The sequence below is a fragment of the Orbicella franksi genome, chromosome 11, assembly GCF_964199315.1.
Source record: "Orbicella franksi chromosome 11, jaOrbFran1.1, whole genome shotgun sequence".
NCBI classification, from domain to species: domain Eukaryota; kingdom Metazoa; phylum Cnidaria; class Anthozoa; order Scleractinia; family Merulinidae; genus Orbicella; species Orbicella franksi.
The window spans coordinates 10,231,768-10,289,667 of NC_138155.1; the positions used below are offsets into that span (position 1 = coordinate 10,231,768).

Consider the following 57,900-nt stretch of genomic DNA (forward strand, 5'->3'; position numbering starts at 1 on the left):
TTACCACTGCCTTTATATTTAGGAGGCAGCGTGGCCGAGTGGTTTAGGACGCTGTTGTAATCCGGACGTCCCGGGTTCAAGGCCTCTACCCTGCCACTAGCGGGATTTGTTTCTCGATAGTCCCGAGTTCAAATTCTAGGTCCCGCTTTGTAAATAGCCAACTGGTCTGCCTCCTGCCAGTTGGGATTTTTAACGATGTTACGCCTTTATTTGAAATATTTGTTTCCTTTGTTTCAGTAGCATGCCTGTAAACTGCTAAGCTTAGTGCTTGTATAGCTAAGTGCATGACCATTTTAATATAAATAAGATTTATTATTTTACTATAATACTCTTTTTCTTTGGCCATCTTAGCTTAACAAGAAATAACACACAACCTTTTTCAATTCTTTTACGTTTTGCTTCTCAAAAAGGAGGGTGGCTCGCGACCGAATCCACCCCTAATATTTCATCGTCGGTGTTCTTAGGCTCACGTAGGTCGTCTTTGTGGCTTCGACCTCTAGTTTGATCTGGTACGCGGCGACGCCCTTAGCGGAATAAAATCGTTTCTAATATTCTTCTGACCTGAAGGAACTTTAAAGGAGCTCAGTCACGGTTTGCCCATATTGACAAGTTTAGCCTCAAACCTCAATTTTTCAAATTCGTCGTTTACAATCCGTGTTAATCTTCTCCATCCTCAGCCATACTTGTTCCGTTATGGTTTATCATTATCCCTTCGGTGTTTTTCTATCTTATTAAACTGTTATTTTCAGGTTTCCTACCATTTAAAGGTAGTTTTGTATGTGGCCAAAATAACTCAAAATACCGTGACTGGGCTCCTTTAAACAATTATTGGTCAGTAGATAAAGCGTGGTTTCTTGCCTTGTCATACTTCGTGGCTCCTAGACAAAACATCTTTTCCATTTTGAATACAAAATAGCTTCTGGTCGTTTTCTCTTTGTTGTGTTTCATGTGATTATTCAAAATAACTGCTAACCAGTCATCTACTATTATTAGTAAACTATTGCCCCATATTCGTGCTAATTTAACACTTGTAAAAAAAAAAAACGTGACAGCTGTCGGTGTGAGAGATTCCATTGTCACGATGCTATTAGTGAATTCAAATTGGGTTTATTTTTTACGGGCCCCATTCACATTACGCCGGAGGAACTTAACTGCATAACAATCACCAGTCATTGTGGATTTGTGTTTGAGGGCAATCACATGATTATCGTGACGCCTTCGTTTTCGAAAAGCTCCGTTTTCGTGACGGATTAGTATGGACGGCAGGCCTAACCGTAGAGGTAGAGCTGCGTTTTCAAATTTCTCCGGAGTGTAGTGTGGACGATGCCTTAACAACACGTTACGTTGTCAACTTTCAGCTTTCTTCTAATATGTTCTTGACAGTAAAATATCAAGAGTGATTTTATTCCAACGGACCTATATATAATTAAATCACAAGAAAGCCAGATTCGCCTTAGCCATAGTCTACTAACCATGCCTTAGCGATTGCTGTTGGTCATTAGCTGACAGTGAAAACAAGGCAATGCGCACAGCCGTAATTTGAATTTGCCATATATATATATAAAATTGAAAAGAAAAACATGACAAACCAGTTGATTGTTCTTGACATCTTCTTGTCGAGTCCTTTGACTATAACTGAAAGACAATCAAATGCCTATTCAAGCGATAGACCAACATGCAATTAGAGTTTATTTTGAGCGCCTTTGCATTTCCCGAAGCGATTCATGTCATAAAAGGTCGTGTGATCTTCTGCTCTGTTCACCAACAAGGCACTTGTTTACTGTATTGCTTTAGTATTACAAGTTAACTCCGCATTCCTTATTCCGAGTATTCCACACAGTTTCAGTACAAAACTCAATGAACATATCGCATAATTAGACTGATATTGACGTACTTTGACGACTTTATATCAATTTTGATCATGGATGTCGTAAACGGCCTTAATTTTAGTCAAATATTGGGATTAATATCCTTGTGGTTTGAATTATGGCTTTTTTAAATCTGTGTATTGGATTAATTGCAGCAGTCAGGCAAACGAAAATAGACTATTTTTTCTTCTTTCCGTAAATGGTCTTCCCACTTCCAGTAAAAAGCAAACGCAATAAATCAGTACAGAAGAGTCTAGATTTTTCTATGGCCCAAAAATAGCATTCCAAACGTAATTTTTCCTTTTTCGTAAGTAATCCGCTTATTTTTCATTTTTATAAGTTGATTTCGCAAGAGCAATGTGCTAAATTAAAACTTTAAAAAGATTTCGCAGAAACTAAAAATTAAGGACTCCGGGCAACTTCTCTGCAGGTTTTTTTTTTTTTTTTTTTTTTTTTTTTTTTTTTTTTTTTTTACCGGCTTCTTTTTGTGCGGAATGGTCTTCAATAGTCCAGATATTTTCATGACCCCAAATTAACATTCGAAACATTTTTTATTATTATTATTTAGAACTAAGCCTCTTAGTTTTGTAAGGCGATTTCGCAAGAGAAACGTGCTCAATTTATTTTGCAAATGCATTTGGCATTCCTAGAAACTGGGCATTAACGCCCCCCTGACACATCGAAAATTTGCTTAAAAGCTAAAAGGGTTCCGTGACTTTATCTTAGTTCCGTTTCCTCTCTGTTACCTTAGTAGAACGGATGCAAATAACAACAAAATATAGCTGCAATATTTTCAATATCTGGGCATGTTTATTCAAATTTTTTCTATACTTAAAAAATAAAATAAACACACATACAAATAGCGATCGCTAAGTACTACGTCGTTATGCTCTGCGTATAAAACGTGTTGATTGAAGAGGTCTTCGATCCGAACGACCTCATACACATGAAAAAAAAATCCTGTTAGATGAAATTTAACGAATATAATTTACACAAAGGAGTCCTCATTAGATTAAAATGAGCATCTTCATTTTCAGTAATTAAATGGTTAATGTCCGAGAAACGAGTCGCGGTGGACATTTCTTTGTTATGCATATTTGTGGAATTTCCATCTAAGAACGTGACAACAGAGACACAGGTGTTATTGTTTCATTGTTGTCGCACGATTCTAATACAGCCCTTGAACTTATACGACTGGTTAGTCTTAATTAACGCATCGTCGACGACAACGCCATCGCGGCATCGAACCACAACATAACATATATATATCTAAACAGTTAGATATAAGGGCATTGTCCGCAGGTCATCGCAGCGGCAAGTACTGCTGTCACGTTAGCCGGAATACAAGAATACTCTTTTCTTTCACTATGGCCAGTGTTGAAAATCTAGTGATGGAATCGCTGCAATTCAAATACACTCAAGCATCGAGGAAATGGAAAATCGTTGCAGCGATGGCGTGCGTTGTGGCTATTGTCATGACGGGATTATTCATTTGGCAGGTCTTAAAGGATGACGAACAAAGTGATTCGTTTTGCAATGGGAAAAATCGTCCAAAAGAAGAGGCGTCCAGGACCAACCCGGAGCAGTTTGGCCGGCCATGTCCGCATCAACCCGCAAGACTTCCTCCTATCGTCGACCCCATTCCTGAACAGTTGTCCAACGCGCTGAAGAAAATAGGTGATTACGTGGACTCTGTTGTCGACGCGGACGCACAGCTTCCCGCCATTTCAGTTAACGTCTTTTATCAAAATCGCACGCTTTTGCAGAATCGTCATTATGGAAGTAAGAGATACAAGGGCGAAAATAAACCAGACGACCAAACCGTTTATCGAATTGGCAGCATCACCAAGGTTTTCGTGGTTCTTATGGTATACAAGTTCTATGAAGACGGTTTAATAAAGTCCCTGGATGATCCACTAAGTAAATATGCACCTGAATTTTGCATTCAAAATCCATACACCAAGGAAAATGTGACTGTAAGGCAAATTGCGAGTCAAATGTCAGGTCTACCGCGAGAGGCACCATGCTTTTACATCTGCGAGAACGTCACCTCGGCGGATCAGTTACAACAACTGAAGAATCGCAGCTTGGTGATGGCTCCAGGGACAATGCCGTCCTACAGTAACCTTGGTTACGCTTTGCTTGGCAGGCTGCTAACAGAGAACTTACTGACGAATCAAACTTTTGAGAGCTGGGTACGTGAGAGGATCTTGAAGCCCTTGAACATGACCAACACCGGGTTTGAAATCACAGAGGACGCGCAACAAAACATGGCTTTTCCGCACTCTAAAGACGGTTCAAGAATGCCATTCATGATTATCTATTGGGTCGCACCTGCAGGACAGATGTATTCCACACTCGAGGACATGACGAAGTTGGGCAAAATGTTTACGCAACCTTCCAAACAAACTCTCTTCCGGCCGTCGACACTCTGGGAAATGATGTCCCCTGGGAATGTTGCTCCCGATGGTATCACCGTGTGGGGAGCCCCCTGGGAGATGGAACAACTTGAGCATTTTCTTGTTCGAGGTAAAGGTGGAGTCATTGATTCGTATGCCACTTTCTTCTCGGTAGTCCCCGAGTTAGAGCTTGGGATAAACCTGCTCATGAGCTCAACTTCTTTCTTGAATGGCGTAGGCTCTGGTCCACCGGCGTCGAGGATGACTCACGAAATCTACAAGATGCTTCTTCCAGTTCTAAACCAAACCCTTTTCGATTTGGAGGGTTCCTCCAGTTTTCCAGTTGACGCGAAGCCTTATGTAGGAAACTACACCTTAAATATTACTGATCCCCTTACTTCAGAGATCATCACGAAATCGGTGCGACTTACAGTTAAAGACGATGCACTTGCAGTGTACTATTTCAATACAACTAAAGCCGCCTTCCACGTTTTTTACATCGGGGACAAATTCGTATTTCAAGCCCGCTTTGCCTCTCCTTTCGCTTCGTGTTTGATTGAGAGACTAGGGAGTTACGAAGATGTTCATTTTTTTTCCTTTGATGAAAAAGGCTTTTCGACGGGATTCAAGGTCCCTGGAAGAGGAATGCTAGCAACTCGTATATTCTGATGCAAAAGACTTAAACCTGTGTTGACTACCTTGAAGATGAACACGCTTGTTGAGTGGAGTGTGACACTCGTGAACAAACACATCGAAATCCTGTAAAAAAACAACAACAACAAAAACGCTCAAAAATTTATTCTTACGGTTGGACGTTTTAACCTCCCTTTTTTTTTTCAAAGGAGTTCATATGAGTTTCATAGCAACGACTAATTAATTGAGGTAATTTGCGCATCCAATTAGTATATCGAGAAACTGTAAATATATTAACTATGCATAATCACTCGGTAATATCGACGTTTGTTTGAATTACTTGTTTATAATCAGTGTATATTTACATGTCTTGTATGACTTGTCACGTCCGGTCCTTAAAACTGCATTATACTTGCAAATACTGTATAGCTAAATATAAAGGACATTGTCTCGCTCTTTTCAGCCGGAGCCTCATATACAAAAATTAACTTTCTGTCTACGAGACCCACTAATGCATACTCAAGAAGTAAATTTTATATAACAAGAATGCTTATACTATAAACTTTGTAAATAAACGCACAAGGAACAGAGTGTTTGTGATAATAACTGAGGGTTGATCTTTCTAGATACAATGATGCGGAAGTTTTCCAATTTCTCAACGTTATATTCTACAATGAGGTGCTTAATCGACCACACGCTGTTTGGCAACCGTTAACGCACGTCAATAGCGCGGCGGCACTAGCCTGCGGCACAATCAGACGTCACGAATTCTCGATTTAGTAGTACTGACCGGTGGTGAAGAGAGTTTGTGACGCATGCCAGGTGGCACAGATAACGTCAGAAACGATCACAGGTTGCGCAATGCTGTGTTAAATTACATGTACAGTAGGAAAACGAACGGTTTTGTCTCTCAGATTAGTCAGTGTAATGTGAGGAAAGGAAGTGAGAAGAAATAAAACCGTATTCATGCTCACTAGCAATCAGTAGCAATATCTAGAATCCTCTAGAGTGTTTCAGTCGCGTCAAGTGCTTTTGGGCATTCTTGTCCCTAGAGCCGCCCGTCCCTGTTAACCGGCGGGGCCTTGGCATGAGACAAAAAGCGACTTTGAAGCATGGAGACACATGATTTCATTGGCTAGATTCTTAAGTAATATTTTCACTAATTCAACGGATGAGATAGTTTCATTCTCAAAGATATCCACCGGTCGATCTCTAACTAAAACCGTTCAATCAGAGAATCTACTGCTTTGGCCATGAATGATTCTTTGTTGACCAATCGCAAACCAAGGGGGCATTTTGCGGGGACATGAGGCGGGGACATGTTGCAGCAACAGTTTTCGTCGGATGAAATGCCCGTATGTGCAAAAAAGTTCTGTTGTGGTGAAAACATTTTGTCCCCGACATATGCTGCATAAAATTCATCTGGTGTAAATTCACAAACTGTGCCCGCTACAACATAGCAATATCCGTTACGTGTCCACCAGCTCGAGTACTTTTCCTGCAGTATGCGTGCTATGGGTACACACCAAGGCGTTGTCCCCGCTTCGTACATCCCTGTGTGGGCCGACCTTAAAATAAGAAGCGGCGCCTTTTCTTACGCCCTTTTTTTCATTGCTCAGTGTCTTACGTTCTTTTTGTCATTTTTGTCTTTCGTTTGTTTTTTTTGGCATGATAAATAAATGTTGTTGGAGTTGTGGTTTTTGTTGTTGTTGCATGATTTGCTGGTCATTAAGGGGACAATATCGTGATTTTTCGATTTGGCCTGTCTATGGTAATTACGAGGGAGTTTTTGGATATAGATTAAGCCTAACCTTTTTTTTAGGATAAGTGTTTGATTAAGACTTAAGCAAAGGGAATGGTTTCGCCTGCTTTGCCCGAATGACCGACTGACCGACCGACCGACTGACTGAACGACTGTCAACCAACTGACAGACCGACCGATTGACCGACTGATCGCGAAACCATTCGACCGACCAACCGATCGCGACTAAGGCCCGGTTTAAACGTCGCATTTTACATGCGCCGAATCAATTATTAATTTTAGTCGACTCGAATGAATAAGTTCGGCTGATTTGATTTAAACGTCGCATTTTTTTGCCGAATAAAATTGCTGAGCGCGAGCGACGTGTTCATTCCCAGCTGACTCCGCTCCAAGTTTCCCACCAATGCGGCTGACAATGATAAGGAGCATATTCTGTGTTAAGATCATTCATACCTTTCAAACACCGTTCGAGCAAACAGAATGGGGCGATTTATAATGCAGATGGCAGTGCGTTACCTCTTAAACTCTGATTTTCGTTTCACTCTCTTGTTCAAATTCAAGTTCATAGACTTCGTTCTCTATCTTCTACATAACTTTGCTGAAGAGAAGTAAGAACCACCGCACACACTATTATACTCGCCATATTGCTTTCCTACTCCGCATGCATGTCATGTAACACAGAGCGGTTTTTGCTTGAAGGACGAAACTGAAGCTTAATTGGTTTTGCATAACTACATTACACGATCGGAGCGAGGCAAGAACCACACATACTGACATCTTCAACAGCCTTCCTTCTAGATGATACATCCCCTGCTGCAAGTGCCGCCAACAATTCCCTTCAGCTTGTTGCGCGCATGTCATGCAGCACAAAACTGTGGAGTTATGGGTAAAATATAATTTAACACAATTGATGAATTAGATTCGGCACATGTAAAATGCGGCGTTTAAATCAACTGTCGAACTTCAGTCGAATATTCGACTGAACTCGCAGTTACTTGAAATATGTCGCATTTAATTGATTTAAACGTCGCATTTTACATGCACTTAATTCAGCAATTAGATTCGGTGCATGAAAAAGGCGACGTTTAAACCGGGCCTAACTAACTGATTAATTAGTTTCCATTTGCCGATCAATTAATCAGTTAAGTGATTGATCGACTGACTTCGATATTTTACATCGTGACGCAGTACACTTAGTAGAACAACGTGACGATTTTAAAATGTTTTTATTATTTGCCAATAAATGTACAATCTGATTGTGGTTAAAATGGTTGTTTCTAGGATTTGAGATTATAATCATTGGTACGATATAGCAAGAATATAGGAATTGTAAATAACGAATAGCAGAAAGTTGCAAGAGTGATAAGCTCCGTCCCCTGCCATTTAATACGAGGGCTCACCACTCCGTCTTTCCGTACACAAGAAAGACCTCGTGAAAACAGTTTCTTTGGAAGCGTGGTAAAGACCACAGCTGGCATGTAGATTGTCAGTTAGCGGTTCAACGAGCTTTTATCTTCACGTAGATGGTGTCTTTGGGTGCCATCAGTGCCACAGCCCTGTGTTCCAGTGTGGTCACGGTTTCAGGAGCGCGTTCAAACTTGAACCGTCGCAGGATTTCCAGCAAACCAAGCTTAATCTCCAGCAGAGCGAACCGCATACCGATGCACTGACGCGGGCCTGTTCCAAACGGCAGATAGGAATAAGGGTTTCGCCTCTCCTTAGCCTCAGGAGAGAAATTATCTGGGTTGAACTCGTGGGGGTTCTCCCAGACCTCGGGGTCCCGATGTAGAACATACGCAGGGATGTTGACATCAATCCCCTTCGGGAACCGGACCCCCTTAATGACAGCCTCTTCTTCGCAGCCACGGAGGAGGCTAAATGCGGGACCGCAGAGGCGTAGGACCTCCGAGATGACCTGATCCAGGTACGGCATCTTTTGCACGACATCATAGAGGGGCTTACTAGCGCTGGAGCCAAGAGCCTCGTCGACTTCCTGGATGATGCGATCTTGCACTTCTGGGTAGGTGGCCAAAAAGTATGCTGTGCTACATAAGGTGTTACCAGTCGTTTCGAAACCGGCGATGAGAAACGTCACGGATTGAGCTGTGACTTCATCGTCGCTAAGCTTACTGACGCCGTGGACAGTCTCCTCGTGTGCTTCCAACATTAGCTGAACCAGATCTCTGTTGCCTGAATGATCTTGCTGCTGCCGTTGTTCAAGGATCCTCCTGGCCAGACCCAAGAAGTAGTCGGCGTTCTGAAGGATACTCACATACTTGCTAAAGTATTCCCAGAAGGGAAACATGGAAAAGAATCGGATCCACAGAGGTGTTTGGAAAACTTTTCTGGCCTTGTCCACAAACTCTGGATCGGGCTTTGTCTGGAGATTAGTTTCCATGCCGAATGCGGCCCTCATGATGACGTCCAAGGCAAACAAACTGAAGAGGTTGGCGGCATCTGCGCTTCCACCTGAAATTTAAGAATTTCGGATGAAGCGAATTTTACATAAATCAAATTGAAATGGAGGCGGTACGAACTGAAAAGAACGAGTAGTCGACAAACGAATTTATATTCAGATGAAGTTGTTTCGAGAAGGTTTGTCCCACAAAATCCCAAAAGCGTACGTGAAATGCCTTGAAACACTTCATAGTTTTTTATAGTTTGTGCGCATGTTAGTGCACCTCTTTTCTTGCGTTGTTTCATAAACGCGACAATTCTTAAAACTTCTCGCCGGCCATCAAAGAACCCCCCCCCCCCCCCCCCCAACCCGCTGGAGGGCTCCCATATAAAAATACACGGATGCTTGTCGGAAATTTTCAAAAGAACGCTTAAGAGGTACCATGATCCTGTTTTGTGGGGGTTGCTTGAATTTTTTCACCCCTAACAATTCTGTGAACAACACATTACCTGACACTATCATAATATTTATTAGTATCACCCAACTAGTGGACTAATGCAAATCCTGCATTTTAATTGGCTACTAGTAGAGGAGTATTAGTGATAGTCCTCGAGTAGCGAAATTGGCGCAATCGAGCGTGACGCTTTCTTTCGTTTTATTCCCAAACAAATATTTCTTCAACTTGCATTTGCTAACTTTACTATTACCTTTTCTGTCCGACTAGTTGGGTGATACTAAAACAATTAGACCCTTCGCCCTCAAGGGCCACGGGTCAATAGCCCATGAGGCGAAGCCTCATGGGCTATTGACCCGTAGCCCTTGCGGGCTACGGGGTCTAATTGTTAAATAGCGACAAAAACGACTGCTTCGAATGCCTTCTTCTCGTTGATTCTCAAATATCTCCTGCCACATATTTTTTTTCGACTCAATACCCTAAGATGTACCGCAAAAGCTCCCGCTGGGGACCTTTTGAGGCTGAACACCCTAACAGGTACCAAAATCGAGCTTTTAACCCCTAAAAGGTACGACGAGCACCCCCGTCCTTTTTATGCCGGGTCTTTCCCCCTTCCCCCCTCCCCGCTCCCACTGCTCCGGGCATAGGACTTCAGTGCAACGTTGAAAGGCCGCGCAAGTTGTACGCATTTATTTAAAAGAAGAACAGGGAGTGCTCAGTTGTTTATTTAATTTATTCTCGATCGCTAACATTTCGACCTGAAATGTCATCGGCTTCTGTATCAAATTATACTTTCAGCACTACCTCACAGTACAGGGACGTTCTTCTGTAGCGTAGAAGAGAGAAAAACAAAACAAAACAAAAGAAAAATGAAAATAAAAAAGGAACAAAAGGTATCAGGGCCATGCTTAAGACTTATTTGTTCTCTTTCAAGATGCCGGCTTCATAAGATGACATGCTAATCCACGTACGCACTTACCGTAGTGGCTGGCTTCACACGAAACGTGTTTGCCACGAAAATATCTCGTGACTTCCAAGCCCTACTTATAGAGTGCTTAGTTCAAAATAAAGCCGCCCAAGAGCCCTGCCTCATAACCCTAATCAAATATGCCGCAGCTGCAACAAAGCAATAACGCTTACCCGTTTCGGCGAATTTTTGCATTTTGCTCATCAGTGCATCAGATGCGTTCTCAATCAGTGGCACTATCTGTTTCAGTTTCGCGGCGGTGAAGGTCGGCGTCAATGTCGTTCGAATTCGTTTCCACGACTCATCGCGCGCGATGAAGAGCCCAGAGTTGAACGGCGGGTTGGGCTTTACGAACGGGGGCCGATTTGGGAACTTCGAGAACTCTTTCACCATAATCTGTTTGACAATTTCGGGGTCGCAGACAACAATCGCTGGTGTTCTTCCCATACAGATCTTGTATACTCGGCCATACTTGTAGAAGTACTCCAATAGCATCTTATGTATCCCGTCATATTTGAATACATCGAAAAGATTGCCGACCCACGGCCACGGTTTTGGACCGGGCAGAGGTGATCCTCCGAGGATCGCGTTGTAGCGATACAGACCTTGCCAATACAGAAACACTAATATTCCGGCGATCAAGGCTAACCATAAAGAACTGGCTTCGAAGAACTGCTGCAAATCAGCCATGTTAGCGTGCGTGTTATGCAACTGTTTGCTCAACACGAGACGTTAATTATGGGATGGTCACCAGTTGCATGACAATAGAGGTCTGTACGGGTCCGCAAATTGTCATGCAACTGACCGCAAATGATCCCGGACCGCAAATGATCCCCAAATTGGACCGCAAATGATCCCAGACCGGAAATGATCCCCGATAGGCACCGCAAATGATCCCGACTAAAAAATAGAGAATGGCATGGATGGTGGGATGGTGTGGATAGGGAATTGGCGTACGTGAATACCGATGTTTTTATTAAAGCCATCTTATAATTATAATGGGTAACAATTTGCTTTTTTTTCATACTTTCGACTAAATTTTGTTGCTAACTACGATGTTATGAATATCACCACTCAATCATCAAAACACGACCTGGCTTGCATTTTCTTTGCAATTCTCAGTAAAATTATGATCAGTGTAACATATGCTACATATCCTGCTTTGTTAAACATTGATATTTCGGTGTTATAGTTAAATCACATTTTATCAGCCATTAACGCCACTCGTCTAAAGTTTTTAACTAAAATCTAACCACGAAGCAACTATTAAGGAAGGCGCTATCACCTGAGTAGACCCACAAGCCTACAACGCTTCATCACTCTGTAAAACACCTAGTGTGTAGCCCTGGAAATTTGAACAAATTTATTTTGTAATTTTTCCTTGCTCGTATTTTGGCTTTAATTCCTCAGAAATTACTACTTGAGTATTCTAAGAAGCCAAAATTCCAAGCTATAGTTATGAAGTTCAGCCTCATGACCAAGCAAGGCCAAGGCTTGCTCTTCGCTTTGATAAGTTAGCTGTTTGATAGATGTTTGATACTATCGCCACCGGGATTTCGAGAATGTTTACAAGTATGTGTTTTTCTAAGACTTCTAATTCAATAGATCGACTTCGCGTGACGTGCTTTTATCCTCATCAGGCATAAGAGGCGGTATATTTATATCTGTTTACAATTAGCGTATTTCGTTTGAAAACCAGAGCATTTTGAATTTCAGGGTTATGGAGGTTGCGTGACACAAGGCTACGATCGAGTTTGTTGAAAAATATATACTTATCTCATGATTTTGAGCTTTTTTTAGAAGTTAAAGCACTAGGAAAGTGCTTATGTAAATGCTTGTTTGTTTAGTACCGATAATCAGTCGCCTAGAAAGCCAAAGTAAGTACCAGATGTTTACACTATATTCCCGCCGCCATATTGGTGTCCCACCGATGTATACCAACATGGCGTTTTCTTACTGGGCTCTGTAAATTTCTGGGAAACATTTACGACGAATTTCTGAAGTTTGGGGAAACGCACAGGCCTAAAACTTGGAGAAGTGTCTTATTTAGTTATCTTCTATAGCGTACATCACAATTTCTTAGCTTTTTTCATTGGCTGGTTTTCGATTTATTACTTTTTTTTTTTATTGCGTGACAGTGAAAACAATCTGTACTGCTCGAAGAACAGAACAGCAACTGTGGAATATTTTTTTGTAAAATGATAAAACTTGTTTTTTAGTTCATAATTTTTGTATATGTTCTCACCTTCCTCTGATATAAGTCCATGCCATTCCTTACTTCTTGATCGGGATCATTTGCGGTCCAATATGGGGATCATTTCCGGTCCGGGATCATTTGCGGTTTAATTTGGGGATCATTTGCGGTCCGGGATCATTTGCGGTCCTGGGATCATTTGCGGACCCGTACAGGTCGCACAAAGTCACGTTGTTCCATATGTAACGATATTTTGAGTCCCTGACCCGTGTGTGATAATTACTCTCAGATAGATCGAGACCTTAAAGTAAGAGATTTTTAGGGTAGAGAAACACCAGAGAAATCATGAAAAATCGAAAAATAAGCAAGAATGGTCAGAATGGATACCACAGAAGAAGCTTAAGGTGGAGGGTCGATCCCATGGCTGCTTTGATGTCACGCAACGAACGCTTGAATACTGGTATTCATAGACTTCGAATGAAGAATTCTATTTAGTCGGCGTAAATATGTTAAAACAAAATTAAATAACTACATAATGTAGAAATAAAATTCACTTTTCTCAACATATGGTCGTCTTCTCGACACCTTTTCGCCACAGTTTCGTCTAAAATATACTCACGTTCCGCCACAATTACATAAAAGAAACAAAGACAACCTTAAGTTGAGGTAAGTGAACTTTATTATTCTTACATTTATTCCTTTATCTAACCATATTTAGAATTGAGGTGAATGAAATCCCGCTTGTAACACATGCAACCCTTCATTAGAATTAAAAAAATCTTTAATTATAATAAATAAAGATATAAATAAAAAGATAAAAACTTCTAAGAGTAAAAATGACAACGCAAGAACCCGCAACGTGGAAACAACAACGTGAACAGGACGCGGCCCAAGGGCCTCCCACGCACCAATCACGCAATCTTGTGTGTGACAATCCAAAAGAAACTCTTCCAGTGGCACGCGTGGAACATTATGACATGTATGGCCATATATACTTTTAACATTACGTACCTCCTCTCGTAAGATTGTGTTTCAGTGAGCTTACACTCAGTTTAATATGGATAAAAAGTTTTCACCATACCGAAGCGCAAATGATTTTGCAGGTCGTCACACATAACTTGTCGCACAATTATTATTTATAGAGTTCGTGATCTTCCCCAAGGAAATAAAACAAACTGTCCACTTTAAACCCAAACATCCAGTCCCCGGTACAGTGCTTTCTAAACTCCAACCTGTACACGTGGTTTGCTTTATTATTGCTTTAGCATATTAATCTCATCTCAATATGTGGAAACGGCCACGTAAAAACGGCAACGTGGACCGGAAGCGATAATGAGCGACCTCCACGGCACTTGTCACGCAGTCTTGTGCGTGACAAGTCTTAAAAGCTCCTTAGGTCTCTCAATCTATCCCTTAACTTATCGCAGAAATCTCTAGGTCCTTCTTCTTATTAACTGATATTTTAGTGAACTTACTTGCGGTTTAAAATCGACAAAATTCCTATTAGATAGCAAAATGCAGTGTAATAATGAGCTTCTCTTTGCAAAATGGCTTCACGTACGTCATTCAGAGGTATTGTTTATATAAGCACATAATCTTTCCCAACGGGGTAATCAAGCCAACAGTTCTCTTTGCACGCAAACATGGAGTCCACGGCAGAGTACTTTCCCAGCTCCAACGTGTATACGTGGTTTGCTTTAGTCCTTGGAATACTAGTCTTTATTTACTGGCAAGGTCTGCAGCGTTACAACTCGGTCCTCGGAGACTGTCCGCTCCCCGGCCCAAAACCTTGGCCATGGGTCGGTAGCCTTCCCGATGTGTTCAAATATGGCGGCATGCACAAGATGTTCCTGAATTACTTTTACAAGTATGGCCGAGTCCATAAGATGTGCTTTGGTCGATCTCCAGTGATTGTCGTCTCGGACCCCGAAATAGTCAAGCAGATCATGGTCAAGGAATTTTGGAAGTTCCCAAATCGACCGCCTTTTATTAAACCCAACCCTCCTCTCAGTTCGGGACTCTTTATATCGCGGGACGAGACATGGAAACGCATTCGAAATACTCTCACTCCAACATTCACTGCAACAAAGCTAAAGCAGATTGTGCCGATAATCGATGAAGCGTCACAAAAGCTGTCTGGGAAAATGAAAACGTTCTCCGAAACGGGTAAGCATGCCCTCTTAGAATTAAAATATATTTCTGTTTAATTTGTTGGAGTTTGTGACGAAAGCGCAGGTTCTTGTCGCCGAAGAGTAATGTTACTAAACCAGAGAATCTTAAAAATACTAGGATTTTAAAGCTAATGTGACCTTTTCAATGGTCTGAATATATCCCTGTGCTTGCACAACTTTAATAATTTCTGCCATTCAAACTGTCTCAATTTGTTATAATTTACACTGATATGCTAATCTAGATTGAGAAAATAATCCAGTCAATCAGGCCCATTATTTTCACATGGCGTTCTTGCCTCAGATGACCTGCCCCTTTTTAAAACTTCTACTTTGATTCGTTCTTGTTAAACTGCACCTCTTTTGTTCTAAGGGCCATGAGGGGCATTGTTCGTGTTGTATACCTATTGTTTCGTTTGGCCAATCATGAAGACCCTTGGAAACGGTGCGTGGTCGCCTGGGCCCGTTCTTTTACGCATTCGATGCGCCTTTGTTCTCTGATGTACATTATGTTTGCATTTGCCGTTTACATTCGTCGAAACAACTTTTTTACGCACTATCAACACAAAACAGAGCACGTGGTCCAAAGAACACGAGAAGAAAAAAATTATTGGAACATGGTATAAACAAAATAATAAAGGCCTCCACATTGCATGGTGCTCAATTATTCTTCTCTTCTTTTGGCTGAGAACAGTAACTACAGTCAAACCGGACCTGTATTTAACGGTCACCCTTGGGAAATGGCCAGGTGACCGTTATATACAGGGTGACCGCTGTACACAGGTTTCCTTTAAACTCCCCTGGAAGTCAATAAATAGCATTTTTATGTGCAAATAATTACTCAATTTACGTTTCATTGACAATAACGAGTAACATTAACGTAATAAACACGATAAAAAAGGCCCATAAAATGTCCGTGGTGTACTTTTAGGGAGGTGCAGTAAAATTCTACTAAAAGCTAATGAACAACGTTTTTAAGGGGAAAATCACTCAATTTACATTTATTGACAACAATTTGAAACAGATGAGCACAGTACAATGTTATAATCAGGTAACTATGACGAAAGTGAAAACAGTGTGGTTCCGGTTCTGTTGTTACAGTTAGAGTAACTATTGTTTGAAAGCGACGGCTTTTTAATGTGATCTGGCACACGCATTTGTTGGACGTAGGCGATGACATGTATTAGTAGTTGTACTAATATTTATATTTTTGTGAGACCCCTACTTGGTTTAACGAGCTGATGAATAAAGCTTGTCATTATTCGTTAATCGTGACCCAATTTCGTGACCGTTATATACAGGTAAAAGATAATGAAACTGTGGATTTAGTAAGTCTAAAGGGTGACCTCGTCCGTAATATACAGGTGACCGCTATATGCAGGTCAGCATAACATTAAATACAAGGGACGATTTTTGGGAAGTTGTTCAGTGACCGTTATACACAGGGTGACCGCTATATACAGGGCCGTTATATACAGGTTTGATTGTATTCTATAGGCTCAATATAACACCTTGAGTTCTCTTGCCGAACGTCGCCCTGTCATCATGTCGACGCTTTTTGGTCATCGCTGACCAATACCGCGCCGGCTATTTGCCGATGAGCAATGATTATCTCCAATATATTTGGTGCCTTCCTTAACGTTCACCTAATCTTTCTTTCAACATCAACATAAAGTTATCTTGTTTTTGTTTTTTCTTCATTTATTCATTCATTCACTCACTCACTCACTCACTCACTCACTCACTCACTCACTCACTCACTCACTCACTCACTCACTCACTCACTCATTCATTCATTGATTGGTTGATTGATTGATTGATTGACTGATTGATATATTATTTATTTATATATTTATTTATTTATTTATTTATTTATTTATTTATTTATATAGGTGAATCAGTGGATGCCATTCGCCTCTTCAGCCTTTTTGCGTTAGAAGTCATCATGAAGGCTGCATTTGGGTTTGACACAGACCTTCAAATGAATCCAGATGAAGCATTCGTAGAGAAAGCCAGGAACGCTTTCCAAACTCCTCTCTATGTCCGTACGTTTTCGTTGCTGCCGTTTTGGACATATCTAAGTCGATATGTCAACCTCTTGCCCGGTACAGACTTCTTCACTGCCTTGGCAAGGAACATGCTTCAGCAAAAAGCTCAACAGGGTTCTTCCAACAAAAGAGATTTGCTCCAGTTGATGTTGGAGGCCCACGAGGTCACTGTCAACGGAGTCAGCAAGTTAAACGATGATGAAATCATGGCCCAATCCATAACCTTCTTGTTAGCCGGGTTTGAGACCACAGGCACCACTTTGTCTAGCACGGCGTATTTCCTGGCTACTCATCCAGACGTTCAAGACAAGCTCATCGAGGAGATCGACAAAGCAGATGCTGCTCGCGGTGACGCTCCGCTGTACGACTACGTGCAAAGCATCGGGTACCTGGATCAAGTCGTGTGCGAGGTCCTGCGTCTCTGTGCTCCAGCCTTTCTCCTTCTCCGCGGCTGCGAAGAGGAGGCTGTCTTCAAAGGCGTCCGCTTTCCCAGGGGAGTTGAAGTCAACGTCCCTACGTATGTCCTTCACCGAGACCCTGAAGTGTGGGACAGCCCCCTTGAGTTCAACCCGGAGAATTTCTCCCCTGAAGCAAAGGAGAAGCGAAATCCGTATTCCTTTCTCCCGTTTGGAACAGGCCCTCGCCAGTGCATCGGTATGCGTTTCGCTCTGTTGGAGATTAAGCTAGGCCTGCTGAAAATCATGCAGCAATTCAAGTTTGAACGCGCTCCAGAAACCGTAGCTACACTGGAACATCGAGCCGTTATACTGATGAGGCCAAAAGACAAAATATATGTGAAGGTCAGGCCACGTTGAAGCGTCCAAGGAACGTTATATTTTCTCTTATTCTTTGTCAACTTGGCCCAAACGTCAAGTAAATTAAAACAGGTGATCACGAATGATTATGGATGCACTCTATTTTTAGCTTTACTTGACAATGTAATTTTAACGGATCTCCAAAAGGTTCTTGCCAGATCCTAGGACAGTCGAACCTCTCCAAGAAGGTCACGTCGAGAAGAGAGGAATTAAGAGGCCGTTGTAGAGAAGTGGCCATTATGTAGAGTTATGGATGTAACATGACACCTGCCTCTTTTCGTGGGTGCGATATTTTGATCTTTTTAATGTTCAGTGTAGCAAGAACAACAACAACTTTATTATTATGACTCGCATATTTACTACTTAGTTTACAGAAATAGATATACAGATTAAGTTAAAAATGTTTGTAGCACATAGACACATGGCACAATCGAAATATATCAATAAAACAGAAACCAGATAGAAACAGATACCAACGACGCACGATAAAAAAATCTTGTGTCATGACCTTTAGCAATAAAAATGGGGTTTTGTATACACTGTTCGACAGTTGTTTATTCAACTGGCCGTTGTCGAGAGGTTATCAGGGAGCTTAAGGTGTCTCGATACAGTTTTTTTCTGGACCATACCAAATGCTTTCAAGCAGCTTTTTGACAGTCTTCCCGTAATCGGATCGATATGAAAATTACACGAGAAATTAGAAATGGATTGAAGTTTGGTATAATGCATTTCTTAAGGTAATCGACATTTCCATGGAAACGATGAACCAAACAATCGAAAATCGGCAAAAATATGAATTGTGCACTGTACTGACCAGATGTGATATGAAAAAGCTAACACCAGTGCCTTAAACTATGGTGTACGGCAAATAATAAAAAAAATTCTGTAACTTTGATCTCGACTAAATCGCAAAATCATTTCAAATTATACTTTTTACATCATAATAGTAAATGAACCGAATTAAGTTGAATACTCTTGATGACATTGCTCATCAAATAACACCAAAATGCGTTTTGAAGTTATTTTTTGAAGTCGTGAAAGTTGCGTTGGTTTTCTTTGCGCGATCTCAAGAGCGTGACGTTTACTTAGGGTCACTTCCATTTATAATTTTCGGTAATTTATGGTTTTTAATCCTATTTCGGCAGTATATGCGTAACGCGCGCATTTTCCCCAGTTTTTCCTAGTTTTGCCAAACGGGAAACATTGTTTCCGGCGTCAATTTTTGTTCCCAAGAAACACAATATAGACTAAATATGTTTCTGCTACACAGCAGAAACATTCCGTGTTTTCGCGCGGCATTGAACCATGTTTCTTGACGTTTCCTGGTTTTGCCTCAACCCGCAAAATTTGTTACTTAGCAACCATCGCTCGAAAGGTTACTAGGACAGACGAGGAAATAAATTACACTACCTACGAATTAAGGAAATGTTTATCCCTGCTTATAACATAACTAAAGCAAAGCGCGCGCTCTGATTGGTTAATTTAGCGTCTACTATTTGCCCATGGGTGTACGCTGCTGACGTGTGTGCTAATGTTTACAAAGCAAATCTTTTGACAGACATTGTTTCCAAAGTAATGGCCGACGTTCTTCTGCCAGAAATGCGAAACTGTCTTCACAGTTGTCTGAAGATGAAACTTTATCGAGCTACTGGTGTGCAGTCGGTTGTCATGAATGAATTTTCGCGCGCTTGTTTTCTCTTGTCACGTAAGACTACACGAACATTTTTTTGTGATGTAGCTCAATAAAAGGACTTCTGTTGTTCCAATGTCTCAATGTTATGTTATAAAACAAATGGTAAACGCCATAGCGTGCACTATTGAGTTATGGATGCACTTGGGAGGTTTGCTAAGCACTCAAGAAGCTAGAGTCGCACTCGGCTATCGCCTCGTCGGACTCTTACGCTTCTTTCGCGCTTAGCAACCTCCCGCGTGCATCCATAACTCAATAGTGCACGCTATGGCATTTACCATTTGTTAATTATGGGACTTCGCCAGCAAGGAATACAGCGTCACAATCACCACATTGCCCCCAACATCGGCCATTTTGCTTCCGATCGTCAAGTGTGCAAGAAAACATATGTTGCCGACCATTCCCGTCCCACACCAATCTCGTTCTTAGAGCCCTCGTTACCCTTGTCCAGCGGAATGGTATTTAACTTTAAATCCCCGAGCCCCGCTTACATTGCCCATTTTCTACCGCAAGATTTCAGTCATATCCTGCACGTATTTCTTGTGGGTGTTTTATTGTTCACACCCTATAGTAGGAGCGTGCTTTGTACTACAAAGGTTTAATATAAAATAAGTTCTATCTTTGTATCTTGTAGTTTAATCCTGACGAAGTCCCACTAGCAGACGAAACCAGTCGATTAATAAACTCAGTTGTACAAGATTATTAGTTGTTGCTGCGTGCTGCCCACAAGTATCATCTTATTAAAAAATTATTTTAGAATAGTCCAGTTTCGAGCTCGCCATGACCGCTGATTAAAAGCACTGAGAACGCATTTGCAATAGGTAAGCCTCGACCTAAAGTAAAATATTCACAAATATAAATTCCAGTGAAAAGATCACCTGTTTACAGCTCTGTGTATTGTTTAATTTTCAAATTTGTGGTACCTTCCCGTCGGTATTTGTGAATATTTTTTTAAGGTCGAGGCTAACGAATACGAAACTGGACTATTGTACCGGAGTGGAGCTTACCATACCATAGGAAGACAACACACAAAAAATTATTGACGAGAGATCTGGAGACTTTCACTTTCGGCGTGGCTTATTTATCTATTTATTTTTTTTACGGTTACGACTTTTTGAGGCTAACGATAGAAATTTAAATTCGATTGAGAATATATATCAAACACTTATTACGGTGTTTGACCCTGGTTTGACCACATTTCCAAACACCTCAAAGTTCGTCAAAAATACTACACTGGGCGTCTTGTCGTTGTTTAGAAATGTGACCAGACACGGTCTCTCGTAATGAATAGATTCTGGAAAGAAATGATATAAGCCAGTAGTTTCCAAAGAAAATTGTCACATTTGGAATCATTAATTCCGTAAGGGGAGAGGAAGGGAAAAACTATTTAAAAAAGGGTGGAGACGATGCTTGGGTAAGTTACAAAAGCAATTTTTTCCAAACTTAACAAACGTATATATCTATTTCGCACTTTCGTTGCAAACATCAGTTGATGTACAACGAGTCTACAGTTAGTATGGACCATTAATTGAAAATCTTGATATCTGGTTAATATATAAGTTACCAAAAATAAGGACAAATATAAAGTTCCTTGGACACTTCAACGTGGTCCGACCTTCACATATATTTTCTCTTTTGGCGTCATCAGTAACACGGCTCGATGTTCCAGTGTAGCTACGGTCTCTTGAGCTCGTTCAAACTTGAATTGCTGCATGATTTTCAGCAGGCCAAGTTAATCTCCAGCAGAGCGAAGCGCATACCGACGCACTGGCGAGGGCCTGTTCCAAACGGGAGAAAAGAATAAGGATCTCGCTTCTCTTTTGCCTCAGGGGAGAAATTCTCCGGGTTGAACTCAAGGGGGCTGTCCCACACTTCAGGGTCTCGGTGGAGCACATACGTAGGGATGTTGACATCAACCCCCCCCCCCCTCCCTGGGAAAGCGGACGCCTTTGAAGACAGCCTCCTCTTCACAGCCGCGGAGAAGGAGAAAGGCTGGAGCACAGAGACGTAGGACCTCGCACACCACTTGATCCAGGTACCCGATGCTTTGCACGTGGTCGTACAGCGGGGCGTCACCGCGGGCTGCATCTGCTTTGTCGATCTCCTCGATGAGCTTGTCTTGAACGTCTGGATGAGTAGCCAGGAAATACGCCGTGCTAGACAAAGTGGTGCCTGTGGTCTCAAACCCGGCTAACAAGAAGGTTATGGATTGGGGCGTGATTTCATCATCGTTTAACTTGCTGACTCCGTTGACAGTGACCTCGTGGGCCTCCAACATCAACTGCAGCAAATCTCTTTTGTGGGAAGAACCCTGTTACGCCTTTTGCTGAAGCATGCTCCTTGCCAAGGCAATGAAGATGTCTGTACCTGGCATTAGGTTGACATATCGACTCAGATATATATATATATCTAGAACGGCAGCAACGAAAACGTACGGATATAGAGCGGAAGTTGGAAAGCGTTCCTGGCTCTCTCTAGGAATGCTTCATCTGGATTCATTTGAAGGACAGTGTCAAACCCAAACGCAGCCTTCATGATGACTTCTAACGCGAAAAGGCAAAAGAGACGAATGGCATCCACTGATTCACCTTAATAACAAAAAAATTAAAAAATGAAGAAAAATTAAGTGGAAATGAACTTTGCTGTGATAAGTTTTTGTTGATGTTGAAAGAAGGATTAGAAGAACTTCAAGCAAGGAACCAACTATATTGGAGAGAAGTAATGCTTATCAGCCAATAGCCTGCACATTATTGGTCAACGGTGACCGAAAAGTTTCAAAATGACAGGACGCTTGGCCCGCGAACTCCAGTATTCAATTATTGTTTGTCAGTTTCTGCTAAGTTCCGGTAATTTTTTTTTAATTTTCATGCTTTTTAGACCAGTTGCTTTGTTTTCTGTCAATTGTAAAAACTTGTTTGACTTTAATTCACTTTTCGTAAAAGCTACAGTTCTGAAAGGTTCAACTTGAATGGCTAAAGAAACAATCAGGGGCCGATGAAGGTAATGATATAAACGCCCAATGCAAATTTAAATTGTTAATTAATGCCTAGACAACAATGTTAATTCCAAGAAGCTCCAAGAGAGCAAGGATCCATCGGAATGGTCTTGATCGTTTTGTAGCAAAACAAAGCCTTGTTCAAAACTGAGGAAAGTTAAGCGTGTAAAAACAAGTTACATTATCCTGACAGAAGCCTTGAAACTTCTGTATTGCTTTAAGCATGACACTCCCACCATCTCCCGTCATCAGTCTTTGTGGAAGATTGTTTTCACAACCTAGATTAGCATACTTTTGTAAATTATAACAATGAGGACAGTTTGGACGGTCGAAAATCATGCAAGCACAGTGATTTTGAGGCAATTGAAAAGATCACTTAAGCTTTATAATCCCACTAACTTTAGTTTCTTTGGTTTAGAAACATTACTCATTCGCGACAAGAACCTGCGTTTTGCTGACAAATTCCAACAAATTAAAATGAAAATGAAAACAACTGAAAAGAACTCTAATTCTTAGAGGGCATGCTTACCCGTTTCTGAGGACGTTTTCATTTTCCCAGACAACTTTTGGGCGCTTCATCGATTGTCGGCACAATCTGCTTTGGCTTCGTTGCAGTGAATGTCGGAGTGAGAGTATTTCGAATGCGTTTCCATGTCTCATCCCGTGATATTAAAGAGTCCCGAGCTGAGAGGTGGGTTGGGTCTAATGAACGGCGGTCGATGTGGGAACTTCCAAAATTCCTTGACCATGAGTTTGCTTGACTATTTCGGGGTCTGTGACGACAATGACTGGGGTTTGACCAACACATCTTATGGACTCGGCCATATTTGTAGAAGTAATTCAAGAACATCTTGTGCATGCCGCCATATTTGAACACATCGGGAAGGCTACCGACCCATGGCCAAGGTTTTGGGCCGGGGAGCGGACAGTCTCCGAGGATCGAGTTGTAACGCTGCAGACCTTGCCAATAAATAAAGAGTAGTATTCCAAGGGCTGAAGCAAACCACGTATACACGTTGGAGCTGAGAAAGTACTCTGCCACGGACTCCATGTTTACGAGTTAAGGGAAACGTTGGGGTTGATTACTTCGTTGGGAAAGATCATGTGCTTATATAAATAATAATTGCGTGACAAGTTAAGCGTCACGACTTGTTAAAGCATGTGCGCCTATACCTTGCGTTTCGGTTTGGCGGGAATTTTTATCTGCAACTGATTGGTTGATCGATTGATTGTGGTTACAAAAGGTTAATGTTTGTAAATTGTTGAACCCAGCTCTTTGCGTTTTATCGGGTCATCAGCATCATCAGTTCTCGAAGCGCCAGTAGGCGCATAAGGCCGTGTTTTATCGGTTGCGCTGACAATGGAATGTTGAATGTTCCTGGTTTTACCGATAGCCCTCTAGATATTTATCAGCGTTTTATCGGTTGCACTAACAAATATCTAGAGGGCTGTTGATAAAACCAGGAACATTCAACATTCCAGTACATTCAGGAACATCAAAAAATTAGAATAATATTTATGAGAAAAATCTACTATAAATAACCAAGAAAAGAAATATGAAAACAATATGAAACTTTCGCTTCCCAACTGTCTCGGTCTGTGCAAGAGAAGATTTGCGCAAAACCCCGTCGCTTTTTACCCAAACTGTTAACTGATTCTTGGATATGTAGTCTTAAAAAAAACTTCTGCGTTGGAGATTTGACAGAAAGACAATACACAAATAAAAGAAAACGTGGCGTATTTAATTTTGTACATGAAACTCCAATTCTAAAATTCCCCCAGGTTTCAGGTCAGCTCGTCGGTCCATACATGAATTCTGGAACAGAAGTCGAATCACGATCAATATAAGATCTGCACGAGCTACTGTTTTCAGTCTGTGTTTCAGTTTCGCTGTCGCTCAAAGTGTCCGTCACATTTTCAGTCTCTGATAAAGGAATGTTGTCTCTAAAGGCAAGTCGACCCTCGGGTGTGAAATTTTCTAATCGTTGCCATCTCTTGGGTGGCCATACAATGTGAGTTGCTTTCCCCTTGATCAAGCCAATGGCAACCTGAAACAACAACAACAACAAAACATAAATAAAAAGAAAGAAAACGAAGGGAAGAAAGGAAAAAAAAAAATGAAAAAATTGAAAAACAGAGAAGTCGTGATGCAAAGAGCGATAAGATAGCAGAAAGACTGACTGACTGACTGTTTGACTGACTGACTAACTGACTGACTGACAGACAACTGACTGACTGACTGACAACTGACTGACTGACTGACTGACAGTGAGTGAACGGAAAGACTCACTGACTCAAGCTGGTGGGATAAGAATGACTTCTGCATAACTGGAGGAGTTGGCAAGGAAGAGGACCTGGAAGTATTAAGTTTTGTAGGAGATGAAGGAAAATGAAAATTTGACCGTATTAACGGGGTAGCCGCATCAACGTGGTAGGGTCAAATTTCATGACTGGTCTATTTTAAGAGACGTCTTGACAGACATCACAATTGCACCTTTAAACAACTGTCTCTAATAAACTTAAATAAACATTCAAAATGCAGGTCTAATTTTTTAAAAAAGTTGAAACTTCAGTCAGTACATACAATATTAGCAATGGAAAGATGAACATAACAGTTACTGGTTTGAGTGAGTACAGAGTACAGAGTACAAATTTTGTTAGCACTCCCCAAGGGGGCTTTTCAGTACTAATACTACTAAATAACTTACATTAAAATTAAAATGAAATAAATCAACGTACCAAGGAATTATAAAAATGATATGAAATAAGGTGGAATTATGTGACAATATTGTATTATGAATACAATATTGTATTATGAGTGACCGTATTAACGGGGTGAAATTATAGAGGATTATACAAGTTGGGAATTCAGAATGTGTCAGTTGGCCGTATTAACGGTGTGGCCACATTAACGGGGTTTTCTTAAAAGGAAATGTATGGGCGTTTCGCCGGTACAAAAAGGACTGGCCGTAATAAAGAGGTGACCGTAAGGCGGGGTTTCGAATAAACATTCAAAATGCAAGTATAATTTTTTTTTTTTAATAAAGTTGAAACTTCAATCAGTACATACCGATATTAGCAATGGAAAGATGAACATAACTGGTTTGAGTGGCCGTATTAACGGGGTAAAATTATAGAGGACTTTAGAAAACAGTCCTAAGAAAATACGCGCGCTGATTGGTTAAAAATCGTGTTTCCATAACTCGATAGAAACACTGAACTAGCACGAGCTGTTGATGTAATGATGGCGCGAGCAAAGAGAATTTACATTTTGATAATCAAAGTTAACAAGTTGTTTTCCTTTTTTTTTTTCGTCGCGGTGTTTTCTAAAAGTGTTCTCTGTGTTTCTATCGAGTCATAGAAACACTCGTGAAAGTCTGGGAGAACCCGAAAAAGCTGTGGAAACACTCGCCTTCGGCTCGTGTTCCCACAGCGTTTCTCGTTCTGCCAAACTTCCACTCGTGTTTCTATAACTCGATAGAAACACGGTGCATGTTTTCTATTCTTAAACACAATTTGGGATTTCAGAATGCGGCTGTTGGCCGTGTTAACGGGGTGGCCACATCAACGGGGTTTCTTTTATAAGAAAATGTATGGGCGTTTTGTAGGGGCAAAAAGGACTGGTTCCACTATAACGAAAATCGAAAGGAAGACAACAAACGTGGGCATTCTCTGGTGATGGCCCGAGAATCAACTGCAAGTGAAGGAGTTACTTGATAGGCTTGACTGTATATTGTAACGGCAACTCACCGGCCCAAACGAGTTACTGTCATGGCTGTGAGAATGATTGTCTCCCTCTACCCAGCAGTGGCCCTGTGGAATTTTCACAATCTTCTTGTTGTAGTTTAAACTTCTATAAAGGAAAACAAATATCCAACTAATTTAACTGCACTCGGGACGTATTTCAGTTCTCATATTTGCCTTACTAAAGAGGTTTCAACTACTTGTATCTTTTGATCACAGGCGGCCCAAGCTCACGTTCTGATAAGTACATGACCACGACCTTTTTGCCTATGAGCTAGCTCGTACCCATATTTACGATTAGCCAATCAGAGGCCGTGCCTACTGTCCTGATATCCTGCGAAGTCAAGTCACTGACCTGACATGGCTACAATATCATGGTCACTTGGCCGAATTTGGGAACGGTGAATATGGGTGAAAACACATTCGGGTTACATTGTGCGCCTTGTAAGTGATACCAAAATCTGTAAGACAACGAGCTTAAGGCCTGCAAAGAGAATACAAGTTTTCCAACCCCATGGGAGTTCTAAGTTAACCCCACTTTGTGCACCCCCTTCCAATAGGGATGTGAACTACATTGGTTAACAGATTACTGAACTGCTATTAATCATTCGAGGGTCCTAGGGTGATTCCTCAGAAATAAAAATTGCCACATTTTGCGGAAGTTGGAAGCAAAGGTTATTAAAGCAATACTTGAAAAAATCTTGACCTGGGAGGCAGGAAGTATCGGGCGCATGGAACAATGTAATACATAATTCATGGCAAAATCTCACAATTCTAAACGACACTGACTCAAAACGTTCCTCGAAACGTTGTTTTCGAGGTCATAATTCGCATCCTCGCGTATCAGTTTTGTGCACTCTTTTAGCAAGAGCTTTCATCTACATCTTTTTTTCCTTCCAAACAATTTTTTTTCTAATTTTTTTTTAATAAAGAGGATAATTTGAAAACCAAAATTATGCAATAAAAAATATAGGTCACCATGCTCGTTTAAGAGAAAACGAGCATTTATTTCGCTAAGGAGGGAAATCTCTCACGTTGTGTAAGCGCACGTGCTCATGTGCCCGCGCTAATGACGCGAAAATCGTGCGCAGTAGGGTTGCACCCTGCAATGCTGAGAAATCATCTTAAATAACAGGCACGCTGTTGGCAGGAAAAGGAAATACATGTAGGAAACCAGAGTCTACATGTGCGCTTCTTAGGGTTGTACTAATCAGTTAAGTCCTTTTCATAATTATGTACCATACAAGTGAACAGTGCTTTTCATGCATTCTGATTGGTTAACTCATGGGTGATTAGCAAAGTAAGTTATTCACCTCCGAGCAGAGATTTTGAAATTTCTGCCCATTTTTCATTTTATTGTCAGAAATAAAAGGTTTTGTTTTTGGTCTGCTAGTAATTCAGCTTACGAGACATTATCCATGTCAGTGTCAATGGAAGTGGTGGGTATTTGCCTTGCTGCTAAATTGCAGCTTGGTAAAAAAATATCCACTATTATTCACCAACACTTCAGTAAAATAATGATTGTTTAATAAAATACCTCACAGTATGGTCACTGGCAACTAAAAAATGCAGTATGAATCCTCAAACAGCATAATTTTTATGCGAACATTGGGGAGCAGGGATGACACAATGGTGAGAGCACTTGCCTTCCACCAATGCGGCCCGGCTTCGATTTGGGTTGAGTTTGTTGTTGGTTCTCAAGTTGCTCTGAGGGTTTTTCTCTGGGTTCTCCAGTTTTCCTCCACCCACAAAAAACAATGTGACTCCCTCTCTTAATGTTGTAATTTATCAATTCTATTATTTATCTATTTTAATTATAACTTACTTTACATGGTCGCCTTCAAGAGCTATGACTCGTTTTATAAGAACACCACCAGGATCTGTGGGATCACTATATCAGATAAAAAAAACACAAACACATATGAAACAATTACTTTAACAATTTTATTTACAATAAACCTCAATAGAGAGTACAGCAGAACCCTGCCTTATGGTCACCTTGTTGATACAGTCACCTCCTTATTATGGCCATGTTTTTGTCGCTGTGAAATGCCCACACATTTTCTTTCAAAGAAAACCCCTTTAATGCAGGCACCCCATTTATATGGCTAATGGCCAAATTCTGAAATCCCAGCCTGTTATGTACATTATCCTTTACAATTTTACCCTGTTTATACAGCCGCTCAAACCAAGTACATGTATGTTCCTCTTTCGATTGTTAATATTTCATGTACTCATTAAAGTTTCATTTTTATTAAATATATCTGTATTCCAGATGCTTGTTAAAGAACATTTAATTGTTTAGAAGTGCAATTGTGATATGTCTGTTAAGACTTCACTCAATTTAGACCAGTTGCGAGATTTCACCCTGTTGTTAATACAGTAAGGTTAAGTCTGCACATGAGCCAAGTGACCTGTCAGACAGGAGCTTAATCCCAGTTTCTGTAGCCTGAAGCGACTAGTAGTATTTCTACTCCTCCCTGGATGGGATGCCAGTCCATCGCAGGGTTACCTCTAACACCAACCATGAGGCCATCGTATCTCCTACATTGTTAATACAGCCACCCATTAATAGGCCAAAATTTTCATGGCCTGTTGGTGACTGTATTAACAGGGTTCCACTATATTATTTGATATCTGAAACAGTGTCATTCAGTATAAAGTGCATAATGTACATCTATTATATCTTTAATTTTATTTTTTTTTTGACCTCTACATATTCACCTCCAGAGTATCAAATTGCTAATCAGATTTGATCTTTTTTATTGTTTCATGTACTTCAGTCTAAACTAGTTAAACAGTTTAAACTGACAACTTAACTGAGCTCAGTTCACTTACATTAATCTGGGCCCTATATTGGACAGTGGATACAGTATATAAAATAAATTATATACCAGTATATATTATAATCTATGTATATTATAAGTGCACTTATCAGTTCCCTGGCTGGATAGAGCTATGTCAGGTATGATAATTATGCCTGAATTAACTCTACCCATCCAGGCAACTGTCACAATCATTCTAACTTGGCAGAGAGGGGAGCGGGGGGCTTTAATTTAGATGGGCACATTATACTCTGTCAGTGGTGTCGAAGAGTGTCAGTCTCCATTTGTTACTTCATTGCTTTTATGGGGAAGTGTTATTAAAAAGTCAATTTTCAATACTATTATCTCCTACTTTTAGTATTAAAATTTTTAATATCTTATTTATTTAATATCTCATTTATTCAATTAATTTATTTAATATTTATTTAATTTATTTAATATCTTATTTATTTAATATCTTATTTAAAATATTTATAAATAAGCTGCCCCACATTTTTTTCATAACTTTACTGATTTACAAGCAAACACCCACTACAGTTTTGTAAATTTTATCAATAAAATTTTTCTGCTGTTACTTGTACTCCTACATTTATTTAACACTTTTTAACAAAACAACATTTTACCTTGTTTTTATGCTTACAGGACATATTTTAGGCAAAACAGCATTTTACTTTATTTCTCTATTCAAAGGTATATTGTTTGTTCGTTTTTGTTTTTGTTTTCAACATACATGTACAAGATAACAAAAAAAAAAAATAATAACATTACTACTGACAATGTTTTTATAGTATTATATTCAATAACTTAGTCGAACATGTATAAATTAAGGTAGCAGTGTACCCCAAATGACCATCATTTATCGGTGCCGCTTTACGGTCAGATTTAAACCCCAGTAAAGTATATACAGTACTGCCTGGAGTCATATGCACATTGGGATGCGTGAACCGCAAGGGCAGAACATGTAAAGTGCACGTGGGAGGAATTGAATGTCTTCCTCAAATAAGAATCAATAGCTTTCCAACATTCCCTCCAAACACAGTTTCTTTCTGAGGGAGGAGTTGGATAGAATTGATACATTTTCTGAAAGCTTAAGAATTGAAGATTACGAAGACCTGTATATTTATTAAAACAAAAAAGGTAAGGTTTTCCTAATATAGTGCCCTATTTCTCAAAGTACAGAGGTTCACTAAATCAAGTTTGTTTCCATTCAGATTTGAGCGGGAGGATGTGATCAACATCGCTATGTCTTCTTGACACCTTTCTCTACAAAACGGTACATCAGGAAATTTTGATTACTGGTTTGTTTTTGGCATGCAGTTAAACTTTGAGTTTTGAAAAACATGCATTCTCTTCACTAAAATTGATAACTTTTGAAATACGCAAAAAATACACGTAAGAATTCCACGACACCTTTCCTTCCTTTCGATTTTTATAACGCCTTAAGTACCCTAGACATACATGTAAACAACGAAAGAGCCCACTCAAAAACAACGTGAAGGAAACCCACAAGATACTGATTGAGTTGAGCTGTTACTGTTTATACTGCTTGGAACAGCAAAAGTGCCAAGGAAGTAATGCTTACTAAAAATTTAGAGCGTCTTCCTCGTCCAGTGCAAGCAACTTCTCCTGCTCGAAGCAGGAACGTCTGTCGCTAGCAGCGAACACATCAGCCCAATTCTGATCAAATGTTTTTGAAACCTTTTCCCCCAAATTTTCCCTCTGTGTTGCTTTCTTCGTACTTGCAAATGGACTCGAACTTTTGTGTTTCTTCAATGACATATTTAAGCTTAAATCAACAAGCTACAAACAGAGAACACCCAGACCAGCTCGTCAACTATACCAAACGCAAATGTTTAGTAATTGTTCATATGCAATAATCTGTCACGCAACTCTTAATGCAAGTTTACTTCTCATGACAACCTGTTGACGGCTATCAATTGGAGACAATTAATGCAAAGACACGATTTTCCTTAGTTTGTAACTTCGCAGAGAATCAATCTCTTTTCATACAATTTTTTTAAATGAAAGATTGCAATAAGATCTATCTGATAAAGTGAAAAACATTTTTTTCAAAAAATGGTCAATTTGAGGGTATACTCATCTGTACCTTTAAGAAAAAATACCTACTGCTTCTTAAGTTGTTCATAATTATTTAATTTAACTACCTCTAACACTTTCCATTTCTTTTTTTAAGTGGCTGATCTTATTGGCCTTAAAAGCTATCAATGTTACTATTTTTCTGTTTCACATTTGATTTCCAAAATGTTTTTTCCTTTACACCTACATGTCCACAGATATGTTTTTCCCACAATTACTGTAATATAGTTAATTCAATCCATTCCCTCCTTCAGAATACCTATCATAATGTCACATAACAAGAGGCATCTGCAACTACCAAACCTATTTTATATGTAAGCCAACACCATATTCCAAAAACACTGGGAAAAAAAGCATTCAAATAGAATGCGACAAAGAGTTTCTTGACTCTCTTGACAAAAGGTGCAGTTAGGGTTTGTTACGTGTCCTATTTTAAAAAGATGGTCATTTGGATAGAGGATGATTAGTTTAACACTGTATTGAAACAGAGCCTACACGAGGCTCACTTGCAACCCTCAAAGGTAAGAGGTATGCTTCTGAAAGTTGGTCTTCTTAATATTTATATAAATCAAATTCTTGACCAAGCTTATCCCATTTCTTGTGGGGCTTAATGGACAATTAAAATCTCCACCCATAGTAATATTTTCAATGGTATCAAAATCATTTTTCAAGTTATAGTTTGCAAAAGCAAGAAATAGAAGGCGTGAGAGGTCACAATATTAATTGTGACCCCTCGCACAAAAACATACACTAACGGATGTCCATTAAACAGACTATTTTATTCAAACGGATAGCAAGACCCATTCAAACAGCTGCTTTTATCAAACGGATAACCTCAGCCGTTCAAACGGATGAATATTTTTTTCACACAGATAGCAGCAGCCATTCGAACGGCTGAAAATTTTTCTGATTTGATAACCCCAGCTGTTCCAACAGCATCCTATTGATCTTGAATGGATGACAAATGGATCAGAAACAGATGACAAACGTCAAGCGGACGGTTTTTAGCCATTCAAACAGATACCCGTGAGTGTATATTTCCACGTAAGAGGTCACAATTCATTGTTTCGGTTTGAGCCTTAAGTGTTTACCAGAAGAGTTTGTTCACTACTGAGTAGTACCTTGAGTATGAGAAAGCTGCCCCACCTCCTCTATCTAAAAAGTGGTCCAACCTCTCTGAAAAGGTGTAGTCTTAAAGCTGGTTTTGACTAGCAGTAGAGTTGAAAAAATCTACATTGTAACAGTTAATTGAAAAAGTGACAGGCACCCACTTTAACTAAAGAGTTTGAAAATCATGTACATACATCAGAGTGACAATGTCACCTCTATTGATTCCTTCAAACTGTCTCACAGCCCAGCAGTTGACCACAACTTTATCACTACCCAGGCGTGGATTGGGATTTAAGGTTGGCTGAACAAAATGAAAATGAAAAACAAAAAAATAGAATAAGTTTATAAATTTTCACATACATGTACATGTTGCAACTTTATATAATATAGTGACATGGGTTACACCTGGTAAGTGTTGCAAAACATTTTTTTATCTGACGATATGATTGATCATTCCAGTTATAGACACAACTTAAGCAGCTGTGAAATTAAAGCCTGAAAAAATTCAGGCTTGAACGGGATTCAAACCCATGACCTCTGCGATACCGCTGCAGTAGATAGATAGATAGATAGATAGATAGATAGACAGACAGACAGACAGACAGACAGACAGACAGACAGACAGACAGACAGACAGACAGACAGACAGAGAGAGAGAGAGAGAGAGAGATAGATAACTTTATTTCAACTTGGGTTGATGAGGCTGGTAACAGCCTGAGCTATCAAGTCAACTGGGAGCTGGTCACATTGCGAGTTCGTAATATACAGGGGTTTCATTAACATTTTCAGCAGGAGGGTAACTGGTTTTCACAGGCCAGCAAAACTTTTTGAACTGAACTTCTTTATAAGGAAAACGTTCCTCTAGATGGTTAAACCGGGCGGAAAAAAGTTGTCCTCATAGCTGGTGAATTTGCCCGGCGTCCAGCCCTTAATGAAACCCCTGAATATACCGATAGAGAGTGAAGAATACAAGTGAATATAAGAAAGATCATACATTTGAACTACGGAGAAAGATACAAAGACATGATTGATCATCGCAGTTATATATGAAACTTTAGCAGTTGTGAAATTGAAGTGAATGAAGTGCCCAAGGTGAGGGAGGAGGGGAGAGGGTGACAGGGTTTTGACACCAGTGACAGATATAATTTGTTGAGGAGAATTTGACATCACATGGGAGCGGTGGGTTTGAACAAGTTGCCTCAAAACCATGGAACAACCCTGTTCTTTTGTAACACTGTGACTCAAACAGAAGATCCTTCAAAAGCATTGTGCCATGAGTGAAAGCGAATATATATTGTAGTTTTATTTGTGAAACTTAATATTTAATCTCTTAGATTACAATTAAGAGACGAAGGAAGTTCAAAACATCAGGGGTTCAAAGGAGATGTTTTTTCTGTCCTATTACGCATCTAAATTTGCCATGTTTCAGTGTTGGAAGTTTTATTCTTGGGTGCTTTCGTAGAAGAAAGAAAAAAGAAAAACCACTGAACCCAGGGTGATTAGACTACCATTTTTTGCCCGGGGCCGAATATGGCAAAAAGTTCAAATGCCCGGGGAATTTGATGGGTACACATGAACGGCTCTGACAACCTCAGGTCTATTTATTTGGGAGGCAGCTAAGAGGTGAGCTAACTAACGTTAAAATACTTCTTAATGTCTACAATAATGTAAGCTAATTAATCTACGACAGGTGCAAAACTAAACCTACTTGCATAGAGATGCCCAACACTCCTTTGACACTACCCACGTTCTCAACGAATGTTACCACGATCGGCAAACCGATGACAAAGCCCCGGGTAAACATTCCTAGAACGTTAAGATATGGCCGAAATCTCTGATAAACCATAACACGAGCGATGAACTTTGCCTGCAACCCAAAAACGTTTTAGTCATCACTCCAGCTGCCATCTACGCCGCCATGTTGTTATTTTAAAAGCTCGTTCCCAGCGTCCTCTCTCTACCCGCCCCAGTATTTTTTAAGATGCGCGTCCAATATGGCGGAGAACAGCAGGCTGCACCGTAGTTTGAGGTTTGGAATGTTTAACTACTTTAGCAATTGTTAAAGCTATGGAATCAGATGGTGATAAAGCAACCGCAGTTGGGTGTCCATCAGAAACGGTAAGTTTTGCAGCTGTATATTGATATTATACTGCAAAACTAATACAATGCATATAGGCTTATTATGCCGCAAAAATAATACTGCACTGTTATTAACCGAGGAGGAGGTCTGTATTGTAGAATCTTGACCGAGGTCGTGAGTACAGAACGAACTGCAGTAATATCCCATTGTATTATTTTTATTCAGATAGTTACAGTTGGTGTGATATCTCACAATTTTTACCGACTTAACTAAGTGTAGATGTAGAGTGAAAGCCAAATACCTGCTAATATTGGTCTCGGGACCAAAATTTGTGGTTTACATGTATATTAAGGGGTGCTTAATTAAGGCAGACGTACAGGTTGAACCCACAACTCAGTGCAACTCCTCAGAAGACTAGAGTTCTGACTTTATACATGGTTTAATGATGCAGTCCGTGTGAATCAATTGCACATACATGTAACATTGTGATCAACCTGTGAAAGGGAATAATATTATACTAGGGGAATTTGTTGCATAGTATTCCCCTACCTCTGGAAATAATCATCGACATACATGTAGCTCTTTCCTTCTATCATTACCCTGTTCAACCAGGGGATCAACCCCAGGGGATCAACCCCAGGGGGAAGCTGGTGATGACGCTGATTTAACTCAGGCTTCAAATATCAATCAAAAATGCAATGTAAAACACAAGACTGCAAACCAGTCAGTGTAAAACGCAGACTGCAGGTAAAATGCAGACTGCAGACCAGGGATAAAATGCAGACTGCAGACTCTAGACTTTTTAACTGAATCATGTTACCATTTCTATCATTGAGAGATAACCGTTTTAACAGGCCGCTGCCTGTAGTGTGCAGCTGTCTGTAGTCCGCAGTCTACGTTTTACACCAACCAGACTGGGAACTACAGACTGCAAACTGTAGACCAGGGGTATAGGTAAATGCAGACTGACTCGGGTAAAGCTCAGACTATAGTCTACAAACTTTTTAAGTATGCAGTATGTAATTTCCATTGTCAAGTGCTAACCATAAACAGATTTATTCAGGCTAATGACACAGCAAAAGTCTGCACTCTGGTTCTGGTTAGACTGAATATCACTTCAGTTAGCCTGAGTAACTCTCCAGTTGGCCTGTTTGTGGTTACCTCTCAATGATGGAAATTTTTAGCACGTTTCAGTTCAAAAGTCTGCAGTCTGTTACCCTTGGCCTGCAGTCTGCAGTCCACAGTCTGTGTTTTAATCTGATCACTTCAAATGTTATGCAGACAATCATAATGTGAATGTCCTATGTACAGTTATTATATAGCTTGTGTTTGTAGTTGATTTAACTCATGCTCTGAGTAGTTACATGTAATTCTAGGGCATTATTCTCCCATAATACCCACAGGCCAATAGCCCATTTTCAAGTTGACCTAAGCATCTCTATCAAAGCGAGGCCTGGTACACAGTCATTCATGTAAAAATGAATTTAATTTCCATGTGAACAAAGTCTCATTTTCATATGAAAGGATGGGCACCAAGACTCGCTTTGAGAATGAGGCTTATGGTTATTGGGAAATGGCTTTTTATGGGCCTGAACAAACAAAGCAAAAGGTAATGTAATAAAAACCAATAATAATTTTTGAAATTCAATAATTAAAACTACTTATTAACCTTGAATGTTTGGTCTTTATGGGAAAATCTCAAATCCTTGGCCTTGGTGTATTGATGTGGCCAGTGCTCCTTCACTATGGTCTCAGTTCGAATTTCCCTGCTTAAGACCTCACTGTTGGTTAATTTACAGCTGATGACTATGATGAACATTACCATCATATTTATTTTCTTTTTCTAACTATTTATTTCTTGTCCTAGTACAATTTCTACAGTATTATTTTTGATCTGTAAACTTGTTTGCCATTAGGCCCTTGCAGGAAAAGCAAGTGTTTGTCAAGGATGTCCAGGACAGTATCTTTGCAGCCAACAAGGTACAGCTCATAGATCGCATTCATGATGTACATGTAAACTTAATTACTCATCAGAAAACAAGTCTTTATAACTGTATTTGCCCAGAGACATCATTAGAGATGGCAATGATTTTAATTAGTTTTTGTTCTTATATATTTATCACATTTTTTATCTGTGTGCATTTATCTTTAGTGTATATATTTAGTGTATGTTGAGTGTAGTAGGGGGTTAGATTGCAATTGGAATGCTAGTTCTGTTTCTTTCCCCCATCACATCCCATACTACAGTCGAGCCTCCAGTTGTGACCACCTCTTGTAAGCGGCCACCTCTCCTCAATGACCAGTTTTCCAAAATACCAAAAGTTTCCAAGTCAAATCGCTATATTTGGAACCTCTTGTAAACGACCACTTCTTGTAAGCGACCGCAACCACTTTTAGAGCTAAAAGTTTGGCATTTTCTATTGTTTTTTAATCTTAACCTCTTGTGACCACTTGACAGATAATAGAGCGGAAATTGGATAATAAGGTGTTGTATCATTATCACATTCCTGGATAGTACAAGGGACGGAAATTTCTCTATGCGAAGTGCCTGATTTTTTCTTGAATTGCCTTTTTACATGAATAAAACATTTAAAACATGGGGTAAGTCTCTGCAGTTACCTTATGCTAATGAGGCAAAATTTTGACGTAGTGTGGTCTAAGCTCTCTTAAGCGACCACCTCCTGTAAGCTACCACCTAGGCTTGACATTTTGGGTTGTTGCTTACAGGAGGTTTGACTGTATTTTGAATTTATGTGCCTAATGTATTTGAAGTTAGTTGTTTGACTATTTGAATTTATTTGTTCTTGTATTTTCAATTAGTGACAAACTCATGAAATAATAAAAAAAAAAACTTAAAGTAACAAAAAAATACATGCAGATCTAATATTTTAGGTTATTATTTTCTTTTATTTTGAATGCTTCAGATTCATTTTGTCCAGAGATAAATATGGGACAATAAGAGTGACAAGTGTACTTGTAAGCAATTGTACAGTGGTAAAATAAAACCTAGTCCTGACCAATTTGTTTTAAAGTACAGTTACTGTATTGAAAATGTTTTTGACTCAATATATACATGTATGTGTTTGTATTTCTGGGAATATTATTAACAGGTGGGGTGGACCCAGACCAAGAGATGATTGATTTGCGAATGAATGCTGTTAAACATAAGATACTCATATTGTCAGGAAAAGGAGGTGAGATTGTAATTGAAATCATTTGATATAATTATTAGTAACTTTTTATATTGTAAATGTACATCTTGATCATTACCGTTACAGTAGCTATGCGTAATAATTTATTAATTGTTTTAAGATTTATAGAGTGGTTTTCAATTGAGTGCCAAAAGTAATTACTAATAGACAATTACATACTTTGGTTTTGGTTTTGGTTTTACTGCAGTTTGAGATTGGCTGAATAGTCTAACTGGTCAGAAATTGGTTTGGTTCTGGTTTTACGACACTCAATTGAAAATCGCTTTATCTATTTACATGTAATTAATCTCAAAATGAGCAGCCTGACTAATTCCAGGATTACTCACCTTGACTTAGAAAAATTCTTTGATACAACTTTAACATTGAACTATAATTTTTTTGCTATACAGGTGCATTCCAAACTGTATAAAGGGACAAAGTTTTCTTACGGAAAATGTGTTCATTATTGCCATTAAAACTTGTTATCAGAGTAAATTTATTATGGTATTGTTGGTATTTCTCCAGGTGTGGGAAAATCAAGTTTAGCTGCAACCCTTAGCATGGCACTTGCTAACATGGGTAAAAAGGTACAATTTTTGAAGAATGATGCCTTGAATGTCTTCTTAATACTTTTGAAACTAAGTATACTGAACTAAAATTCAGATTTCAGATTTTTTTTATTCTTATGCAAACAAGTATAAATGCCAAACTGCATTTTTGCACTGTCAACTTTTTGTCCAAAATCTTTATTTTTCAATGCTCCTGCACACCAAAACAGCCCATTTTGACCAAACAGTTTAAAGAAGACACTTGTTACTTTTTTAAAAAAACTGACAAGTGTACAGTTTTCATGTCCCATACTATATAAAGACAGATAAGCATCAAGTAGGCACATGAAATTACCATTTATTGAGTACAGGTATTATATAATACTTTAGATATTCTACAAATGTTTGATTATCAATATTATATGGAACCTGTTATACGTAATGGAAAAAGATTTGGAGAAAACATCTGTTATTGGACATAACTAGCTCAGAAAGAGAAACATGACTAAATCAAAGAGTGGAAAACTTATGAAATGGTATTTTTAGGTGCTATATCTCTGAAATTTAATTTTCTTGCTACAATTTCTATAAAACGAGTCCTCTTATTAAGCTATAACATACACCTTGGTTGACAAACAGGACATAAATTTAAAAAATACAACATAGTCTACAAACAGGACTTAAATTTGTGAATTATAAAACTTTTTCACAAACAATCCATAAATTTATGAAATTCTTCCCGAACAGCAAACAGCACATAAATTTAGGAAATTCTCTTTGAACAGCAAACAGCTCATAAATTTATGAAGTACAAGTTGGTCAACAAACAGCTCATAAATTTACATGTATGATATTCTTCTTGGACAGCAAACAGCTCATAAATTTGTGAAATTCTTCTCGGACAGCAAACAGCACATAAATTTATGAAGTACAAGTTGGTTGACAAACAGCTCATAAATTTATGAAATTCTCTTTGAACAGCAAACAGCTCATAAATTTATGATATTCTTCTTGGACAGCAAACAGCTCATAAATTTATGAAATTCTTCTTGGACAGCAAACAGCTTATAAATTTATGAAATTCTTCTTGGACAGCAAACAGCACATAAATTTATGAAGTACAAGTTGGTCGACAAACAGCTTATAAATTTATGAAGTTCTTGGACAGCAAACAGCTCATAAATTTATGAAGTTCTTCTTGGAAAGCAAACAGCTCATAAATTTATGAAGTAGAAGTTGGTCAACAAACAGCTCATAAATTTATGAAGTTCTTCTTGGAAAGCAAACAGTAAATAAATTTATGAAGTACAAGTTGGTCAACAAACAGCTCATAAATTTATGAAATTCTTCTTGGACAGCAAACAGCTCATAAATTTATGAAGTACAAGTTGGTTGACAATCAGCTCATAAATTTATGAAATTCTTCTTGGACAACAAACAGCACATAAATTTATGAAGTACAAGTTGGTCGACAAACAGCTCATAAATTTATGAAATTCTTCTTGGACAGCAAACAGCTCATAAATTTATGAAGTACAAGTTGGTCGACAATCAGCTTATAAATTTATGAAATTCTTCTTGGACAGCAAACAGCACATAAATTTATGAAGTACAAGTTGGTCGACAAACAGCTCATAAATTTATGAAATTCTTCTTGGGCGGCAAACAGCTCATAAATTTATGAATTACAAGTTGGTCAGTTACCTGCAACAGCTCATAAATTTGTGAAGTACAAGTTGGACAGCAAACAGCAAATAAATTTATGAATTAAAAGTTGGTCAGCAAACAGCACATAAATTTCTGAATTATAAGTTGATCACCAAACAGCTCTAAAACTTATGAAATCCTTCTTGGACTGCAAACAGCACATAAATTTTTGAAAAACATCTTTTTCGCCGTGAAAAACAGAAGAAAAACGCAATGTAATAAAATAATTAGACGCTCTAAGAGCGTCTACTCGGGCTTCGTACCGCAATATCAAATCGTACAAGTAAGAACAAGTAAGCTTATTGAACACAATAACAGCAAATAAAAGAATCTGGATATAATTTTTGCGCATAGATAGTTACTATTGAAGTTGCTTCGTTGCGTATCCTCTTTGTCCTGTTGCATCATGTTGGTTGCCTCGTCTTCGAAGTTCTGTTTACGACGATTTTTGATTTTTTCAACATCTAAGGTGTTCGTCTCAGTGTCATTGTTTTTAAAGCCAGTAGTCATAGGTTTGCGCTGATTGGTTAAAAATCGTGTTTCCATAACTCGATAGAAACACAGAACTAGCACGAGCTGTTGACATAGTGATGGCGCGAGCACAGAGAATTGACATTTTGATAATCGAAGTCAGCAAGTTCTTTTCCATTTTTTCGCCGCGGTGTTCGCTAAAAGAAATAGAAAACAAGTTCTACGTGTTTCTATCGAGTTATAGAAGCACTCGTGAAAGTTTGGGAGAACTCGAAAAGCTGTGGAAACACTCGCCTGCAGCTCGTGTTCCCACAGCATTTCTCGTTCTCTCAAACTTCCACTCGTATTTCCATTAATTACTCGATAGAAACACGGTACATGTTTTCTACTTAAATTCTTAAATGAAAACTCGTATGCGGAGAGAGTCTGTGAGATGCCACGAGAATCATTTCCTTCACGAAAAATTATTCCCCCGATAAATTCAGCAATGTACAAAGACCATAACCCTATTCCACGGCTACATTATACATTACACGGCTGTTTAGTGATGTCGTTCATAAAGTGTAGTGCGACAGCAAGAGGTGAAACATTTAATATGTGCTTTGAAGGGGCAAAGCGAGCAAACAACGACGCCAAAAAGGTTTTATAACACTTTATTTCAAACTTTATTGGTATCTCGGAAGGTACTGGTATTAGCTTTTTCGTGGAAAATGTCCAACTGAATGAAATTCGTACCAGAATTTCCGGGTTTTCCGAACAAACGTTAAGCGCTCGTATGTTTATTTCCAGCGGATTAAATTTCAATCAAGAAATTTGCATAAAGTTGTTTTCGGAAACACTCTTGCATGAAGTCGGCCTTTTCAATTTTCAACATTCGGTAGATTACTTTGCAAACGAGTGATTCTTTTTTACAAACGGATAACGGCAACCTTTCAAACGGCTCAGAATGCATGTTGTTTTGAAATGGACAGATCGCGCTTACCGATGGAACTGTTTGAACCCATGACGATTTTATTCGAATGGTTGCTCAAGCTGTTCGAACGACGATTATTTCCGAACGGGCAGCCGTAAAAAAGGTCACATTTGAGTTTTGCTCGGCTTGTGTCAGAAAATACGCGTACCTCGTTTCAATAAGTCCATAAATTATTGTTTAGGTTAAACTCTCGGCTAGAGGCCGAACCCTCCCGTTTACCACTAAAAACATCTTCGATTGCTGAAATGTCTGTCATGTGTACCTGAAATTGCTTGCGTAAAATCGTAAACAAATATTGTCGTTTCTATTCGGGAATAAACCATTGAATGAAACACCGCAAAAGACATAACTTAAACCTTTATTGAAAACGATCCACGTGTGCAGTTTTCGCAGGTACTCCGGATTAATGCTCCAATTGCAACAATACGAAATACCGTAACGATAAATTAGATCGTAAATAATAAACAAGACGTTGGCCATTAGAACACGATAAAAATATTAGTATGTTAATGTTAACAAACTCTTGCTAGGTAGTGTGTGTAGCGAACATGTAGCGAACTCGAACGTAGCGAACCTGACAAGTAGCGAAACCGGTGTAAACGCTTTGTACCTCTCCAACAAAATAAGTCACATCTCAACGGCCGCACTTTTTTAATCTGTGATTACTGTTGGTATTTATAAAGATTTTATCCAGTTTGTTGTTTAGTAGTGTCTTTCAATGTAATTTGTATGGCTGCTTGCAGTTGATAAATTTATGAGTCATTTGTAGAGCTGGTTGTGGTTCTTAGATCTTCATAAATTTAGGAGTCATTTGTAAAGTTGGTTGTGGTTCATAAATTTATGAGTCATTTGTAGAGCTGGTTGTAGTTCATAAATTTATGAGTCATTTGTAGAGCTGGTTGTGGTTCATAAATTTATGAGTCATTTGTAGAGTTGGTTGTGGTTCATAAATTTATGAGTCATTTGTAGAGCTGGTTGTAGTTCATAAATTTATGAGTCATTTGTAGAGCTGGTTGTGGTTCATAAATTTATGAGTCATTTGTAGAGCTGGTTGTGGTTCATAAATTTATGAGTCATTTGTAGAGCTGGTTGCAGTTCATAAATTTATGAGCATTTGTAGAGCTGGTTGTGGTTCATAAGTTTATGAGTTATTTGTAGAGTTGGTTGTAGTTCATAAATTTATGAGTCATTTGTACAGCTGGTTGTGGTTCATAAATTTATGAGTCATTTGTAGAGTTGGTTGTGGTTCATAAATTTATGAGTCATTTGTAGAGCTGGTTGCAGTTCATAAATTTATGAGTCATTTGTAGAGCTGGTTGTGGTTCATAAATTTATGAGTCATTTGTAGAGCTGGTTGTAGTTCATAAATTTATGAGTCGTTTGTAGAGCTGGTTGTGGTTCATAAATTTATGAGTCATTTGTAGAGCTGGTTGTGGTTCATAAATTTATGAAGCTGGTTGTAGTTCATAAATTTATGAGTCATTTGTAGAGCTGGCTGTAGTTCATAAATTTATGAGTCATTTGCAAAGCTAGTTTAAGTTCATAAATATATGAGTCATTTGTAGAGCTGGTTGTAGTTCATAAATTCATGTTTCATTTGTTGAGCTCATGGCTGTAGTTCTTAAATTTAGGAGTCATTTGAAGAGCTGCTTGCAAGTGTCACAGTTATGAGTCAATTGTGGAGCTATTAAGATTTTAGGTTATATCAAGGGCCCTTAGATGCAATTTAAGTACCCTCAGTAATACAAGGGTGTGTGCTCTACTTAATTTGCACAGATTTGTGATGTCAACTCATTTTGCTACATGGGTTAAATAATGCCACTCATAAATAACACAAAAACGGTAAAAATATAAATGTTTTGAATGACCAGTACATCTAGATAATGCAGGATGTAGTGATCGGGGCATTTCTTTTCAGTATTTCCTTACAGGCAGCACCAGGAACATAGTCTGACCATTTTTGTACTTATAACTTTATGTTTTAGTAAGAAATGCACTAAACTGAGCAGGAAATTTCTTTCAGATACTGCTTACTTTTTTGGCTTAAATAAAAATCACGAAAATGGACTTAAGATACTTAATAGAGCCTTCATTATAACTTAGCCTTTTGCATAAATGGACATTTTTAAACCAACAGAATAGGATGGGAAATTGATAACCTTTGGATAAGTGAAAAAACGGCTTTTTTCATTTAGACATAAATTCAAATTACGGAAACGAAAACTTCCTGACTGGACATTCTTAATAAAGGCTGAATTATACTTTTATTGAGTATTACACAAAATGGAACATTTTCACATTTGTCATTGTGCAAAATAACCAAATGTAGACGATTTTAATCTTAATTTTTCATAGTGCAAAAATGCATTTTCTTATTTATAATTGTTGCACCATTTACAAAAATTATAACACTAACAGTATTGCAGAAATTACATCAATTAAAAAGGGAAAAGAAATATAACAATACATGGCCAAAATAAAATGTGCTCAGTGACCAAAGTAGCATAAGCTTTCGTGTTGGTCACAGACACGTACAAACAATTGACACGACATATCAATTACAGTAGAGATCAAAAAAGTAGAAAAGCAAAAAATACATATATGTGAACAATAAATGCACAAAAAGATGGCACAAAAAACCAGTATTTTTTAATACAAGAAAAATTGATACATCAGTTAACTTTTAATCCTGGGTTAGCATTCACTGGCTTTCGAACAATCCGACCCTGGTGTGTAAATGGGCACCAGCAAATTTAATGCCGGGAGTAACCCTGCAATGGGCTAGCATACCATTCAGGGGGAAGTAGAAATACTCCTAGTTGCTTCATGCTACAGAGACTGGAGATAAGCACTGGCCTGATGAGCCACTTTGCTGGTATGGAGACATTACCTTACCCCTCTATACTCTCAGGTGGAGAGGGGCACTGCAAGATTAAAGTGGCTCATGCAATGACCCTGCCATCCATGCCAGATCTCGGCCTGGACCATTTAATTCGAAGTCCAGCATGCTAACAATCAGGCCACGGCACCTTCCACATACACTAGAGTTCTAATTTTTGTTTACCTGTTCTGTAGGTGGGACTTGTTGATCTGGACATCTGTGGTCCCAGTGTACCCAAGTTAATGGCAGTAGCAGGGAAACAAGTCATTAATTCTCCTTATGGCTGGACTCCCCTCAAGTAAGAAGCTATAGTTTGTCTGTAGTTAGGCTGTGAACAGGCTCTGGCTGTGAGGATCTGACTGCAGCTTGAATGGCTGAGAAGGACTGGCTGTGAGTGAAGTGGCCAAGGAGGGGTTGATGTGATGGGGTGGGGCATAACATACATTCCCCGCCTCCTCTCTTCTCTTCTCATTCTTCCTGCTTTATCTCTATCCCATCCTTGGCTAGAGAGCCTGTTCACACGCTAATCTGTAGTGTGATTATCCTGTTGTTTGGTCTTGAAAAACAGCAATGTTGGTGACTGGTTTCTGTTTCCACAAATAAAAAAAAAGGAAAAAAAAAGAAAAAAAAAATCCTGTTTGTTGGATGGTACCATCAAGTAGTATCGTATGTACTGTAGGTTTCCAACCAATCAGATGATCGTATTATTCTGTCTCAGATCTCCTCATTTTGATGTGAAGGTCATGTCAGTGGGCTCCCTTCTGCAGAAAACAGATAGTGCGTAAGTTTGGTGGAAATGTACTGTTCCTGATGATAATTGTGTAATAGTATAAACACCCACTTTATAAAATTACCTCATTAATAAGTTCAAGTCGTGAATAAAAACTATGAGCCGTTGCTTTTTCCAAACTCTCCTTTCACTAATAAGCCATAAAACAATCAACATTGTAGACTTTCTCAAAGTTCTTTGCACTTGATTGTAGTCCCAGCTCTAAGCATGAGCCTGTGAGCACTCTTTTTACTCATGCTCTTCACACTCAGATTTTGATATTCCCGGGCTGTTTTCTCGCTCTGAGTTTGGTGCACCAAGCTGAAGTCATTAAGGGACCGTCAACATATTTTTAATTTCTGACTGCAGTATTCAGATGATAGAACCAGAATTGTTGGTACAAAGCCCCCCAATGATTTAAGAGATATTTTCAACTTTGTCGTGGCAAGACATCGTCATGCAGTCCCATTCTAAACATAAAGTCAGCCTTTTTAAAATGGAACATTTTTCTTTGGTCAAATATTCCTTGTACTTTAGCATAATTGATGGCCCCTAAGGGAATTGTTGAACGGAGAACAAATAGTAATTAATTTTGAGCGATTTTTACCAAGACACCAGAACAGAATTTCAAAATGCGTGCCAGAAGTTTTCAATTTAACATCGGGACCTTATGCATGTTTATTCCATAATATTACTCTTTTATAATTTCATTGCACTATGAACCTGGACCAATACTGATATTAAGGTTTTTGTAACATAACAGTACGGCTACTAGATTTTGACTTTTCAAATTCAGGCTCAAGTTATAGTAACTGAAGCAACACTTTGTTTTTTTTTTTGTTTTGTTTGCAGGATAATATGGCGTGGTCCACGAAAAACAGGTAACAATCCCGTACATGTGCCGAGTGTGTACATGTAATAGTCCTTGCAGAATGCTAGTCCACTTTTAAGAATGTGAGAACCTTATTCCTTCCCTCATTTTCAAGCTTCTCCGAAAGCAAACCACAAACAAATAACTTATATTGTCAGTTCTCTACTGATCAGTAATTCAAAAAATTGTTTTTGTAGGTTTAATCAAGCAATTTCTGAAAGATACCTTCTGGGGAAGACTCGATTTTCTTATCTTTGGTAAGTAATACATAGTAGTCTTAACCTTTTAACCTTAAGCTTTGCTTGTCCATTTAGGGGTATGCCCCCTCCCTCCCCCCCCCCCCCCCCCCAATGCAGCCCTGCAAACATTTTATCAGGTACCAAATAGTTCGTCAGAACTAATTGACTCCTGAATGAACGGAGCAGTGAGAGTTAGAATAAATATTTTGTGCAATGTTCCGGCCATTGCTTGAACCAAGGTCGCTAGATCCAGAGTTTAAGGCCCAGTCTAGATTAAGCCGGAGAAATTTGAAAACGCAGCTTTTTTTCTACCGTAATGGTTAGGCCTACCGTCTAAAAAAGAGAAAACGCTCTTCAATTCGGAGGAATTTTAAAACGCCGGCTTTGCTTTGTAGTGTGGACGGAAAACATTTTGAAAATTGAGCTTTTCAAAAACGGATCATGATAACAGTCATGCGATTTTCTTGACAAAGTTTTTCTCAAACACAAGTAATTGTTGCGTTTTGGAATTTCTCCGGCTAAGTGTGCATGGCGCAAGCCTACATTCGGCATAAGGCCATTTCTCACACGTTACGCTATATGTAGATCTACAATTTGTTTCTCTCTTCAGACACGCCGCCTGGGACATCAGACGAACATCTCACGGTTGTCAAAGCGCTGAAGAACGTCAATCCAAACGGTGCAATTCTTGTCACCACGCCCCAAGACGTAGCTTTGGCTACGATCCGTAAAGAACTCAACTTCTGCCGTAAGATGGATGTCAAAGTCCTGGGCATCGTCGAGAATATGAGTGGCTTCGTTTGCCCTTACTGTCAGGTACATAATCTACTCTTTGAGACACCTATTAAAGGCCCACTTCATCCTTAATGCAACGAATTTTGTTTTGAAAGAGATCGCGGCGCGCGCTGCATCATTGGGCCTTAAATTTCTGGGGCAGTAATTTGAAATAATTCGACAGGAAGCTAATTAACAGGGGTGAAAGGGGACCCGTATTGGAGCGAAATTTTGCGATGTAAATTTACGGTTTAATTGTGAGAGCCACAATTCTTACACTACGTCTAAGGCGGTCTTGGTGAATTGCCGCTCTTCCAAAGGTGTTATAATAGATTTAGCCGTACCCAGTGGAGGTTTACAGAGTCTCATTTGAGACACGATTTAGCTGTTAACGAGTTTAAACTTACACTTAGAATCATAATCGGTCTAGAGTAAATAGTCTCCAAATACTTCCAGAACAACTTAGCACGAGGCCAAAACAAAACAAAACATCAGCCAGCTTTCATCAACTGATAATTACTGGGGAGTCAATCACAAAACAAAACAAAAATAAAAAATACACATTCAAATAAAAGTAAAACAGGACGCACATTTAATCAGACCTTCCCGAATTTTGATAGTAACTAGCATATTTCCCCACCAAATTAATGCTTTGTCAAAATTATCTCTGGCTACGTTGACTTTTCCCTGTACCAAACTAAAAATCAAAAGTTTAAGATTTCATAATTCAAGTTTCGGGACGTTTAAGTTCTGCAGCGGGAAATGGTAGTTACTCTAGTTGAAAATAAAACCACCGTAAGATGAAATGTTTATTCCTGTCCAGGAATGCTCCGACCTGTTTTCATCTGGCGGTGCTGACAAGCTCGCAGGGGAATATGGTCTTCGTTTCCTTGGCAAGATTCCACTTGACCAGGTAAGATGTAAAAAACTGTCCGTATCTCTGCCAGGTTAGCCTATTTACATTACATTTTGTCTGATTCCTTAGCTCAACACATGGACCAGGGAAGCAAAAAAGTCTGTGCAGTATGCAGGACGCTTGTCGCATATAAACCTAGTAAATAGCCTAGCATACCATGAGCCTCTCTCTAGCTCTGAGGTTAAAGCGCCCCGATTGGTGTCCGGGAGATCATGGGTTCCTAACCCGGTGGGATTCTTGAGGCCTCTAAGGGGTGGGGGGAAGGGCGGATTCTGAGTATACCACATCCCGTTACTACTATCCCATTTCCCATTAATTTTTCCCCCAAATACCCCGTATCCCATTAATTTGTTACCTTTTCTTCCCCGCCGTTAAGCAGGTTTTCCCCGGGTTAGAAGAGTTGCAGCCTTGGCGTCCGTCAACCAAACTCTTGGCATGAGCTGGGAAAGAGGGCTGGGCTAACGTCAGTGTTAACCATGTTCTTCGTCTTTTAGCCCATAGTTAGCAGCTATTTTAATATTCCTCTTTGTGTTTTCTGACGATCTCGCCTTCTCTCTTTACATAGAACCTCTGCGTTTGCTGCGAACAAGGATCAAACATTTTCCAAACGTGCCCAGAATCACCCGCGGGAAAAGCACTGAAAGTTTTTGCGTCCGAGTTAACGGAAGTATTGAAACAGGAAGTGACGTCAACGTGACTAGACAATTTCCGGTGGATGGTCAGTTCCAGGTCCTGCAGAAAACGATTATACTGGAGTGCATTGGTGTGAATTCACGATGGTATAATTATCTACCGCGGTGAAATTACGTGAAAACTGTGATTTTGAAATGACTAATCGTTTGTCCTACGAGGTAAAGGAGACACGGCAGTCGAACAGAAGAAATGCGATTTCAACTGAATGGGTGTCCTGATGTTTTGAACTGAGTCAATAACGTAATAACGAATCAAAGAATGTGCTCTTCCATATCTCTGTGGCGAACAGCATCACTGAAAACAGAATAAAGGATAGATAAAATAAAATCACATACAAGTAACCCTGACTGAAAATGAACGTGTTGAGCATTTTGCTTTACCGTGCACTGATTCCAACAAAACTCGAACTAAGTCAAGTCTCAAAGATAAGGCACTACTGTGTGGTGGTCGAAACGGTTAAATTGTTTGTTTGTTTGTTTGTTTTTTGCTTTAAGCAATGGTTCTTGCATTTGCGTATCAGAAATGCGTTCACCTATCGCTGAAACTCACACATTTTGTTATAAACGTTCATTACAACCATGCGTTCACATACTGTAGTTAAAATTAGTACTTACTAGAGTGATATGCTTCTGTTATATACTTATATACATATAACTCAGTGTTGCCTTCCTTGACTCTATCTTTGACTTTCAACGGCAGGATATACAGTATTTTGAATTAGTAAACAAAGCGAACCTGATGTTGACCGTGTGTCATGCAATACGAAAGAAGACATATGTTGAAATGTTTTTTTAAAATCAGAGTAAAGCAAAGGCTTTATTAAAACTGTTGCACGCCAAATGCCAATGTAGTGCTGTAGTGTCGTTTAATTCAACTACTCAGTGCGTAAAATGGACAACATGCATGGAGTCTGCACTGAGTTTTCCAACGTTCTAGATTAGGTATACACTGAGAAGCTCTGAGGCTAAGATGCAGGTACATTTTCAGTCCTAGAAAGTCAATTATACACTGACACTTTTTTTGCTCTAAGTAAACGTCACGCATATTATCAGAGCGCCCAATGTTTGGAGTGTTCGTGCTCGCCGTGAGGTTAAGTCAAAAATACTTCTTCACCGATGGGTGCAGTTCTTTACAAAATTGAACACTCCATCTTTTTTTTATGATCAACTTCCATTGGATCGTATTCCTGAACACCGCCGCCTGGTTAGCTCAATTGGGAGAGCGCCGGACTGCTGTGCGGGAGGTCGAAGGTTCGAGCCCCAGACCGGACCAACACTCAGGGTCTTAAAATAACTGAGGAGAATGTGCTGTCTTTGTAATTACATCTACAAATGGTTAGACTTTCAAGTCTTCTCGGATAAGGACGATAAACCGTAGGCCCCGTCTCACAGCACTTCACTGATCTGGTTCTTGTGGGACGTTAAAGCACGCATGACACTGTTCGAAAAGAGTAGGGGACGTAGAACCCGGTGTCATGGTCTATCTAACTTGTGCCGGTCATTGGTCTGGGGTGGGTAAGTTGAGATCATACATGGACTGAAGTAGCTGCAAAGTGCGCCTTCATATGCTGACGTCCGATCTCACCTCTCTGGTTCCTCCGCAATTCAGCCTCTGGCTGCAAGGGAGGAAATTGGCACCAACTATCTATCTATCTATCTGAACTACTAACCGCCATGTGCGACAAAATTTCTTTCCTGCGGCCGGGAACACGATAACCGACATCAACGACGGGAGTGTAGCCTCCAAATACGCACAAAACCTGGCAAGAATATTTGTCGTTGTGAACAAAGTAGATCGGATCAGGACTGGTTATTGAATTCATCTGCTTCCAGCAATCTTCACTTGTTACCGACAGCAAGTCTTGGGTATTTTCCAACAAGGCTGACTTCCTGAAACCAATCAATGGGTTGGACAGCGCGAACTCGAAAACTTTCAGGTTTCGACCCTCGAACTTATTCTCAAAGGACGTTATCCTGCCATCCAAATAGACCACAAAGAATCCGCCAGTGGAAAAGAACCAAGGTACAATGTGTTCGTAAGACGAACGTGGCTGTACGTCTTGACGAAACTTCAAAACGTTGTTTTTCAACCCCTTGTTCCCATCGCACACCACCTTAATAGGAACATCTGTGTGATTGATTAACTGAAAGTAATGGTTGTCCCCTCTCTTGCGTGGCTGTGAGTATGGGTGTGATATCTGTGTAGACCCAGAAATATCAGAAAACGTAGCTTGGAAGGCGTCGTTTTCTCTGATGGTGTCTTGTTCTGTCATCTCAGTCATTCCTAAGCTTTCTCTGAATTCCTCGACTACCTTATAAAATGGGAGGTTTCTGCGCAGGAGGACCGACTCTCTTGAAGATGAGGTACAGTGAGTTAGTTTGTCTTCTGTGCCGTCGCCTAAAATATGCTTCCATTGCTTAGGAATCTGAATAACTCAAGTACATAATAAAAAGTTTTCAGTTGTTGTTGTTTTTTTTCTTCTTCTTCTTCTTCTTCTTTTTCCTTTTTTTTTTTTTTTTGCCCGAAGCTAAAAGGGAAAAAAACTCAAAGTGCTTGAACTGAGCAAGAACTGTCACACTTATAGCGTCATCGCCAATAGACGTTCCAGACATATTTTAAGTGTTGGAGAACGCTTGAAACCGGGACTTTATTTGCTAACCTTTTTTTTTGGTTAAAACGAAAAGTTAGAAAAGTTAAAAAGTTCAACTGCTTTTTGAACCAAAACCGGATTCCCTATTAAATTGTGACATTCCCCTGGCTGTATGCGTTAGTCTGAGTTACATTCACAACGCGAGTTATATCAATTATTCAGGCTTCAACGGGTGACAAAGGTCGAACTTCTACGTGTCATGTGAAAAAACTTCAATAGACCATTTTACAGTTGTCTGCTCAGTGACCTGGCCTTTGGATGGCAGTGAGGCTGAAGTTGACCTTGTTTTGATACAGACCTCACTGCTTTTGTCATGTAAATGCACCTAGTTAGCATCAGAACAACTTGTTTTATACAAAAAAAGCAGTGAGGTCTGTATCAAAACAAGGTCAACTCCTGCCTCGCTGTCATCTAAAGGCCAGGTCACTGATCGAGCAAACAACTGTAAAATGGTCTATTGTTCAAACCATCTGAGAAATAACCAAACGCAAGTTTTCCTTTTCCTGCCTTTTTAGCGTCATGTACCTCGTGTCCACGTGACTTTGGTCACCTGGACACGAGGTGTATGTGGGCCCTCGCTAAATTCCCGTGTAAGAAATTCCTGTGTAATCATTCTTTGCGTTCCTTATGTAAGATTCCTGTGAAGGGCGGATCTTGTTCTAGTAGAGGGTTTTCATATAAACGGCAGCCATATTGGTGTTCCACAACAGTGAAACAGCGGCCATGTTAGTGTCCCAAAGTAATCCCATGGAAGTTAAATTCCTAGAAAACTTAAAACAGAAACGTTTCTTTTGCATGGCCACTGGCCATGCGAGCGGAAACACTCAATAGCGAAAATAACCGGGCCGCGGTTCTGTGACCCGTTAAGACTGATTTAAAATAGCGTTTTCAATAGTGCATTAGCGTAAGCAACAGACAATAAGGTGGCGCTAGTGATAACAACTTCATTTTCTTGGAAAATTTCAAAATCTTACTGCTTTATTCTGTGCATAGTTAATAGAGGGAAATGGTTAGGAAACCTGGCAAAGTTCCCTGTTGTATGTTTTTTTGTTTCCTATTTTGGGGGTTGACCCTGCACAAAACCTGGCAAAGTACAAAGGGTGATTACGTGTGCATAAACAACTAACCAATAGAAGCATTGCGATTATGTAATTCATGCACAGTCAATAAGCACAAAACAAAAGATGTGCAGGGTCAAGGGCTCTCCAACATAAATTTTAACCTTTTTGTTTACTTCTTTAAGTACTTAGCTTATACTCTGCGGTTAATTACTCAGTGTAGCCTAGCTTTGGCTTTCAACAGAATAGTACTTTGAATAAATTAGTAAACAAAGCGAACCTGATATTGACTCAGTCAGTTATTTAAGCAATATAGACCATAATTTTTTTTATGGTTTATAGGCTGATAAACCACGCGGGATGTTGGAAGAACACGAGAAGAATTCATAAATAACGAGCCGCAGGCGAATGATTTACGAATTCTTCTCGTGTTCTTCCAACATCCCGCGTGGTTTATCAGCCTATAAACCATAAAAACTTGGGGTCTACTGCTTTTATATAATAATTCAGAAGACACGCGAAATTTCCATGAGTTTACCGGCACAATAAACCATACCTGATTGACCAATCAGAGTGCGCGCATTCATTTAATTATGGTATTTATTAAATCGATTTTGAAATCACTGGTTATCCTTGCAATCTGATTGGCTCTCAATGGTGCGATTTATTCACGAATCGCACTATTTTTTGCTCCAAATCGCATCTTTTTCTCAGCCAATGACAATGGGACACTAAAACAAAACAACCAATCAGTTTTCAAGGCTTTTTCAAATTAACCAATTACATTGCAGGAAAATGAAAGACAAAAAAAAAGCCATTGTTTGGCAAATTTGGCAACTTTTGTTGCCAAAACTTCGCTAAGTTTGAAAAGTGGATGAATTTAATTACTTACAGTATCTAAATGATGATGACCAGCTCTCCAGGCTGAAAATCAATTTTTCCGGGAGTCGTTTCCAACTTTCAGTATGTTTTCTCTCGATCATGCTGTGGTTCGTGAACTTCTTATTTGTCTTGAGACAGGAGGCCATGGATTTCATGATATTGCAGATGGTGTTTTGTCCCATTCGAATTTTGGTGTACCAGACATCTGGTGACTGAGGACGATTTATGATGCTCAGATAGAGAGGCCCTGTGTCCTTCATTCCCTCGGGTCGCTTAGACAACCAAAGCTTGAAGAGCCATACTGGATCGGTTTTTCCGCCGTCGGTGCTGTACATAACCTGTGGTGTAGTTCTTCGCCTGATTGACAGACCACCGCTTCGTGTTTTGGTTGGACCTTCGCAGAACTCTACGACTTCAGTGCCATCTTCTTGCTGTCTTATCACAAGGTCCTCCACATACGCGTTGTAGTGTTCCTGGCGACCGCGTAAGCCAAGTTGTTCAGTCAAGTTTTTAAAGTTCACATTGGTCAGTACCTTTCCATTGAAATCCCCCAGCTGACCTTTTTCCCACAGGGCAGATTCCTGCGCGCTCGTTCGATTTTGAAATCACGCGTACGATTTCAGACCAAATTGCACTTCACTCAGTTCAATTACCATTATTAAACAGCCGATGCAACACGAAAGAAGATATATATGTCTAAATAATTTTGTTTTGTTTTATTTTGTTTTGTTTTTTAAATGAAACTAAAGTGAAGGATATATTAAAACTATTGCACATCAAATACCAATGATATAGGGTCAATATAATGCTGTAGTCTTGTTTAATTAAACTACTTACTACATAAACGGCACGGAATTTGTAGTGAGTCTTCTAACGTTTACTGAGAAGCTCTGAGACTACGATGCTGGTACATTAAAAAAAAAAGAGTCACACTTTATTCAAGGTAGAAATTTTTCAAGGTAGAAACATTAACTCGGAAAAAAAATTCGAGTTCCAGATGGGATTTGAATCCACGACCCTCCGTGATCTTGTCCGATGCTCTAACCACTCAGCTACTGGGGACTCTATGGTAAGCAAGGGTGCTCACCATAGAGTCCCCACCCTTGCTCACCATAGAGTCTCCAGTAGCTCAGTGGTCAGAGCATCCGACTAGATCACGGAGGGTCGTGGGTTCAAATCCCATCTGGAACTCGGATTTTTTTCCGAGTTGATGTTTCTACCTTGAAAAATTTCTACCTTGAAAATTTCCTTATAATACTTACACTTTATTGTTCTGAATAAACTTCACGCATACAATCAGAGCGCCTAATGTTCGGAGTGTTCGTCCTCGCAGTGAGGTAAAGTTAAAAGTAAAGTAAAGTCACACGTGCACAGTTCTTTACAAAATTGGACAGTCCGTCACTTCAACTTCTAGTGGATCGAACTCCTGAACTACAAATCGCCATGTGCGACACCAATTCTTGCGCGCGAGAATGTAACCGAGATCAACGACGGAGGTGTAGTTTCCAGATACGACAAAATGTTTGTTGTTGTGAACAAAGTAGATCGGAGGACTGGCGTTTGAATTCATCTGCTTCTAGCAATCTTGACCGGTTGCCGACAGCAAGTTGTGGGTTTTATCCAACAAGGCTGACTTCGCGTCACCAATAAATGGGTTGAATAGCGCGAGCTCGAAAACTTTTAGGTTTCGACCCTCGAACATATTTTCAAACGACCTCATCCTGCCATCCAAATAGACCACAAAGAACCCGCCAGTGGAAAAAGTCCAAGTTGACTTGGTAGCAATGTGTTCGTAAGACGAGCGTGGCTGTACGTCTTGACGAAACTTCAAACCGTTGACGTGGTCTCCTGCAATGCCATCACACACCACCTTGATAGGAATATCTGTGTGATTGATTAACTGAAAGTAATGGTTGTCCAATAAGTGTGATATTTCTTTAGGCCTAGAAAAAGTAGCTCGGAATGCCTTTTTACTGATAGTGTCAAGTTCTAGCATCTTGTTAGTCATTCCTAGGCTTTCTCTGAATTCCTCGACAACCTCATAAAATGGGACGTTTCTTCGTAGCTACTGGTGAAGGATTATCCAAATCTTCCCGCGTGAACGGAGAGCGAACGAGAAACTGGCTAACCGATTTACTTGAACATGAAGCACAGTGAGTTTGCCTTTCGTGCCCTCGCCTCAAATATGCTCCCCTTGTTTAGGAATTTGAATAACTTGAGGGTATGATATAAAGCCTTCTATTCATTGCCCGAAGCTAAAATGGAAAAAACAAAGTGCTTGAGCTGAGCAATAACTGTCGAATTTATAAAACCGTGAACACAGCAAACGTTCCAGACATATTTTAAGCGCTAAAAGAAGCTCTGGTAAGCTCAATTTGAAACCAGGACGTTAATTCGTATCAAGAAAAGCGGGTCCATTTTGCTAACAAAAGGCTTTGTTTTACAGCCCAAAATCAACCTAATATGGCCATTTTTGAACAATGGCGGCGGCAGCTTGAAAATGCTCAAGGGACTTTCAAAAATTCTCGAGCGGGAAATTTGAACGATCGTAAAAAGCGAAGTAACTACAAATTCCCCCGACGGGAGGTATTACGGGTACAATTTGTTGTGTGTAAATTGTTACGCTGGGGTGGCTGGTAGGGGTCACCATTGCGGCTATCGAAGACTCAGCGTTCCGGCGTCAACAAACACAAAACGGCTCCTTTAGGAGCCACCAAATAAAACAAAAGTCAATGACCAACATATCTTCTTCCCCTTGATCCCCTCTTTACTGTGGCATACCATCAAGAAATAGTCCTTGGTTCGGGCCCAACTTTTCGCATTAAGCGTTACACGATAGTCCTTTAGTTATTGGTAGCTAGGGATTTTGCCGAAGTTAACCGGTAAAGCTCGTGGGTTTTCACTGTGACGCAATAAAAAAATAAACCAAAATCATTTATTTGATTTGTGTTTGGAAATCTTACTGACAACCCGACTGGAAGAAATATTGGTTGGTAAATTTCGTTGAGGGCACTCTATAATTACGCACGCGCTGACGCTTTCAGACCTAACAGTGGTAACCACAATGATGGAAAACCACTAGTCGGTCTAACTAAATAGATTTTGCAATATTCAATCTTTACAAGCTTAAGATCGGCCTGAGGCCTCCTATGAGGGTTCCATGGTTTGTATCAAATACGCAGCAGCGTTAAATGGGTTTGGCGTCCCGGTGCAAGTCCTCCCATGCAACCGATCCTAGGGCATTCCGCTCTCAAGCTTTGCGAAATTGGTGAGTTGCGCCACCACGTAGGTCGGTGAGAAGGGATGTTCCACTGCGGTTTTTTTTAGCACTTTATTTAAACAAGGGTTTTACATTCAGTAGCCAGGGTAGTATTCTAAAAGAGCCCTGCGATAAGTAGATTTTAAATACTAGAATATAAAATTGTAGTCGGACGTGATGAAAATGCTATTTAGCATTCTGTCAATGTTACTGTTGTTTTTGTTGTTTGTATGTATTTGAACATTCTGAAACGAACAAACGAAACGCACGTCCGAAAATTTTACTTTCCGCGTAACGAGAAATAAGCTCCGTCACTTAATTTGGCTGATTAAACTAAAACCGCGTGCCGTTAAGTATCAGAGTCCTGGCTTCCCTTGATACGCCGCACATGACGTACCCAGGCCATGGTTTTTCCTGACACGCCGCAACGTACGTATCAGGAACGTGGCACTCTCCGACACGTCACGTTTCTTGACACACACGTTCTGATCACGGACTCGCCGAGTTTCGAGGAATTTCACGGCCACGTAAATTCCACGAAATTACTCATTTCACGCAGTGAAAACTACCGAGCGAAAACAACTCTTAGCACTGTTCACGCTTTTTCTGTAGTGAGGCAAACAGAAAGGCATAGGAGCTTGAAAAATAGGAGGCACAAAAAAACTGGATGCGTGTTTACAGAAGTGTGCGAAGTAAGCTTAATGTTGAACTTGTTGTGAACGATCACGTCCGCTTTCCACAGGCAACGAAAAAAAAATCCGAAGAAAATCTACGATCACTTGGTAATACTTTGCTTGCACTAATGATAACTGAGTTGCGTAAACTTTTGCTCTTTCGGAGGCCGCTGTTTTTTTCACTTTTTAATTAGGTAAAAACAAAGCCGTTAATCGACTTTTAGAAATCGCACTTGTTTCTTTTCTTTTGACTTACGCCGCCTGCTTTGGACGCGACAAACAAAGAAACGAAGCGTCGTGCACAGTGACCGCTTTTTCTCTTGCCTGATATTATCACAACGATAAAATAAGTCAAAAAATTTATGAAGGCCAAATTTATTAACACATAGAAATATATTACATCAATCATTCCTCCTCAACTTCCGTTCTTGTCCCGGCCGTTTAAGTTTAAGTTTAAGTTTAAGTTTAATAATACTTTGTCATGCTAGTAGAAGTAAATAAATCATTTTATCTTTTGCCAAGTTAAAGCGATATAAAAGCGAACATTGCCAATCAAACTTGTAAGCTAATGCTTATTCCAAACGTCGTGCTACTGCAGTGACGAACTCAAATGAATTTGGCCCAGTAGTGGTATGACAACTTAAGAGCGGCAGTGGTTTCAAACGTCGAATTTAATTCAGTCGCCGAAGATGGGACGAAGTTTGCCTTGCTTAAGACCATTTTAAATGATAGAAAGCAACGGCAGCTGGTAACAGGCTACGAATTCAGTTCGGTCCTGCAAGAGCACGTCGTTTGAAGCCAAGTCGCGACACGGCAAGGCCTGCTGTGCTAAGTAATTCAGCTTGCCGAACTGAATGGTTTCAAACGTCACACACACACACACTTTATTATTTTCAATTTATATTTTACAAAAAAAGGGCATGCCCACAACTAGCAAAGGCTAATCTAGGCGGGCCATGCCTTAATAGCCGATTACAAAAATATACGTTGTGCAACTGTCGTGCTTAAGTCAAATTAAGTTCTTGAATTTAGTTCGGCACGGCAGTGGTACGACGTTTGGAATAGGCCTAAAGCTCTTACTTTATTCAGGGATGAGA

General features: G+C 39.7%; 5 protein-coding genes, 1 non-coding gene and 2 pseudogenes across 6 annotated transcripts; 4 read left to right on the top strand and 4 right to left on the bottom strand.

Annotated features, from left to right (window-relative positions):
• The first annotated feature begins 2,763 nt into the window (after nt 1-2,763).
• On the top strand, nt 2,764-7,275 carry LOC145502382 (beta-lactamase-like protein 1). The gene has a single exon (XM_081481703.1). It carries the CDS (start codon nt 3,236-3,238, stop codon nt 4,934-4,936), a length of 1,701 nt encoding a protein of 566 aa, XP_081337829.1. The 5' UTR covers nt 2,764-3,235; the 3' UTR covers nt 4,937-7,275.
• Nucleotides 7,276-7,284: 9 nt separating this feature from the next.
• LOC145502388 (cytochrome P450 3A2-like) lies at nt 7,285-11,573 on the bottom strand. The gene is made up of 2 exons (XM_081481707.1): nt 10,655-11,573; nt 7,285-9,131 (listed from the first exon to the last, which is right to left on the bottom strand). Exons 1-2 carry the CDS (start codon nt 11,169-11,171, stop codon nt 8,161-8,163), a joined length of 1,488 nt encoding a protein of 495 aa, XP_081337833.1. The 5' UTR covers nt 11,172-11,573; the 3' UTR covers nt 7,285-8,160.
• Nucleotides 11,574-13,402: 1,829 nt separating this feature from the next.
• Nucleotides 13,403-18,482, top strand: LOC145502387 (cytochrome P450 3A2-like). The gene is made up of 2 exons (XM_081481706.1): nt 13,403-14,841; nt 16,736-18,482. Exons 1-2 carry the CDS (start codon nt 14,319-14,321, stop codon nt 17,704-17,706), a joined length of 1,494 nt encoding a protein of 497 aa, XP_081337832.1. The 5' UTR covers nt 13,403-14,318; the 3' UTR covers nt 17,707-18,482.
• Nucleotides 18,483-20,801: 2,319 nt separating this feature from the next.
• On the bottom strand, nt 20,802-24,021 carry LOC145502320 (cytochrome P450 3A11-like; annotated as a pseudogene).
• Nucleotides 24,022-24,112: 91 nt separating this feature from the next.
• Nucleotides 24,113-34,019, bottom strand: LOC145502322 (mitochondrial inner membrane protease subunit 2-like). The gene is made up of 5 exons (XM_081481580.1): nt 33,876-34,019; nt 32,362-32,468; nt 27,961-28,026; nt 26,142-26,244; nt 24,113-24,439 (listed from the first exon to the last, which is right to left on the bottom strand). Exons 1-5 carry the CDS (start codon nt 34,011-34,013, stop codon nt 24,182-24,184), a joined length of 672 nt encoding a protein of 223 aa, XP_081337706.1. The 5' UTR covers nt 34,014-34,019; the 3' UTR covers nt 24,113-24,181.
• A 180-nt stretch (nt 34,020-34,199) lies between these two features.
• On the top strand, nt 34,200-48,333 carry LOC145502321 (cytosolic Fe-S cluster assembly factor nubp1-A-like). Its single transcript, XM_081481579.1, has 11 exons — nt 34,200-34,285; nt 36,164-36,227; nt 37,358-37,441; nt 37,964-38,025; nt 44,213-44,316; nt 44,737-44,799; nt 45,640-45,668; nt 45,856-45,915; nt 46,508-46,713; nt 47,495-47,584; nt 48,153-48,333. Exons 1-11 carry the CDS (start codon nt 34,235-34,237, stop codon nt 48,282-48,284), a joined length of 945 nt encoding a protein of 314 aa, XP_081337705.1. The 5' UTR covers nt 34,200-34,234; the 3' UTR covers nt 48,285-48,333.
• Nucleotides 48,334-53,987: 5,654 nt separating this feature from the next.
• Nucleotides 53,988-54,061, top strand: Trnas-aga (transfer RNA serine (anticodon AGA)). The gene has a single exon. It is a non-coding gene; the product is annotated as a tRNA-Ser (tRNA).
• Nucleotides 54,062-54,248: 187 nt separating this feature from the next.
• On the bottom strand, nt 54,249-56,535 carry LOC145502077 (uncharacterized; annotated as a pseudogene).
• Nucleotides 56,536-57,900: the final 1,365 nt, after the last annotated feature.

What these genes read in the sequence shown, in the direction of transcription:
- LOC145502382 (XM_081481703.1), top strand. Translation starts at nt 3,236, where the DNA reads ATGGCCAGTGTTGAAAATCTAGTGATGGAATCGCTGCAATTCAAATAC.
- LOC145502321 (XM_081481579.1), top strand. Translation starts at nt 34,235, where the DNA reads ATGGAATCAGATGGTGATAAAGCAACCGCAGTTGGGTGTCCATCAGAA. An exon ending in CTGCAGAAAACAGATAGTGC is followed by an intron (nt 44,800 to 45,639) that starts GTAAGTTTGGTG and finishes TTTTGTTTGCAG; the next exon opens with GATAATATGGCGTGGTCCAC. An exon ending in GCGTGGTCCACGAAAAACAG is followed by an intron (nt 45,669 to 45,855) that starts GTAACAATCCCG and finishes TTGTTTTTGTAG; the next exon opens with GTTTAATCAAGCAATTTCTG.
- LOC145502322 (XM_081481580.1), bottom strand. Translation starts at nt 34,013, where the DNA reads ATGGTTTATCAGAGATTTCGGCCATATCTTAACGTTCTAGGAATGTTT. An exon ending in CTTGAAGGCGACCATGTAAA is followed by an intron (nt 26,245 to 27,960) that starts GTAAGTTATAAT and finishes TTTCCTTTATAG; the next exon opens with AAGTTTAAACTACAACAAGA. An exon ending in ACAGTAACTCGTTTGGGCCG is followed by an intron (nt 24,440 to 26,141) that starts GTGAGTTGCCGT and finishes TTGTTGTTTCAG; the next exon opens with GTTGCCATTGGCTTGATCAA.
- LOC145502387 (XM_081481706.1), top strand. Translation starts at nt 14,319, where the DNA reads ATGGAGTCCACGGCAGAGTACTTTCCCAGCTCCAACGTGTATACGTGG. An exon ending in GAAAACGTTCTCCGAAACGG is followed by an intron (nt 14,842 to 16,735) that starts GTAAGCATGCCC and finishes TTATTTATATAG; the next exon opens with GTGAATCAGTGGATGCCATT.
- LOC145502388 (XM_081481707.1), bottom strand. Translation starts at nt 11,171, where the DNA reads ATGGCTGATTTGCAGCAGTTCTTCGAAGCCAGTTCTTTATGGTTAGCC. An exon ending in GCAAAAATTCGCCGAAACGG is followed by an intron (nt 9,132 to 10,654) that starts GTAAGCGTTATT and finishes CTTAAATTTCAG; the next exon opens with GTGGAAGCGCAGATGCCGCC.